Here is a 54,692-nt window from a genome sequence, read left to right on the forward strand (position 1 = left end):
CAATAACACCCACAAGTGATTCGATTTGCTTTACGCACGAACTAAACTTATTCAGTTCAATTCTTAATAAAAACCTATGGATTCATCACATTTTTGCATTGGTTTAGAGAAGAAATCACTTATATTAACACATGAATTTACCATTAATTTACTCCTAACAAACTCTCCCCAACTTAGAGTTTTGTTTGTCCCTAAACAAAATTACTTACCTCCAGCAAAGTTTACCGACAATCAAGCAACAAGTTTTTCAAAAAGTTTTTCTCAAGTGGTTCAATCCAGTAACTAAGTCAAATACTCCTCTTCTACCTGCAAACTCAGGATATACACATGAAACAAACTTTGAAAGCAAATTACCTCCAGAAGTTCAAAACACTACACAATTGTAATTGAATCAGCACTAATCACTCTCATCAAAAAGCATGATGAATAAACGAGGGGTTAAACACTCATCCACACAATTAAATCAACAAAAATCCATATCATACGTTTACCGAATTGCTAGCATCAAGTCCTGTGAAATCTGAGAATCAGAAGGTCTTTCTCGGGTTGTAATGCGGTTTAGATTCAAAGAAAAGAAGATAATCAAGGGTTGTTCCTAATCTAGGGAAGCATCCAAATCATAACTCATTCCTTCTTTTCTATAACTTTAATTCTCTCACCCGTTCATCCTTTTCCATTCGTAGCTTGATTTTTCTCTCTCACTTTTTTTTTTCAACAACTATTATATTCAAACGTTGTTCGTTTTCCATCAATTTTCTCTCTTTTTTTTTTTTTTTCAAGCTACGAATTCTTTAATCTTTCACCAATTTCCACATGTACTTACTCTTCTTTTGAATGTGACTCGCCCCAACTTGGAGATCAACCTGCATTTAGACTCTCCCCAACTTGGAGATCAACCTGTATTTAGATTATATGAATGCTCCCCTACTTTCTAAAAAGGTCAAAGAGAAAACACATCACCAAATTTTATGGTTGATGGTCCATAACAAAACTTTTTATTGAGATCAAAACTCACCAGGTATTTTCCTTGGTGCATATTATGATGCTTATCTTGACCTCAGGCTCAAAGAATGGTTAGCAACGGATCACACTCTCACAGAAGCAAATAAGTTTTTTCATTGGAATAGGCTAAAAGAACTCTCAGATTCAAACAAGTGCCTAAATCACTTTCACAGATTTCCACAAACGATGCAACAACCGGTTTAGCATGATACAAACACGTCAAAATAATTGATGGTCTCCTGCATATAGTAAACAATGGAAAGCTTTCCTCACAATGGTTAAGGCTAAGCCGATCCAACAAACAATGTACCATAAAGAACTTCTGACAGTATTTACTAACACCTTAAGTTTCATTGCACACATTAAGAGTTTGAGTTCAAAAATTCATACCTGCTTTGTTACTTATTGAAAAAGAGAGTGAAACTCAAAAATTTTGAACATTCACTTACTACCACTTTCATACATGTTGCTTCATTGTTGATACTTCGCTTGAGGTTCTCGCTTTGTTATGGGACTACTTACTCTAACTGGGAGTACATAACAGACATAAAAACATAAAATTGAACATAAAAAAATGCAAAAATGCAAAGAGTAAATCCACCCCCAAACTTAAACTAAACATTGACCTCAATGTTTCGTTACAAGTCCGAGAGGGTGACTTACAGAGAGTAACGCAATATCAATTGCTGCCTCCTAGCTTTCACCAGACGGGTTCCCTGATTATTTCCTGAAATAAAATCAAACAAAATAAGACAAAACATTAAAAGTGTGGGTTACCTCCCACAAAGTGCTTCGTTTAACGTCGCATGGCTCGACGGTTCATGCTTTCAAGGGACTAAAAATTGTGCATGTTGCTCCACTTCCCCGAAGAAATCTTTTAACCGTGTTCCATTAACGGTTCTCCTCTCTTTTGTCTTAGGATTCTCTACCACAATGGCTCCATAATTGCATACCTCTTTTACTACAAATGGTCCCGACCATTTTGACTTCCCTTTATTCGGAAATAACTTGAGTCTTGGTTTGCACAAGAGCACCCTTTTTCCAACTTGAATTTCTTTGTGGCTGATGTTTGTATCATGAGATGTTTTCATTTTGTCTTTCTTAACTTGATTTTCAGCATCTTTGAGTTCTTCTTCGGTGGCATCGATTTGGAAACTATCCTTCTTGTTCTTAGGATGCTTCTTGGCTTCGAAAAGATTAAACTTTACCTCTTCATCTTGCACCCTTACTTTCATGATCCCCGCATCCATATCAATCATCATTCGGGCGGTTTTCATGAATGGTCTTCCAAGAATTAATGGTACCTCATGATCTTCCTCCATGTCAACTACCACAAAATCCACCGGGAAAAAGAATTTGTCTACTTTTACTAGCAAATCTTGAACCACTCCATATGGTGAGGTGATAGACTTGTCGGCTAATTGCAATGTCATCCTAGTAGGCTTCATCAAAATATTCCCTAATTTCTTGACAATGGATAAAGGGATTAAGTTGATGCTAGACCCCAGATCAATCAACCCGGCACCAGTGAAGTTCCCTCCAATATTTAATGGCAAAGTGACTCGTCCCGGATCGGATTCCTTTCTTGGAGTAGTTCTTTGGATTATGGCACTACACTGGGCATCAAGCAACACGGTCTCCTCATCTGTGTATTTCTTTTTCTTTGTGATTATATTCTTCATGAATTTAGCATACTTGGGCATTTGCTCCAACGCTTCGGCAAATGGAATATTTATATGAAGTTGTTTAAATATGTCCATAAACCTTGCATGTTGCCTAGCATTATCTTTCTTTGAAGGAGCATGAGGATATGGCAAATGTTGACTCGGAATCGTGTTGTTTGCCATCTTATCTTTAGCACTCCTTCTTTTTAATTTCTCCTTCTTGACTTCTCTATTAAATCTTCCTCTTCATCCCCCTTTCTAATAATTTCATATTCTTCATCTTCTCCATCATGTTTTTCATCTTCTTTTTCTTTATCGTCTTCAACCTCATTAGTTTTCGCTTCATCCTTGCCACCTTTTTGTCCAGACCTTGTTACCACTGCTTTGCAATGTTCTCTTGGGTTCTCTTGAGTGTTGGCCGAGAAAGTTGCATTTGATTGATGAGTTGCAATCTGCTTAGCAAGTTGGCCCACTTGAGTTTCTAAACTCTTTATAGCCGCTTCTTGATTCTTCTGATTTATTACTGATGTTTGAATGAACTGATTCACTGTCTCCTCTAACTTGGATTGTCCTCCTTGCTGTTGTTGTGGTGGTTGAGTGTATGGTTGGAATGCTTGTTGTTGATACCCTTGATTCGGTGGCCTTTGTTGGTACCCTTGATTGTTATATCTTGGTGGATAACCTTGTTGGTATGGCTGGTTCTGATATTGATTCTGCCTTTGTCCTTGGTTATTGTTCATGTAATTCACTTCTTCTTCTTGCACTGGTGGACAGAATCCTGTTTGATGATCTCCCTTGCACAATTCGCACTTAGCAACTTGATATGAATTAGATACCCAGTTCAGCTCCTTGATCTGTTGTGGTAGTTTAGACATTTGTTGTGTCAAAAGTTCCACTTGTGAAGTTAGCAATTTGTTCTGAGCAAGTAGAGCATCACTGTTGTTCAACTCTAACATTCCGGGTTTCTTATCTCTTACCGTTCGATCATGATTGCCTTGACGATCATTTAGAGCCATTCGCTCTATTATCTGAGTAGCTTCTTCAGGTGTTTTGGACATGAGAGAACCACCAGCTGTGGCGTCCAAAAGTGTCTTGTTTGTAGCTGTGAGACCGTTACGGAACATATGGATTTGGTCAACGTCTGAAAAACCGTGTCCTTTGCACTTTCTCAACATAGCTTTATACCTTTCCCATGCTTCATTCAAAGATTCATTACTACCTTGAGAAAATACTGCTATTGCTGTTTTTGCTTCGAAGAATCGGTTTTGAGAGTAAAACCTTTCCAGAAATTTTTCTTCCAATGTGTTCCAATTTGTCATCACTACCTCGGGTTGATCCAGATACCAATCCTTTGCCTTAGATAGCAAAGAGTGTGGGAACAACCTCTTAAATAATGCTTCCTCATCAGCTTGAGCGACACCCGTAGTACCCACTAACTCATAGAATCGAGTAAGATGCGTGTACGGGTCTTCATGGTCCAATCCGGCGAAAGGACTTGCACAAATCAATTGTATGATACCGGTCTTCAGTTCTGTCGGTCGCCCGTTGGCGGAAGTTCTCGCGAACTGAGGATTGAGTCTTGGACTATTAGCACATGGACCATTAGCAGCCATGTTGCCAACAGTAGGTTGTATAAAAACTTCCGGTTCTTCCTCCGTGAATAGTTCGTGAAAGAAGAATCCTTCTTGCGACTCGTCAATGGTTTCAAGTTGTTGTGACGATGTCGTGGTTGCGTTGTCTCTTGCTTTTGCTATGTTCGCTCTTTTTCGTGCTTTGCTATTTAACCTCCTAGCGGTCCTTTCGATCTCGGGATCAAAAAGAAGTTGATCGCTAGAAACTTTGCTGCGCATACACAATCTTCTGCAAAACTAGCAAACATGTGAAACAACCAAATAGAGAAAATAAAAATTAAAACTCAAAATAAGAACTATTGCAATGCATGCAATATTGACACCAATCCCCGGCAACGGCGCCAATTTGTTGAAAGTATTTGTGGGTAAATATTTTCGGTAATATATCGTATCCACAGGGATTGGTTAATATCACTGCCGTTCTATAGTTGTTTATTTTGAGTTAAGAAATTTGGTTTGGTTTGTTTTATACTAATAATAATATCAAAAGCGAATAATAAAATAAAAGCAAGTAAAGGACTTTGTGTTAACAATTAAAGAAAGATGTTGAGTCTTTAGGGTTCATCAACCTAATCCTATACAATTATCAATTAATTCTCAATAGAACAATCCTTTGAATCATTATCTTCACTTATCCTCAAATAAGATTCCATGTCTGCAAATCAAATTAGATAACTTTTACCGGTATGAGATTCGATCTCTCCAAATCACAATAACGATAATAGTAATTAAGAACGATAATTATGAAAACCCAATTACAATTCCATCTCTGCAAATTGCAATTGAATCAATATAGTAACCTAGGGCAAAAGTTAAATCCTTTCTTTCGATCAAAGATTCAACAATGATGTAAATTAAAAACAAGGTTTCTTATTGATAATAAATTCAAACAATTGTTCACAGGAATTAATCAATGGTAATGTATATTCATAGGTTAACTACTACCTTAGACTCAACAAGAGGGATTTAGCTCTCCATAGACATGAAGAACATACAAGAATCAATGGAGGAATTCATCTTCATCAATAGAATGTCTTCGATTGGTAAAGAATCCACCTTCAATTGTTGTTCTCAGCTTCAGAATCAGATAGTTCTCCTAATTTCGCTCCCACAAAGTATCCCTCACCACTTGGAAAACTAGGGCTTTAAAACAGAACTTTTGGGCTTTTAACGCCGAGGCCGCGGCGCGGCAACGGGCTGGCGCGGCGCGCCCCTCAAACAGAAGTATTTTCGCGGCGCGCCTAGGAACTCTCGCGGCGCGCCCTTTGTACTTTCCATCTTTTTCTTCAGCCTTTGAGACTTCCAGCTTTCTTTCCTCCTCATGTTCTTCTTAAGTTCTTATTCAGCTCAAAACCTGCAACAATAACACCCACAAGTGATTCGATTTGCTTTACGCACGAACTAAACTTATTCAGTTCAATTCTTAATAAAAACCTATGGATTCATCACATTTTTGCATTGGTTTAGAGAAGAAATCACTTATATTAACACATGAATTTACCATTAATTTACTCCTAACAGTAACCCCTCTTGTTGCCTGTTGCCTGTTGCCTTTGTTGCCTTGTATATTTTGCAGAATAGCCATGTCCCTCGAATACGAGGATACCTCAGCCATGTTGCCTCGATTAAGATCATAAGTCCCTAATGATGCTGCCTTCAATACACTAACATGATCTCGACCCTCGGAAGTTGCCTACGAAAGGCTGAGGTGTCCTCTGGCTACCTACGAAAGGCTATTCTGGTTCTTCCCTTAGACTACCTGCCTCTCTATGGCATGGGACAGTCTTATGGCGAACGAACTCTCGATGACCCTTCAACCTCCAAATGAAAGGCTTCCTGCCCTCTTATGGCATGGATAGACCCTTTCACCCTGAAAGGCTAAAAGAACCTCTTCTACATTATTAAGGTAATTGCCCCTAATTGCTTTGCCTTGCTCTAAAACCTTTTTCATATTCTTTCTCATAAACCTTCAAAATGGCTACGCTCATTTACGAGCTAAAGTCCATATTCTTTTCTTCTACATTTCTTTTCAAAATGAGCAAAGCAATTAAGAGCCCATGGAAAACCATGGATGCAAAGGGTGCCTTACACCTTCCCTTTGCATAATTACCCCCCGAACTCGGTTTTTATTTAAAAGGTGTTTCCTGTTCTTTTAGCCTTTCTGAATATTTGGATAAAATAAAAGTCGGTGGCGACTCTTGCTTAACCGCGACATTTCGATAAAAAAGTCAGTTCACCGTATTACAGTGTCTAATACTGAGGAATGCACTTGTATTTATAGGCCAAAGTCTCTGCACAGATTGAGGGAGTGAGCTTGCTTAATGAGAGAGTTTTGGTTTCTTGGCCATGAAGAAATTCAAAGAATCTCCAAAATGCAATGATGGCCAAACTGAGCTAGCTCCCTATCCATTGATCTTATCTGATCTTGGGGAACATTTCTGATATGTAGAGGCTTTCTATTGGCTTAGGAGAAGATTCCAATTGATGAATCATTGCTTACCATAAACTCTCAAAAGTAATGATTACATAATCACATGTTCTTGCTTTTGGGAATCTTCTTCAATTCTTATGCCATGGTGGAAATGGATGCATGGTATGTTTACAGATGCATTATGGGTCGTGTACCATCCATTAGTGAAGCCATATGCACAAAATTGCAAAGTTTCAAATTGTACATGACCTATAATTTTACTTCATGAGGCCAACTTTGAACAAGCATAACTCCTAGCTCAAAATGAATTTGGAGAAGGTTGAGCACAATTTGGAAAGCCATAAACATCTACTTCAATTCACTAGTTTGGAGTTTCTTCAAAATCATTTGGGAAATTTATGAAAAATGGGCCTAAAGTTGGAAGAAAACTAGGTTAAAAACACGTAGAATTTTTTCTAAGTTTTTATGACCTAAAACTTCAAAATCCCAAATCTCTTAAATGATTGATTTCTTGAAAAAATTTGCATTATAAGATGTTTTTTTATTTTGCAAGATCTACAACTTTCATTTTGGGAGTTTTTTGAGTGTGTATGCAAAATTTTGAGTTCCCAAAATACCCTTAAAACCCTAATTCCTGACTTTTTGATCCAAGATGAATTTTCTTGAATTTCTTTTGCCAAATGACTTTAATAATCATATATTGATGATATTGATCTTTAAAAGTCATGGTTTGACCAAAAATCCTAAAAGTCAAAGGTGATCTTGCATAGTTGACTTTTTCTAGATGAAGTGAAATCTTGGACTTTTGTGATGAATCAAACTCTCCTCTTCAAATGAATGATGTGAATGGATTATGTTGAGGTAATAGAAGTTCTTGAATCATGTTTTGAGTTTTGGATCCATGTCCTGATTAAAAGTCAACTATCTTGGTGAATTAGGTCAAAAACCCTAATTGTCGACCAAATGAAATTGATGACTGTAGATCTTGAATTGAAGTGTAATGCTTTATGGATGTTGTCATATGGATTATTTGAAGATGATTGAAGCCTTTGAGTGATGCCTTGGGGCTTTCTAGGGTTCCCCAAATGTGGTCCTTGATTATAGTCCTTGATGGGCTCAAAACCCTAGATTGGTGGATTAAGTAAACCTGAGCCTAGATGATTGGTGTCCAATTAATCATAGGTGAATAGAATGAAGATTTTTGAGTCCTATGATGGTATTGGAGACTAATCCTTTTATTGATTGATCCTTTGCTTGAGTTCTTTTGTCCTTGAACATCCTTGATTAAGTACCAGATGAATAAGTGACTGCTCTGAGTATCTGTTTTGAATTTGATGAAAAGTCTGGAGATGTGACATCTCAGGGGGGGTCAAAATTAGGGTATGACAGATGCCCCTATTTAAGTTTCTTTCATTCGGAGGGAGAAAGATTGATATCTTGATCTCCTCTGAGTTAAAGATACTTAAATACCAAAGAATGCCCGAATTTTGGGCGCTCCTAAGATGTTACAGTGATGATAAAATCCTTGCATGACTTAATCCCGTTGTCACACTTGGCGGGGGATGAGGAGACAAGTTCCTGTAGAAATACGTTAGCGGATTCTGGTGCATGGATGGCAATGTAGAATGCGCAATCCATCTTCTTTAGCTAAGTGTTGATACTTAGAAAAAGGTAAGCAACCTCCCCTCGTTTCGGATGTCTGTATCTCAAAACTGGTCTCAGTTGTGATAACCTCCCCTCGATCCGGATGTCTAATCGCAGAACTGGTCTCAGTTATGATGATGTAAACAACCTCCCCTCGTTTCGGATGTCCGTATCTCAAAACTGGTCTCAGTTATGATGATGTAAATAACCTCCCCTCGTTTCGGATGTTTGTATCTCGAAACTGGTCTCAATTGTGATAACTTCCCCTCGATCTGGATGTCTAATCGCGAAACTGGTCTCAGTTATAATTTGGACAATATCTCAGATAAAGAGAAGACTTCCAAAGGTTCGTTTCCTCATCAAATCTCTCATTAGTACTTGTTCAAGAGATGTCCTTTGATGGTAACTAAGAAACTTCATCATGCTTTCTTTCAACTTGTCACCTTCGAAGGAATATCATACGATCTTGCGTCCTTTTGAGGGGCTAATGACTTTGCCTAAAAGTGGACGAACTGTCATTTGTCGATCCGCTGGGGAGATTTTTGAGGTGAACAAACTATCTTCCGGGGGGAAAACCACCAATTGTTGATCATGTAGCGAATCCAAATTATTTTCTTTGACGAAAAGTGCCACTGATTGACCTTGCTGGAGAATTGTCAAACTGTTTTCTAGGAGGAAAAACTGCCATTCGTCAATTCTACCGGGGAATCAGAACTATTTGGAGAAGAACACCGCTCGCCGATTCAGTGAGGAATACAAATGCAAAACAAACCATCTTATTTGAAGAAGATTGCCGAGTGTCGCTCTGTAGGAGAATCTCAGTTGGGGAATTCCAAAAGTGAACAAACTATCTTTTTTGAAGAAGATATCTATTGTCGACTTTGCTTGGGAGTGAACAAACTATCTCTTTGAGGGAGATTACCATTTGTTGATTTGCTTGGGATTTCTCAAAGTAAACAAACTATCTTCCTCTGGAAGATCAACATTTGTCAACTTCTTTGGGAAATTCGGGTGTATGAACTTTCTTTCTTAAGAAGAAAAACCCTTTCACGACTTTGCAGGGGAAGCTTGAGTACATGCCCAAGTGACTCGGGCACTAACATGATCAAAGCCTAACTAGACTATGCTAACTATGCTATTATGATGTGCGAAGTATGCATGAATATTATGATGATTATAAAATGTAAAGTGAATGTGACTAGAATTGTCGCGGATGTGAAATCCGATGATACGACTTGAATCTTTGTTGATCAGAAGATGTCTTTTTCTTGCAGTTTGCACTCCGTTGGGGATAACTGGTTACCGATTGCCCGCTGTTTGACATGAATTGAAGTGACAATCCGTCATCGGGAGATGTTCGCAAAGCGATCTCATGGGGAAATTTGTTCTTGGGGTCTCAACCGTTCTTGGAGAAACTGTTTGAATTCTTCCTATTGTATGTAAACCCTAGAAAGAAATTTCACCTTTATTTTGCGAGTAAATTCATTTTATTTTATGAAAACATTTTGTTTCAAGAAAATGACTGTTTAAACTTAAAACGCATTTTAAGAAACTGAATAAGACTCGATTGCAAAGAAAAGGCACAAGGCTCAAATTATTATTTATGGAATCGTAATCAGCCAAATGCTTGATCCCATGTAGTATTTACAAAGTTGGAAATTGGCAACTTTCGGGAAAAGGGCTATGATGAAATGTGACAACCATTATCTTTCCCTTCGATTCTGAATTGCGCTGTATTCGTGCTTCGTAGAAGATGACCTACTGATGATGAATACTTTGCTATGGATTTCGAATGATCAAGTTTGTCCTGAACAAAGTTACTTGCCATATATCCCTAACTTTTGCGTAGACTACCCCTTTTGGGTTTTAAGTCTATCGGGATTGATTATATATATTTTTCATGTCTCTAATTTTTGCCTGAATCGCCCTTTCGGGTTTTCGATTCACCGAGACGTTCTTTTTTGCCTAAGTCTCTCTTTGCGAGTTTTCAACTTAGCGAGTTGTTCTTTTGTTTATTTAGGCTAAGTATTTCTTGACGTCGACGTTCACAGGACGGGTGAATTCTTCTCCATCCATAGTTGTGAGTATTAAGGCTCCTCCTGAGAAAGCTCTCTTGATCACGTATGGGTCGTCATAATTGGGAGTTCATTTCCCTCTCGAATCTGTGAGAAAAGATTGAATCTTTTTGAGTACAAGGTCGCCTTCTTTGATTGTGCGAGGTCGAACCTTTTTGTCGAAAGCTTTCTTCATTCTTTGTTGATATAGATGTCTGTGACATAAAGCTGTCATGCGCTTTTCTTCGATTAATTTCAATTCATCGAATCTGCTTTGACACCACTCGGCTTCTGTTAATTTTGCCTCCATCAAGACTCTCATTGATGGGATCTCAACCTTTATGGGTAGGACTGCCTCCATGCCATATACAAGGGAGAAAGGAGTTTCTCCGATCGAAGTACGTACAGATGTACGGTAACCATGAAGAACAAACGGGAGAATTTCATGCCAATCTTCGTAAGTGACAACCATTTTTTGAATGATTTTCTTGATGTTTTTGTTAGCTGCTTCTACAGCCCGATTCATCTTTGGTCTGTAAGGAGATGAGTTGTGATGTTTAATCTTGAATTCTTCACAAAGCTCCTTCATCATTTTGTTATTCAAATTTGACCCATTGTCAGTGATTATCTTGCAAGGAATGCCGTAGCGACAGATGATGTGATTCTGGATAAACCTGACGACAACTTGTCTTGTGACATTTGTATATGAAGCTGCTTACACCCACTTGGTGAAATAGTCTATGGCTACCAAGATGAAGCGATGTTCGTTGGACGCTTTCGGCTCGATCATTCCAATCATGTCGATTCCCCACATGGAGAAAGGCCAAGGGGAAGAGAGTATGTTGAGAAGAGATGGTACTCACACCAATGGACACACCATGACAAGGAAAATACTGAGAGCAGGGTATTATTGGCTGACGATGGAGTCAGATTACTACCAGTATGCAAAGAGGTGTCACAAATGTCAGACTCCATCGTCAGCCAATAATACCCTGCTCTCAGTATTTTCCTTGTCATGGTGTGTCCATTGGTGTGAGTACCAAAGGAGCCTTCATGTATTTCTCTCATGAGTATTTCTGCTTCTTTTCTATCAACGCATCTGAGCAGAACCATGTCGAAATTTCTCTTGTACAGAACATCTTCATTCAGGAAGAATCTGCCAGCTAACTTTCTCAAAGTCTTTCTATCTTTCTTTGATGCCCCAAGAGGGTACTCTTGCCTTTTAAGAAAGTTTTTGATGTCGTGATACCACGGTTGGTCGTCGATGATTGCTTCTACTATGAAAACATGAGCGGGCCTATCCAGGCGTATAACGTCGATCCGAGGAATGTCATTCCAATGATTTATCCTAATCATGGAAGAGAGTGTGGCTAATGCATCAGCCAAGTTATTTTCTTCACGGGGAATGTGATGAAAATCTACTTCGTCGAAGAATGGTAACAATCTTCTCGCATAGTCTTTGTAAGGGATTAGCCCTGGTTGGCGTGTTTCCCATTCTCCTTTGATTTGATTAATGACCAAAGCAGAATCTCCGTATACATCCAAGTGTTTGATTCTTAGATCCACGGCTTCTTCGAGACCCATGATGCAAGCTTCATATTCGGCCTCATTGTTTGTGCACTTGAAAGTTAATCTGGCGGTAAGTGGAACATGGGTACCTCGAGTGGTAACAATTATTGCCCCAATTCCTCGTCCATAAGTATTGACAGCTCCGTCAAAGATTAAGCCCCATTGGGATCCTATCTCAGATCCTTCGTCTGGTAGTGGCTCGTCGTAATCTTTCATCTTGAGGTACATGACGTCCTCGTTCGGAAAGTCAAAACTGGTTGATTCATGATCATTGAGTAGGTGGTGAGCCAGGTGCTCAGCTAGGATACTTCCTTTCACGGCTTTCTATGCGTGATACTCAATGTCATATTCTGATAATAACATCTGCCAACGGGCAATTCTCCCAGTTAAAGCAGGCTTCTCAAAGATGTACTTGATTGGATCCATATAGGAGATCAAACAAATAGTATGTCTAATCATGTACTGGCGGAGACGTTTGGCAGCCCAGGCCAAAGCACAACAGGTTTTCTCGAGCATAGAGTAGCGGGATTCACAGTCAGTGAATTTCTTGCTCAGGTAGTAGATGGCATGCTCTTTTCTTTTTGTCTCGTCTTGCTGTCCAAGGACACAACCCATGGAATCTTCTAAGACGGTTAAGTACATTATCAAAGGTCTTCCTTCCACTGGAGGAGACAAAATGGGTGGTTCGAGCAGATATTCCTTAATGCTGTCGAACGCTTTCTGACAATCGTCTGTCCAGACGCAACTCTGATTTTTCCGCAGAAGTTTGAAAATTGGAGCACAAGTTGCTGTCATGAGATATATGAATCTCGAGATGTAATTCAGATGTCCAAGAAATCCTCTAACTTGTTTCTCGGTTCTGGGTGAAGGCATTTCTTGAATTTCCCTGACTTTGTCTGGATCTACTTCAATTCCTCGTTTGCTGACGATGAAACCAAGAAGTTTTCCTGAGTAGACACCAAAGGTACACTTGTTGGGGTTCAAGCGAAGCTGAAACTTCCGTAAGCGTTGAAATAACTTTGTCAGATTCTTTACATGATCTTCCTCATTTTCTGATCTGGCAATCATGTCATCCACATAGACTTCCACTTCCTTATGCATCATGTCGTGGAAAAGTGTAGTCATGGCTCTCTGATATGTTGCCCCTACGTTCTTTAGTCCAAAAGGCATAACGCGGTAGCAGAACATGCCCCAGGGGGTGATGAAAGCTGTTTTCTCCATGTCTTCAGGTGCCATCTTGATTTGGTTGTATCCTGAAAATCCGTCTATGAATGAGAAAACTTTGGATTTTGCTGTACTGTCAACCAACATGTCAATATGTGGTAGAGGAAAGTCATCCTTAGGGCTAGCTTTGTTCAAATCTCTATAGTCGACGCACATGCGGACTTTTCCATCTTTCTTAGGAACGGGAACAATGTTAGCTAACCACTGAGGGTATTCTGAAGTGACGAGGAAACCAGCGTTGATTTGCTTTTGAACTTCCTCTTTGATTTTCATGGCCATTTCCGGATGAGTTCTCCTCAATTTCTGCTTGACCGGAGGGTATTCTGGCTTTAATGGTAAGTGATGCTCCACTATACTGGTATCCAACCTTGGCATATCTTGATAAGACCAAGCGAAGACATCTGAGAATTCTTTGAGTAGTTGTATCAAACTCTCTCTGATCTCTGAACTGAGCGAAGCTCCAATCTTAACCTCTTTTCTGTTTCCATCGGAACTGAGGTTAATAATCTCTAGAGGCTCATTGTATGGTTGAATGGCCTCTTCCCTTTGTTGAAGTAACCGAGAAATTTCCTTTGATATTTCTTCGTCTTCTTCTTCCTCTGCCTCGAATACAAGAAACCTAAAGCTTGGAGAAGTCATACGATCGCACGTTTCAACGGGGTGTTTTATGATTAATCTGCATATGTGTGATAAGTTTTATTTAGACAACGAGGGAAGACTCTGCGTATGCAGTTAATAGAACTTTTGATGTTTTTTAAGGGTGTTTTTTTAGGATTACTAATTTCCGAAAAAAGAAAAGGGAAAAACTAACGAAGGAACAAAATGACATTTTTATTTATCGACAGTCACTTCTTGAGACAAGGATCCTATAAAACAAAACTCTATTGCTTTGGGCGAAGCAAAGAGGGACATTTTCCTAAGAAATAGTAAAATGTAAAGCCTTATGAAACATCTCTTCACCCTGAGCTATGGTGAGAGGACAAAATAACGGTGAAAATTCCTACTTAGGAGTGCGAACAACAGTTGAAACTTCAACAACTGTCCAATAGTGGCGAACCCCATTGTGCACTAGGTAATCTGGAACCTTAGGCTTGAGTTGGCCTGTGGTAGGTCTTGATTTACCAACCACTGCTTTTGCAACACTCAGACGATCTTCTTCTACTACAGCAGACTGAGCGGTGTGAGCATACTCATTTCCAAGTGGAGTATGTTGGACTTTCTTTTGAGGAAACTTCCAATCTTCTGAATGGAGAGACTCATTGTCGAAGACACTTTTGAGATCATCCTCTTCTGTATTTTGGTCTTGCTCTTTTACCAAGATGGCATTGACTAGGTATGTATACTCTAGATCTGTAGCCTCGAAAGGTGACTTGGGGATATAATACTCAATGATGACTTCACCAGTCGATGATGATGAATAGCATGGTTTGTATATCTCTTTTGGCTAAGTAAGGTATTCACAATCAATGTTCCATCCAGTTGGAACAATGTCTTCAAGAGAGATTTTTGAACTTTCAGGAGCGGAGTATTTCACCATGTAATTGAATTTTCCGCTTGGTTCTCCCAATGTATCCCAGGTTTCTTCTGGGATAGGAGGAACTTCTTCTGATGAACCATGACTTCTGGTGGTGAAGCTGTTAGTAACTTTGTCATTGCTTGGTTGAGTCTTACTTTCAGGTCCTTTAGTCGGATAATAGCAAGGTGAATCAGACTCTGATAGGGAGACGTATCCTGCTTTGTGGAGATAGGATAGCCATTCCTCTTCATCGGTGTTTTCTGTACCGATGGTATTGACTGTTTGTTGAACAGGTTGAAGAAAACCTCTGCTGCGGAAAGTTTCTTGAATTGGGAGAACTACCTCAATCCCTGGAATAGCTTTTGATGATGTTGGAAAGAATCCAACCCCTGTTCTGTTTTTGTTGTGGGTAGGAATATCAATGTGCCCCCAACCACTGGTAATGCCATCCTTTACAACTTGGATTGCATCTTTGTAGGAAGAAATAGATGATGCTTTCTCCTTTCCTTTTTCCTTGTCCAAGGAAAGGGTTTGAAACTTAGTTCCAGTGACTTCTTTTGGTTCTATGTCGGAGAATGATGACAGGTTACTGACGATCAAAGCTCGTTCTCCACATACGGTTACCAATTTGTCATTTCTTATGAACTTCAGTTTTTGATGAAGCGTGGAAGTAATTACCCCAGCCTCATGGATCCATGGACGACCTAGCAAACAACTGTATTGTGCTGGGATATACATAACTTGGAAAGTGATTTTGAACATCTGAGGTCCAATAGTTATGGGAAGATCTACTTCTCCAAAAACTGACTTCCTTGATCCATCAAATGCTTTGACGATGACGTGACTGTCCCTTAAAGGGTAATCTTTGAAGGATAATCTTGATTTTGGCATGACGTTGAGAGAGGATCCATTGTCTATTAGGACTCATGTGAGAACATCACCCATGCAACCAACTGAGATGTGAAGTGGAAGGTTATGGTCCACTCCTTCTTCAGGAAGATCTTCATCATAGAAACTCAGATTAGTTCCTGCGGAGATGTTGGCAATGATGTTGTTGAATTGCCCTACGGTAACTCCAGGTTCTACGAAAGCTTGTTCCAAAACTTTCTGTAGAGCTTCCCTATGAGCTTCATAACTCAATAGTAGGGAGAGAACAGATATCCTAGACGGAGTATGTAGCAACTGGTCTACAATGTTGTATTCACTCCTCTGGATTAATTTCAAGATCTCATCATTTTCTTTCGCTTGAACAACATTAGTCGGATGATTGTCTTGCCTATGTGGTGCTTCTTCCGAAGGTTTCTCCACATTTTCTGTTGTTCTGTTGAAGACTCGTCCACTTCTAGTGACTCGACTAACATCAACAATGTTGACAACAGATGGTAATGGTATTTCCTTACCATTTTCAATGAATGTAGCATTGTACTTGTATGGTATAGCCTTGCTGGACTCATACGGTACAGGACCTGGTAAGTAGATGACTAACGGAGCAATTGTTGTCTTCCTGCTGTCATACTTGACTTGCATTGGTTCAACTCAATTAATCTGAGGAGATACAGTAAAGACTTTGTCATCTTCTCTGTTGGCAAGAACTGTAATGGTATTTTCATCCATTAGTTTCTGAATGTCGTTGCGGACGCGCAAACATCCTCGTGAATTTCTTCGACAGATTCTGCATCTACTATAAAGATGGAAGTCCATTCCAAAGTAGGCAAGTCCATTTAAAGTCTTGTGGAACCTGACTACCCATCCTTCGAGATCTTTAACTTTGTAGATCTTGTATTCTCCTGGACATCCTTGAACCATGTTGACGTCGTACTCAGTTTTGACTCGAATGTGTTGAATCCATCCTAAGTCCGTTTGTTCTTGTAATGCAGCTTGAACTATAGCACATCCTTGATTGTTCTTTGGAAAAATTTCACATGTGAAGTAGTTGTGAGGTGGCACATGGCCGTACCCAGCTTGTCTAGCATGCATTTTGACGAGATTTTCCCCTATCTGACGAATGTCGTAGATTTGAATGACATTGGGGTGATGATCTATCAAATTCACTGAAGCTTCTTTGTGCTGCGGAAAAGGATTTGCCTGGACATTGGGATTAGTATATTTGAAGGATAGCATTCCGCTCTTCACTAATCTTTGAACGTCGATCTTGAAATTGAGACAGCTCCCAATGTTGTGACCTGGTGCCCCCTGATGGTAGGGACAATATTGGTCAGCCTTGAACCATGGTGAAGATTCATTCGCAGGATTTGGAGGGCTCTTTGTCTGAATGAGTTCTTTTGCCAATAGTGTTGGAAACAAATCCGTATACGGCATTGGTACGGGGTCAAAGGGAGGATACCTTTGTGCCCGATTGTTGTTGAAATTTGGAGGTCGAATCTGCTACTGAGGTTGCTGCGACCTTTGTTGAAATGGTTGTTGCGAAACCTGAGGTTGATAAGCTGGTGCTGAGTTAACAACCAGAGTTATTGTTGCAACCTGAGGTTGAAACCTCTTTCTAGTTTTATGCAAGACATTGCTAACATCTTGATCCTTTTTCTTCTGGAAAGAACTTCCATACTTTCTTGGACCAATAGAAGATTCTGGTTCTTTGTTCAAGTGTCCTTCTGGAACTGCTTCTTCTAAACGTATGTTGCACCCCAAAATTTGCCCATCCAATTTTTACTTCTAACTGGCTTATTGTTTTTAATTTCACTTGCATTTTAGGTCATTTACACATCATCCATTCATCAAAAAAAAATTCTATATTGGTTCATTAAATCAGTGGTGTTGGATTAAAGATATCAATTGAATAAGGGTCTATTTCCATATTTACTTAGTAATCAAGAGGATTTTTCTTATGGAGTTTGGATAAGTATTTGGTACACTACTTGAATTATATGTTATGGTGCTCATCTAAGTTGGCAAAGGAGGAGAAGATTTGAATTTTAAAGTATCACTAATTGGAGGGAAAGGAGGTAATTCAAATCCTATTTGAAAATGTGATTCAGAAAATTCTATCAAACTCCTTTTCATCCCATTACAAAAATTCAAGTCCATTACAAATTTCAAGTGAAAATGCATAAGGGACAAGTTACAATTGGCGATGCGCTTTCGTTCATTCACGAGTCTAACTAGATGAAAGAATCTTATTCAAAATTTCAAGTGAAGATGAGAATCATCAAACATTGTATTAAGGCATGCCCATGGTTCCGAAACAAAAATTAAAGAAAGATGGGATTTTGAGCTTATGGGAAAGAAGAAGTTTGCTTTATCGAAGTGTTCACCAATTGAATTCAAGGGAGTACAAAGATTTTATTCTGGTGTCCTTACTGAACCATCACCATTCAAATACCAGTCCATTATAAACCCATACACACAAAAATTCTCCATTTATCTTATAAATCATACCAATACACTACTGTTTCTTGGAATATTACAACAGAAATTACATAAAGCTACCATTAAAAAACCTAAATTATCCTATGGTGTTTCAACCAATATTCAACCTCCATGATTATGTGCCTCATTGTTCAGGTCAACCTTGCTTCAAGAATATTGCTTCATCAAAAAAAACCAGTTGCTACAGCCCTGCATATTCAATGTCCAGCCACTAATTCAGTACACTAGTGAAAACCAAACAAAATTCCAAGATCAGCCCTGCACATATACAAAAGAAACCGCATCAGAAAAGACTCGAACATTCATACCAAAATCATATAACATTCAAATCCAACTGTCAAAACCAATTCCAACTATGCAGAAATTCCAATTCAGTCATTAAAAAAAAAACAATCCAAACATAATCATGCTCAAGTCAGTTTCGTTTGCACCGTAAATCCAATTCAGCCTCAGTGATACTAATCATTCACCATAAACTTCCATCCAAGACAGTTCCAATCCAATACATACATTGAGGCCTAATCAGCACCTCACTAACCTCTAATCATAACTAACCCAAACCGTTTTTCCTAACTGTCAGCAAACCTATAACCAATTCAGTAACAAACCTAACTGATCATAACTAACTGACTTCAACAGTTATAACTAACCTCACATCAACTTCAATCCTCACCATTCATCTCTAACCAACTTCTAATCCTAGGGTTCTAAATTCCATCCCTTCTAATTGCTCTCTCCCTCTCAATCTATATAACAAAACCTTCGTCAACTACACTCAGGTTCGACCATTTTCTCTCCACTTCATTCATTTTCATCACCTTCTCTCTTTCTGGATTCCCCAACCTTCACCACTTCTCAACTCAACCTCCATTCATCATCATCTTCATACCAAACCCGCACTACACGCTCTATTCACCATTGAAGGAGCTTCGACCTTTGAAGCTCCATTCAATTGAGCTTCAACCTCCATCTCCCTTGGTACGGATAAACAGCCATCCCTATCCTCACTTAACGACCTCGCCGGACTCAACAAAAAGGAGAAAGAAATTGAAGCAAGGAAGAAGAAGAAGAAGTATCGAACATAGAAATTCAAAGAACAAGGCAAGAATCACCTGAAGAAGCTCCTCTTCCATTGCGCTTATTTTCGCGCCTAAATCTTCAAAACCTCTCTTCTTCGACTACTAGCTCTCGTGCGCTACTCCAGGAAACGAAATTGAATCGGATGGGAGCGTCATAAAGTGGCCGGAGTTTGATGATCGGAGTTTGAACGGAAAGACTAAAGGTTCAATTTGAGGGGAAGAGCTCGAGAAATCGTCGCCGTCTGTGCGTTTGAAGGAGGGGGAAAACGAGATTGGAAGCTCAAAGGTTACAAAACTGAACCCTAATTCCCTTTTTATCTTTTGCTTTGATTAATTGAATTAATTGAGATTAATGTGATATTAAGTGAATATTCATTGTAATTAGTTTAAATGTTAATTAGAACATTAAGATATCTGGTTGATTAATGGAATAAAATCTAAAAATCTAGAATGTGGATCAATACCCCTTGGGCTCACACGAATTACTGATGCATACCTCCCTAGGCCCATCTTCATCATTCTTGTGCACTTGAGAAATAAAGAATAATTATCTTGGGCCACATCACGAATTGCTATAGTGTACCCCCGGGCCCATACCATTTTTTTGGCTATATAAAAAATCTGTAACAATAATTCTGCTGGGCCACCAACACCTTTGGGCCCTGCGTTTTACTGATCACACCACTTTATTCAGTTTGCACCCCCTGTTTCCATTAGTTTTGATTTAGGTTTTAATTAGATTTTTTTGCCATTTCTTTTAGGTGATAACCACTAAATTTTTACCATCATTTTAGACCTTAGTGCTAATTTTTGACATATAAGAATAATCAATAGAAAATAGTAGTTTTAGGCTATTTGTTTTAATCCTTTTGGCTTGACTTGTAATTCAATTTCTCCCATAAAAATCAATATAAAAAAATAATAGTATTTTACTTCATTTTTGTACTATATTTGGACTTGTTATTTCATGCTTATGTGTGATTTTGTACCATTGTATCATTCTCAATTTTTGCTTCTAATATGACATTATTTTCATGTCTCTTTAAATCCTAACATTTAGGTATGATCATAACATTAGGCTAGTTAATTATTTTAGGCTAGTTTTCCTTTTTCTTTTCAACTTTAAAACATTAATAAAGGACGACGCGAATCATGCTAAATGCCTTTTTTTAGTGTGAAAGAAATGATTGGGGCGTAGGCCCCGATGTATGTTCTTTCCCACTTAGCGGAAGAGAAATGATTGAGGCGTAGGCCTCGGTGTATTTCTTAACCGTTATTTAGAGAAACGATTGTGGCGTAGGCCTCGATGTGCATTCTCTAAATATTCAAATATTGTATTTCATTTAGAGAAACGATTGTGGCGTAGGCCTCGATGTGCATTCTCTAAATATTCAAAAACTGTATTTCATTTAGAGAAACGATTGTGGCGTAGGCCTCGATGTGCATTCTCTAAATATTCAAAAAAACTCTTTTTTTATGGCATGATTCAAGTCACAAATTAATTTCCCTTAAAAAACACCCAACCAAAAACATTTCAAAATATCTAATAAAGGCTCAGACCTAAACAAAGTAAGGAAGTGATGTGAAGCCTTGTAGTGGGTTTTCGTCCATCATGGAATTACACCTTAAATACACAAACCAATTTTCTCTCTTCTCTCTCTTGCCTCCGAGGCATTCTTTCTCTTGCCTTCAGGGCATTCTTCCTCATAATCGGACACGTTATTTCCGCTCCATTCCCAGCTTAAGACTCCAGAGGTCGAGCAGTGGAGTGTGAATGTAACTGTTCAACTAAAAAACACAAAAAACAAACAAAAACTAAAGAGCCGAACTACGGCGCTCTGATTCCTGAAAAGGATACGTAGGCATTAGGTCGCGGGGCCTAAGCGAGCACAACTATTTATAAACCTTATTTTCCCCGTGTTTCTTTTCTTTCATTTGCATGCATTCCCTTAGTAATTAAGCTTTAGATTTATACACCCTTTAGATAGCAACAAACATAGGTGGATACCATCGAGTACGATGGGCGTGAGGGGTGCTAGCACCTTCCCCTTGCGTAACCGACTCCCGTACATTGATCTCTGGTCGCAAGACCTTTTCTTATCCTTCACCTTAGGTTTTCTGATATTCCTTTCCCTCTTTGGGATAAATATATTGGTGGCGACTCTGTTCATCATTTCGCGAGCGTGCGACAACGTACACCCATGTTTACCATTTCAGTAGAGTCACTAGTTGCCCTTGCGACCATTCGTCCGTATTAAAATGGACTCAAAGTCTTGAGATAGATTTTTGTCATTTCTTTCTCTTTAAGTGGAGGACAAATTTTAGCAGCAACTTCACACCATCTTTGAGCGTATTCCTTGAAAATTTCTCTATCCTTTTGAGTCATGGCCCGGAGTTGATCTCTGTCGGGAGCCATATCCAGATTGTACTTATACTGTTTGACGAAGGCCTCTCCGAGGTCTCGAAAAGTACGAATCTCTGAACTATCCAAGTTCATGTACCATTTGAGTGCAGCACCAGTCAGGCTGTCTTGAAAATAATGAATGAGCAATTGTTGGTTATCAGTCTGAGTTGACATCCTTCGAGCGTACATCACGAGGTGACTTTGTGGGCATGAATTCCCTTTGTACTTCTCGAACTCTGGTACTTTGAATTTGTGAGGAATCTTAACATTTGGAACCAGACAGAGGTTTGCAGCATTCTTTCCAAATAGATCTTATCCTCGGAGAGTCTTGAGTTCCTTCTGCATTTGCAGAAACTGTTCCTGGAACTCGTCCAATCTTTCATACATGCCAGCATCCTCACTAGGAGCGTGATGATATACTTGTCCACCCGGTGGAGGAAAAGTATGCACAAATGGTCGTGAAGAAGCCATGATTGCAGATCTTGGAATCTCAGCATTCTGTTGCGTGAAACCCATTGCAGTTGCTCTTGGAACTTCAATTTCCAAAGGTCTGTAACCCTCCGGTGGACGCATATCCATTGTGACTCTTGGAACTTTAGAAACTGGGGGTATGTACCCTTCTGGAGTAAAGTTATACGGCATGCCCCAAGGTCAGTCGGATAACCTCCCTTAGTTCCAATAAGGGGTACGTTGGGATAACTTCCGCAATTGAAGATGATCTTGGTTTCGTCGTTGTCAGGACTACACCAATCAATGTCTGAATGAGTGAGGGACATGATATTTTGTGACCAGTAAAGGCCATCCCTCATGTTCCAGAAAGTGCTAGACTTTGGCAGGTGCGAGACGAACCATTCGTATAACAACGGTACGCAACATGTGATTAATCCTCCTCGCTGCAGGTTTCTTGAATGCACAGAGTGATAAGCATCCGCAAGCAAGGTTGGAACTGGATTTCCAATCAAGAAGATATTAATTACGTTGATGTCGACGAAGTTGTCAATGTTCGGAAACAAAAACAATCCGTAGATAAGCAATGCCAAGATTTCCTCAAAAGCGCTCATATCTTGGATGCTGACGAAGTACCGAGATTTCTCTAACAAGAACTTGGAGGGCAATCCTTAAATTCCTCTTTTACTCACCATATGAGTTCTGATGTCGACTACGTTCAAAGAGTAGTTGCAGCAATGATAATGTCGTCAGGACTCTTTTCCAAACCGGAGTACGGATCTTGCGTGTACACGGGTATACCAATCAGACGAGAGTACTCCTCCAACGTAGGCATGAGTTGATGATCTGGAAAGGTGAAATAGTGATACGTCAGATCGTAAAACTGTACCAAAGTGGGAAGGATCCCATCCACAATGTTAGTACTGAGAAGAGGCAGAAGTTTTCCATACTTCTCCTTGAAAGCCTGGGGGTTGACCACCAGTTTTCCGAGCTTTTCCAATTCCTCGATCTTAGGAATCTTGAAGGTGTATTTCCTAGCTCTCTTTCTTCCGTAATCCATGGTATAGATCCTTAAGTCCTTTCTCCATTTCTATCTCTCTCTCTCTATGAAGTTCAAAACGTTCGTTATTTAGTTTCCTTGAAAAACGACTCGAAAAAGACTCTTTGTTTTTATTATGATGAATGCATGAATGCATGAATGCACACACAAGAGTTTTTAAACAAACATGGCGTAGAAGGGTATAGTGGTCATGGAGTCACAACGCAAACCTCACCCCAGGGTAAACTAAGGTTAAGGATTTTTGTACCTATAGAACGGGTTCTAGGGGTCTCAGAGCTTTTGCTCAATCTTAAAGATACGTTGACTGGTATCTATAAGAGAGTTTTCTTTGAGTGTAGTATCTGCGTGACAATTACTTTTGTAATCACCGCTCTACGTCCTAAAAAAGCTTTAAGTGGGGTTAATGTGTTTCTAGGTCCTCCTGGTACAAATCAGTCTCGGAATGCATTGGCGCAGTTAACCACAACCAGCCAGGCAAATCCCAAGAGTAGATCTGGGAACCAAGATTAGAGGGCCTTCACCGAGAAGACATCCTCCATACTATCTTATGTTGCACTCAAATCCGGGTATAGGATTTCTCACCACAAGGGGGAATCAAGCCCTTTCCCGATATAGAAAAAACAAATATAAACAAGTATATATGCAACAATCACATGAAATGACACAGAGGTTAGGCAGGATCTCTCTTGTTTGAGGGGGAATTTGGCATCCCTAATTCCTCATTGGGGGCTGGACCATCACAGGTCAACCATTGGTTTGGATGAAAAACCAAGGTTATTACTTTCCCCAGCAGAGTCGCCATTTTTCGGTGGTGTCGTTTTCTTTACCTCCCCGTTTCACTTGGGAGGACGGCACGCTAGACCCTTCACGCGAAATTTGGAAGGAGAATGCGCCCGTGACGGGATGAATTTTGTTTCAGTTCTTCCTAAGATATCACACGAACTTTTTAATTATCCTACGAGTAGGAAAGGGGAAAAAGATCTCAAATAAACCCTAGGAGTTTGCTAAGTGTGGGGATTCACCTAGACTAGAAATTTTGGAGTCCGGGAGGTCGGTTATACATAGGGAAGAGTTTAAGCACCCTACATATCCGTAGTACTCTACGGGAACCTTCTATGTGTCTATGTGTTTGTGTATGTTGCTTATTATTGGGAAATTTTCTCCTTTGTGTTAGGAGAAGGAATTGAATTGATTTAAAAGAAAGACAGACAAACTGACTATTTTTGTTTTTTTTATTAACTCGCTGAGATTCCTTGTGAACCTCATGCCTACATATCCCTAATGGAAGTCAGAGCTTTTTGTAGTTCGGAGAACTAATTAGGGAAACTAATGATTTTTGGTGCCTTGCTTGAAGCTCAAGGTTGAAGCTTGGATTAAATCTCTGTTTACAGTAAAGAGACATGAAATCATCTCTACAGAGAGGTATTTCTACTATTCCACCACAAACATTTTTAAAGTGACAGAAAAGCTAAAAAAAGTTTCATTAAGAGAGGGAGCCTACTTGGTTGATCAAGTATGACAGCCACATGCCTCTTGAATGAAAGATTCTCGACCAAATTAGGGAAAGTTGTACAAGTCTGGGATGTAGCCAGAGCATGCCTTTCACGAGTCCTAAATGGGATAATGTTTGAAATGATTGTTTGTTTGAAATGATTGTTTGTTTGTGGTGAGATAGGAGAAACACCTACCTATGTAGATGAGCTATGTCTATCTATTGTTTGAAAGATTTGATTTTTAGCTGGCTTGAATGAGGCCCAAGTTTAAGGCTTTTGATTGGTTGATTATTTTATTGACTCTAGAAGATAACTCCTAGACTCTGCTAAAGGGAAATTATGGAAGATAAGGGTGACAGATACTTTCCATGTCTCTCATTCCAAAAGGTGTACTCAATATGAGATTGAGACATTCTTAGCTTGTTAAAAGTCTGGTTTGAAGAATGGAAGAAACTTAACAGGATAGGCTAAAAGGTGACTAAAGACCTGTTCCTATGTTTATAAAAAACCTGATGGGTCCTTATATACAAGCTCAAGAGTAAGCGTGGAATGCTTTTAGGAAGCCTGTGGGTCCTTGTACAAAGCTTAAAAGGAGGCTAATCGAGGGTCATCGAGGGTCCTTGTTATAGCACAAGATAAAGCTATGTGGTTTTTGAACTTATTTTGGCTCTAAGCAAATGGGTAAGAGGTTTCACCGAGAATAATTCCTCTTGGGTGGATGTGTCCTAGTTTGGGTTCTAAGGCTTTTTCAAGATGTTTCACCGGAAATAATTCATCTTGAGGGTTTGAACTAAAGATCTCTAATTAGGAAAGAGCCTTCACCGGGAAGACATTCTCAATCCTAGGCCATAGTCCTATAATATATATATATATATATATATATATACTTTAATTGTCCTAAGGTTTACACTCAGACGTAATTCTAAACAAATATATAGACAGTTTATATTTGACAGTAATTTAAAGAAAGACTGTAAATTGAAAGCTTGTAAAGCCTAACCTGGATGGAGTGGAGGCCTTTGAAGATGTATGTACAAAGCCTTACCATCAATTTTGTTGTTTTATTGATTACAGTGGAATATTTATGATAAAACAGTTAAAGGTTTTTTTTTAAAACAGAAGAAGTGAAGATGGACATAGGTCACATAGGTATCTGAAGAGTTTCACCGGGAATAATGCCCTTCAAATACCAGAAGAATGTTTTGAAAACAGAAAGAAGATTTTGTAAATACAGTTTTAAAAACAAACTATGAAAAGAAAGAAAGTGTTAGGTCTTACACTCTAATAGAGGCCCAGTATTTATAATACTGGTTGACTGTTATGAAAGCAGTTGTTTTGAAAAGAATTAATGGAATATTAAAAGAAAGAAAAAGGTTTGGGACTTACACTCTATTAGAGGCCCAAAGAAATGATTTACTGTTTATGAAAAAACAGTTGAAGGATGATTGAAACAATACAAGGTTTTGTTGTTTGAACCTTAATCGTCTATTTAATCAGAGATTTGAAAACAGTTTAAATTATTTGACCAAAGTCAACTTAATTAAGATAATGACAAAGTCTATACCTAATTAAGACCTAAATGATTAGGGTTTTATCAAGTGAAATTTATATTTTTAAAGTATTAAAACATACTTAAAATATGTGATTTTAAACCTAATTAAAACATACTAAAATAATATATTTTTTTTATGATTTTTTTTTTGGTATAGCCTCAAAATAGATATATTAAATGAGAAGTGTGTGAAAAATGAAGTAAAAATGATTTAATTTGATAGGTGAATTAATTGTGTGAAGTTGTGAAGAAAATAAAGGAAATTAGTGGTAAAAAAATAGGTTTGTCTCCACCAAGGCTTGAACCCACGCCCTTATGGTCACACGTTCAAAATAATACCACTGGGCCAAGCCCCAATTGGTGACTATAACACGCACGTAGTTGGTTTTGTTTCAAAATGAGTTAGAAATGTTTGAAAAAATGAAAGAATCAAAAAGTCTGGGGCGAGGGGGATTCGAACCCCAGACTAGAGGCATGAGGAGACTAAGAGCGCATGTGAGGCCACTAGGGCAAACGATGAATTCGTTTAGTAAACGGATTCAACTAAATATATTTTAAACTTAAACCCTGATATTCAAAAGAATGGCGCCATCACCATCTTCGTCTTCAACCTCTAGCTCAAACATTTTTGAATTTTCCGAACTCTCTCAATTCTCAACCATTTGCAAAGATGTAAACATCAAACTTGTTCTAAATTCTCTCAAGGTTTCAAATATGTAACTAACATAAGCTATAATTAACTATAACTAACGAATTATATAAAAGACGTGAAGAACCCTAAAAATTTGAAAATTAAATTAAATGGTTATACTGTAAGATAAATAGATGATGATAGAGGGTTTTCAATCCTCTGATGATGTTGAATGAAATGGTGTTGAGATATATCAAGAAGAACACTTAAATATGAGTATTAGAGTTTTAAAAAATACCTCTGAAAATGGAGGTCGATGGCTATGGTGCTGAACTTCTGGCTATGGCTGAATGATCCTAAAAGCTTCCTGGGGATTCAATGATGCCAACTGAATGCTTATTGCACCTTGAATGCTTCAGAATTGCTCTACTCGACTCCCTCGATTTGAGCTTCAAGTGAACATGGAAGTGGATGATTCTGTACTTACAGATAGGCTGCAACCATCTGGATAGCTTCACTACACCCTAAGGAACATGTTTGGATGCTTGGATTTGCCTGACACCTTCTGAATTGCTCTATGGACCTCCAACTGAACTTGCTCCAAATTGAAAGTGAAGATGATGTTCTTGCACTTACAGAAGTGTTCCAGGTGCTTGGATCACTTCTAATGGACCCCTTGGAAGGTTAGAACACTTAGTTTCATAGGAAAAGCTCTGGTTTGAAGAACCCGAGTCTTCTTGCCAAAGAACCTTTGAAAATCCTAAGTGTGAAAGAAAGAAGGAGAAAGCAAGAATTGTAGTTGCTTTGGTGTGTCTAATATTGAGGAATGCACTTGTATTTATAGGAAAAATTCTCTGCACAGATTGAGGGAGTGAGCTTGCTTAATGAGAGAGTTTTGGTTTCTTGGCCATGAAGAAATTCAAAGAATCTCCAAAATGCAACGATGGCCAAACCGAGCTAGCTCCCTATCCATTGATCTTATCTAATCTTGGGGAACATTTCTGATATGTAGAGGCTTTCTATTGGGTTAGGAGAAGATTCCAATTGATGAATCATTGCTTACCATAAATTCTTAAAAGTAATTGTCGCACCCTAAATTTTGACCCAAGCTCTTTCATCTGATTCATTGGCATTAGCATATCAATTCAACTGCATCCAAAATAAATTTCGACTCCACACATTTGCATTTTTAAATCAATGTTTAAATTCACAATTGATTTCTCATTATTTTATTTAATAATCATTTTCTTTTTCTTTTGTTCTTATTAAACATTGCATCTTTATTTACCTATTAATGATTTAAGCTTGCATTCTCTTTTCTGAATTTTTCTTTTATTGGTTTAATGATTAAATTGATATTTAATTATTATTATCCATTTAATTTAAAATTAAGAAGGAGATATGTGATTCGTATTATAGGTATAAAAAAAAGAGAAAAAAAACTTTTGTTACATAATCTTATCTTTTATTGCTATACAAATCAAGTCTGTTGCACAAAAAAAAAAACAAGGTAAGAATGTTTCTTTCATGGTCATCATCGATTTTCATGGGCTTTGTTTCATCCATCATCTACACATCATGTGCACCGCAGAGATAGTGCACAAAAACTCCAAGGTTTATGCTGCTCCAATATGAGAGCCTGCATACCACTGACCCATCACCATCAACCTGCAGTAACAAGCCAAAACCTGCACATCGGATGCCCAATGTTACACCAAAATGGTTAAACCAAAACCTGTATACGAAAATAACAAAATCAGTTCCCTAATATGTTCAAACCTATCTCAATTTTCCCCCCAAAACTACCTCATCCCACCTATAAAAACAGAAGATCAACAGCAAGAAGAAAAAGGAAAAAAGCCACGAAAATTCCTCTAAACCTCTGCTAAACTCAAAACCTCTCCCCTATCAACAATCTCATAACAAATCCCTCTCAAACCTATCCATAATTTTTGCCCAGAAAGACACACAATTAACACTAATCTCCCTTCATTCACCACAAACCGCAAAACCGAATACACTCAAACTTCGACACCTCCATAACCTAACCTCACAACATAACATCACGGAAACGCAGCATAACCGAACAACATATACACAAAACTCGGACACAGCATCAAGCAGAAGAAGAACCGCAAGGAGCACAGAGTCAGAACAATTTCAGAAGCGAATCCAGAAGAAAAACGAGCATACTCAGAAGAAGAAGAAACACAGAGAATAGAAACGAAGCAGAGCAAAGAAGAACAGGTACCTGGTTTGTTGTTTTCGTTTGATTTACGCTTTAAGACACATGTTGTAATTTGTAATCGAATGGAATCAATCGATTGTGGCTGAAGGGATCAATTTGGGGCTTAGGTTTCTTGCTTGAGTATGATTGATTGTGTCTTCACTATGTTTTATGCAAACTGAACGAGATTGTGAGATTGAAAGCGAGAGAATCACGAGAGTGAAGAGAGAAATAGCGCGCGAGAGATGCGAGGTTGAGAGAAGCTTGATTTGTTGTTTGTCTGAGTGTTAATGAAAGCGAATCGAGAGAGATGATTTTGAGGTCACTATGCTTTTTACGCCGTTGTTGTTGTTTGCTAAGAAGAGATAGTAGAGAGACAGAGAACACGACGAGAGGGAGAGGACTATTCTTGGGCGGCTGAGGTGTCCCCTAGGTTTTCTTAGAAAAAACCTTTCCTCTCTTCATTTGGGCCGGGTCCGTAAGGCCCCAAGTTTGTTAACACCCCACCTTGGCATCTTCATGCTTCAAAAAATATAAACAACTTTGGGCTCAATCTTTCAAGGGCCCATCGCCCCAATCTCTTTACACCCTCCATTTTCAAATAAAAAATCACCATCTCTTTTATTTATTTATTATATTAGTTTTTGTTAAATTGCTATCATTTTCTCATGCCATTATGCTTAGAACATATGTCAAAATCAAAAAAAAAAACCAAACAATTTTCATTTAATAAAACTCCTCGATCCAACGTCGAGTCCATTTCACATTCTCACAAAAACTTCAAAACAATTTAAACTCATTATTTCATTTTTTCGCCCAAGCGCGAAGTCTTTTCATTGCCCAAGTGCAAATCTCGCCCAAGTGCGAATCTCATTTCAAAAATTTACTTTTCCGCCCAAGTGCGATTAGACCCATTTCATAAACCCTAAAACGCTTGATCCAACGTCAAGTTGTTAATCTTCTTTTTTTTAACTATATCAAAGTGATTAAGTGACAAGGGGTGCACACCTCTTGAATACCTTTGATCCTTTGAATCAAATATTAAAAATCTTTCTTAATTAAATCAAAGTGATCAAGTGACAAGAAGTGCACACCTCTTGAATACCTTTGATCCTTTGAATCAAACCTTAAAAGGTATTTCTTAATTAAATCATAGTGATCAAGTGACAAGAAGTGCACACCTCTTGAATACCTTTGATCCTTAGAATCAAACCTTAAAAGGTATTTCTTAATTAAATCAAAGTGATCAAGTGACAAGAAGTGCACACCTCTTGAATACCTTTGATCCTTTGAATCAAACCTTAAAAGGTGTTTCTTAATTAAATCAAAGTGATCAAGTGACAAGAAGTGCACACCTCTTGAATACCTTTGATCCTTTGAATCAAACCTTAAAAGGTATTTCTTAATTAAATCAAAGTGATCAAGTGACAAGAAGTGCACACCTCTTGAATACCTTTGATCCTTTGAATCAAACCTTAAAAGGTATTTCTTAATTAAATCAAAGTGATCAAGTGACAAGAAGTGCACACCTCTTGAATACCTTTGATCCTTTGAATCAAACCTTAAAAGGTATTTCTTAATTAAATCAAAGTGATCAAGTGACAAGAAGTGCACACCTCTTGAATACCTTTGATCCTTTGAATCAAACCTTAAAAGGTATTTCTTAATTAAATCAAAGTGATCAAGTGACAAGAAGTGCACACCTCTTGAATACCTTTGATCCTTTGAATAAAACTTAAAAAATTCTTTCTTAATTAAATCGAAGTGATCGAGTGACAAGAAGTGCACACCTCTTGAATACCTTTGATCCTTTGAATCACATTAATAAAAATATAACTCCGTGGTTCGTTCGAACTACGATTGCTCTGACTTTCCCATTGCACGAGGGAATACGTAGGCACAAGATACAAACGTCTTGGCGAGCACAATAATAAAAAAATAAAAATCCTTTTCCTTTTCCCTTTTATCGATTAATAAACTAAAGAACGCAAACATCACACAAACACTCATTCATAAAACTAACTAAATGGGTCCCATCGAGTACGATGGAGGTGAGGGGTGCTAATACCTTCCCCTTGCTTAACCGACTCCCGAACCCTAATTTGGTTGCGATGACCATCTTATCCATTTGTTTTTATTCATGGGTTTTATTCGACATTTTCCCTTTCCTTTCTGGAACAAATAAAGATCGGTGGCGACTCTGTTCTTTTTCGAGTGTGTAGACACCTCGAGTATTTTTTTAGCGCTACAGAATTGGCGACTCTGCTGGGGACTATCCTAAGAGAGTCAACCCTAGTTTAGTTTGTTTTATGTTTAAGTGTTTGCTTTTGTTTGTTCATTCTTGTGTTCTTTATGCTTATTCTTATGTTCTTTATGTTTACTCCTGTGCTATTTATGTTTCTTTACTCTTGCTTTATCGCTTTTATTTTATTTCTGTATATACTCAATTGTGGGTATGGGAATGATATTTGAGTGAAGCTCTCAACCCGAGCTTTGAAAAACAAGAGAAAAACATAAGTTAGGAGGTGGTTGTGTAGTGCTAGTCCCCAAGGTGAACACCTTGAATGGCTAATACGAAAACCCCACTTGGAGGAGACTTATTCATGAGATTTGTCATAAGATGGTTCACCCGTCGCATGGTGAAAATCTGATTTCGTCGTTAACTCCAAGGACCTTTAGAACCCATTCCATCTGAAGAAGTTATGTATCGATCCCCAAGGTGCACTCCTTGTATGATGGGTACAATAACTTCGCCTAGAGGTTGCATACTCATGAAATTCGTTATAAGATGGTTCACCTGTCGCATGATGAAATTCTGATCATGCTCGGATGCCTCTAGGAACCGTTATATCCAAAAACTCTAGAGCTAACCTTGTGAGGGGATTTTTGGGTAAAGAACTTAGAACTATCCTAACTTAAGGAGCCTTCCGATAGGTTGTTCTATTACCTTGCTTTGCATCCAACATTGCATGACATATCATTTGCATCATGCATACATCCATGTTGTCCTTGTACCTCATTCCAACTGTCTCTTTCATCCAGTCACCATCAATCGTCAAGCTGATTCCCAAGCATCCTTATCAGACGCGAAGTCTTACTCGACATAAAGATGGAAGACCTTGAACAAGAGAATCATGAATTCCATGATGAAGTAACTACTCTTCGAGTTGGGGTGGAAAGATTGACTGCTTTGGTGGAAAGCTTAGTGGCTGCTCGGAATCAACCATCACCTCCTTCATCTCCTCGTGCCACTCAAACACAAACTGAAGTCCAGACTACTACGATCTGCGAAGTTTCTACTGCTACTGTTTCTATGGCTCCTATCACTGGTCTCTCTCACTATCAGATGCCTAATGGCTACCCTGGGGGCATGTCTTACAACTTTGTGCCAGAGGGATACCATCCTGTTACTGGAGCTGCTCAAACTACTCCTATAATGACCGTGATTCCACCCCCGGTACATACCGTGCCACAAGCTGAGGAACCCATTTACCAAGTTGAGCCCAATGAAAGAGGTGAAGTTTATGATGATTTCCAAGATCAATTCCAAGAGATGCGAAAGGAGATTAAGGCCCTCAAAGGGAAGAATTCATTTGGAAAGAATGCTTATGATATGTGTCTTGTGCCAAATGTGAAAATACCTGCCAAGTTTAAAGTGCCTGATTTTGAAAAGTATAAAGGGAGTTCGTGTCCTCAGAGCCATTTGACCATGTACTGCAGAAAGATGGCCACTAATACTGATGATGATAAGTTATTGATCCACTATTTTCAAGATAGTCTAACTGGTGCTGCTTTGAAATGGTACATGGGATTGGATAGTACTCATATCAGTTCTTTTGATGACCTTGTAGAAGCGTTCATTCGACAATACAAGTATAATGTCGACATGGCTCCTGATAGAGATCAACTCCGAGCCATGGCACAAAAGGAGAAAGAGTCTTTCAAAGAGTATGCACAAAGATGGCGTGAGGTTGCCGCCCAAATCTCTCCTCCTATGGAAGAAAAAGAGATGACCAAAATGTTTTTAAAGACCCTAAGCTCATTTTACTATGAAAAAATGGTTGCAAGTGCTCCAACCGACTTCACTGAAATGGTGAATATGGGAATGCGACTAGAGGAAGGCGTACGAGAAGGACGATTGATTATGGAATCTGGATCGTCGATTGGAACCAAGAAATATGGAAACAACTTTCAGAAGAAGTGGGAAGATGAAACTATTGCTTTTGCAATTGATGGTGAAGAGTCTCATAACTCACGTTCCTACCGACCCTTAGCTTATCAGCAAGCACCATTCATATCATACGATCAGTATCCATATGTTGCGGCCGCACAATTCAAGCAACCATACCGACAGCCTTGGGCATCTCCTCCTCATAATTCTTCACAAAATGCTCCTCAGAATGCAGCTCAGAATCAGAATCGTCAACGGAATCAGAATAAACCTCAAAGGAACCATCAGAAGGAGGATCGCCGCATTGACCCAATTCCAATGACCTACGCTCAACTATGGCCATATCTAATCGAGAGTAAAGCAATAGCTCCCAGACCAACCCGACCTGCAAAGTTTCCATTTCCCAAGGAATACAATCCAAATGTCAAGTGTGATTTTCACGATGGGATATCAGGTCACTCCATTGAAGATTGCAATGTCCTGAAGGAAAAAGTTCAAGATCTGGTTGACAAAAAGATACTCTCTTTCAAGGATATTGGTCCTATGTCATGATCAGTGCTGAGACACCGAGAACATTCCTAAAACCAATGGGTCAAAGCAGATCATTGAGCCACTTTTTATCACTTGCATTTACGTTTCTTCGCTTGTTTGCTAAGTGTTTATTTGCTTTTGAACATTGTTAACTTTAATGGTAATATTAATGAAATGAGCATGCAAGTTTTGAATTGGTCCATTCGTATTCACTCTTTCTTACTTTTATTTTATTTTGTTTCCTAAAAAAAAATGAAAAAAATTATGTTTATGTTTCTCCTATTTCCTTTTCTCTACCATACTTTTGTTTAAGCAAGTATTGGAGGATGACGATAAACAAAATACCCAATTTGCATCAGTGTGCTTTCAAATAAAACTTTGTTGATGATGTACAGACATTCTTTCAAATCCCCAAACACTGGAGATATAAGGATGATAATCCCTCGTTAACCCCTTTGAGCCTTAGAAGTAGGTGTTCTCTTTCTGCACGCAATTGAAACCCTTAATCAAAACCTGGGGCAGGGTAGTTGTTCAGTTAAAATGACTAATGCATATGATTTCCAAGAGAATCATTTCATGGGAACCATTCTCGACCAAAGGTTCAACCGTATCCTCTCTTCGTACACTATGTCGAAGAAGTAATGAATATTCAAAACTCATAACGGTTGTCTTTCCTGAACCATCAGTGGGGCAGTCATACTCCTCTCTAATCATTGAACAATTGTCACACAAGTTGTTCAAAAAAAAAATCATTCAAAAGAAAAGCCCGCTAAGTCAAGACCTAAAAAGGAGACTTAGGCAAAAAAAATTTAGGGATACAAAAGTCAAAATAAAAGAGATCAGAAGATCATTATCAAAAGAAGAAAAGCAAAAACAAACTTGTGTGACTTCCAAAGAAGAATAGGTGATTGTCACCTTAGAATCCATTGGTTCTCAAGCATCATTCGTAACTCCTCTTGGAATTTGAATACATGTGTCAGTTAACTGAACTTAGGACTGAAGTACATCACGAAGAATGGGTGGGTTTAAATCAAATTTTGAGCCTATATCCTTTGTTTCTCAAACCGTGAACCTGGCCACGTTACAACCTCCGAAAGTCCTAATTGAAGCAAGATTTCTTTTGAAAGCATACTAAAGCAAGGTTGCGATAACCTGACTTCTAAATATTTGCTAATCATTTGTTTTGATACCACGTTATCACATCATCTTTCAGATATTGAATTTCAAACTTCCATTGCATCCTCATCAGGATTTATTCATTGAATACCACAATTTCATTTCAATAAATGATTTGTTTTCAAAACTTGCATGCACGTCGCATTAAAATTACCACTTTGAATTGAATAGTTTCATCTGCAAGCCAACACTTTCCATCAAGGAAGTTTCGATAATGAAAATCAATTGAAGAGCCTAAAGTGGAATCATCAGGGTCGCATCACTTCACAAGTCCTTCACTCAGGGGCACTCCATTCCAAAGTTCCAAGCACTAGGGCAATTCATTTCAAAGGTCCCAAACATTGGGGCATGTCATCTCAGGATCATCAGTTTGAATCCAAATTTTGTTGAAGCAAGTTTCTCCATATACTCAGCATTCTGGGGCAAAGCAAGGCCAAGATCTCTCCTTCAAGCAGTCAAAACAGACTATGTCATATCAAGCGGCCCTTAAGCTCATAATTGGTGTTGGGAATCATGCTTGCACAAAAGTCCTACCAAAGGACCTCTTCTATTTCACAAAGTGTACCAGAGAACCTTTCTCATGCCCCATTGGGACACCCATTGAAACATTCAGCCATAACTTGCATTCATTAATCATATAATCATGCATATAATTCATGGGGCACCTTCCATATCACCTACGATCATAAAGCTCAATCTTGCTCGGTATTTTCCCACTAAAAACAAAACTCGACCCACCATAGGTACCCAAAGAAAAATTTTGATACCCATTGGCACACGTCTAGTAAATTCATAACTTGCATTGATCAACCATCATGCATCATTACGCGTGCATCAATTTGCACAAAAGAAAAAATGTCTCATGCATAAGCAAAAAGCATGCATGGATTCATAATCCCCAACGATGTCACTACAATCATTATTTTCTTGATAATCCATTGATTGAACATGCTTGTTAACCCTTTTCCAACCCACTGGTTGAAATTGATCATTTACCTTCTAGTCTTCTGAATCAACCTACTGGTTGAGAACTGTTCTGTTCATTTTTTTCAGCCCACTGGTTGAATTTAATCATGGATCGTATTTTTCAATTATTGTCAATCCACTGATTGAAGATCACTTGTTTTGTCCACCCACTGGTTGAAGTTTATCTTTTTTGTGTCAATCCACTGATTGAATATCACTCATCTTGTCAACCCACTGGTTGAAGTTTGTCTTTTTGTGTCAATCCACTGATTGAATATTATCTTGTTTTGTCAACCCACTGGTTGAAGTTTGTCTTTTTTGTGTCAATCCACTGATTGAATATTATCTTGTTTTGTCAACCCACTGGTTGAAGTTCAACTTTTACGTGTCGATCCACTGATTGAATATTATCTTGTTTTGTCAACCCACAGGTTGAAGTTCATCTTTTACGTGTCGGTCCACTGATTGAATATCACTTGTTTTGTCAACCCACAGGTTGAAATTAATCATTTTTCCTGTCAATCCACTGATTGAACATCATTTGCCTTGCCAACCCACTGGTAGAAATTTATTGTTCATCTTGTTAACCCGCTGGTTACAGTCAATCATTTACTTTCCGTTTAGATCAAAGCAACCCACTGGTTGAAAACAGTTTTTCTTTGTCAATCCGCTGGTTGATGGAGTCAACTCACTAGTTGACGACAAATTTATTCCACATTCATTAATCCACCGGTTAATGTCAGTTATGTAGTTGTCTTAGAATCGACTCACAATTTGATAACATTTTGTTTTACCTCCATCAATCCTTCCATTTTTCTACCATCAGTAAAAGTTGGTAGTTCACCTTCAGTAAACGTCGGTGATTCTTTTGTTTCCCTACCTTCAGTAAAAGTTGCTAGTCCACCTTCAGTAAACGTCGGTGATTCTTTTGTTTCTCTATCATCAGTAAAAGTTGGTAGTTCACCTTCAGTAAACGTCGGTGATTCTTTGGTTTCTCTACCTTCAGTAAAAGTTGGTAGTTCACCTTCAGTAAAAGTTGGTGTATCTTTCATTTTCTCTACCTTCAGTAAAAGTCGGTAGTTCACATTCAGTAAAGGTCTGTGTATCTTTTGTTTCTCCACCTTCAGTAAAAGTCGGTGCATCCTTTGTTTCTATACCAGTGGGGTATTTTATAGAATCAACTCACTAGTTGATATTTTATCGATTCACCGGTTGATGTCAACTTGCTCTTTTGTTTAGGCTCAATCCACTGGTTGAGAATCAACCCTTCGTTCAAATCCCCACAAAGATCACTCTCCATTTTCATATCCCCAACAAGAATTCATGCATCCATGCATTCATGACATATTCATCGCGTCAAGGGTCAAAATTCAGGTCACTTAGTATTTAATTACCTTTCGCCTTTGATATCCCGAAGATCAAAGTCGTTCGAGCTATCTGGCTAAAGATAATTAAATAGGGGCATCTGTCGCACCCTAAATTTTGACCCAAGCTCTTTCATCTGATTCATTGGCATTAGCATATCAATTCAACTGCATCCAAAATAAATTTCGACTCCACACATTTGCATTTTTAAATCAATGTTTAAATTCACAATTGATTTCTCATTATTTTATTTAATAATCATTTTCTTTTTCTTTTGTTCTTATTAAACATTGCATCTTTATTTACCTATTAATGATTTAAGCTTGCATTCTCTTTTCTGAATTTTTCTTTTATTGGTTTAATGATTAAATTGATATTTAATTATTATTATCCATTTAATTTAAAATTAAGAAGGAGATATGTGATTCGTATTATAGGTATAAAAAAAAGAGAAAAAAAACTTTTGTTACATAATCTTATCTTTTATTGCTATACAAATCAAGTCTGTTGCACAAAAAAAAACAAGGTAAGAATGTTTCTTTCATGGTCATCATCGATTTTCATGGGCTTTGTTTCATCCATCATCTACACATCATGTGCACCGCAGAGATAGTGCACAAAAACTCCAAGGTTTATGCTGCTCCAATATGAGAGCCTGCATACCACTGCCCCATCACCATCAACCTGCAGTAACAAGCCAAAACCTGCACATAGGATGCCCAATGTTACACCAAAATGGTTAAACCAAAACCTGTATACGAAAATAACAAAATCAGTTCCCTAATATGTTCAAACCTATCTCAATATTCCCCCCAAAACTACCTCATCCCACCTATAAAAACAGAAGAATAACAGCAAGAAGAAAAAGGAAAAAAGCCACGAAAATTCCTCTAAACCTCTGCTAAACTCAAAACCTCTCCCCTATCAACAATCTCATAACAAATCCCTCTCAAACCTATCCATAATTTTTGCCCAGAAAGACACACAATTAACACTAATCTCCCTTCATTCACCACAAACCGCAAAACCGAATACACTCAAACTTCGACACCTCCATAACCTAACCTCACAACATAACATCACGGAAACGCAACATAACCGAACAACATATACACAAAACTCGGACACAGCATCAAGCAGAAGAAGAACCGCAAGGAGCACAGAGTCAGAACAATTTCAGAAGCGAATCCAGAAGAAAAACGAGCATACTCAGAAGAAGAAGAAACACAGAGAATAGAAACGAAGCAGAGCAAAGAAGAACAGGTACCTGGTTTGTTGTTTTCGTTTGATTTACGCTTTAAGACACATGTTGTAATTTGTAACCGAATGGAATCAATCGATTGGGGCTGAAGGGATCAATTTGGGGCTTAGGTTTCTTGCTTGAGTATGATTGATTGTGTCTTCACTATGTTTTATGCAAACTGAACGAGATTGTGAGATTGAAAGCGAGAGAATCACGAGAGTGAAGAGAGAAATAGCGCGCGAGAGAGATGCGAGGTTGAGAGAAGCTTGATTTGTTGTTTGTTTGAGTGTTAATGAAAGCGAATCGAGAGAGATGATTTTGAGGTCACTATGATTTTTACGCCATTGTTGTTGTTTGCTAAGAAGAGATAGTAGAGAGACAGAGAACACGACGAGAGGGAGAGGACTATTCTTGGGCGGCTGAGGTGTCCCTTAGGTTTTCTTAGAAAAAACCTTTCCTCTCTTCATTTGGGTCGGGTCTGTAAGGCCCCAAGTTTGTTAACACCCCACCTTGGCATCTTCATGCTTCAAAAAATATAAACAACTTTGGGCTCAATCTTTCAAGGGCCCATCGCCCCAATCTCTTTACACCCTCCATTTTAAAATAAAAAATCACCATCTCTTTTATTTATTTATTATATTAGTTTTTGTTAAATTGCTATCATTTTCTCATGCCATTATGCTTAGAACATATGTCAAAATCCCAAAAAAAAAACCAAACAATTTTCATTTAATAAAACTCCTCGATCCAACGTCGAGTCCATTTCACATTCTCACAAAAACTTCAAAACAATTTAAACTCATTATTTCATTTTTTCGCCCAAGCGCAAAGTCTTTTCATTGCCCAAGTGCAAATCTCGCCCAAGTGCGAATCTCATTTCAAAAATTGACTTTTCCGCCCAAGTGCGATTAGACCCATTTCATAAACCCTAAAACGCTTGATCCAACGTCAAGTTGTTAATCTTCTTTTTTTAACTATATCAAAGTGATTAAGTGACAAGGGGTGCACACCTCTTGAATACCTTTGATGCTTTGAATCAAATATTAAAAATCTTTCTTAATTAAATCAAAGTGATCAAGTGACAAGAAGTGCACACCTCTTGAATACCTTTGATCCTTTGAATCAAACCTTAAAAGGTATTTCTTAATTAAATCAAAGTGATCAAGTGACAAGAAGTGCACACCTCTTGAATACCTTTGATCCTTTGAATCAAACCTTAAAAGGTATTTCTTAATTAAATCAAAGTGATCAAGTGACAAGAAGTGCACACCTCTTGAATACCTTTGATCCTTTGAATCAAACCTTAAAAGGTGTTTCTTAATTAAATCAAAGTGATCAAGTGACAAGAAGTGCACACCTCTTGAATACCTTTGATCCTTTGAATCAAACCTTAAAAGGTATTTCTTAATTAAATCAAAGTGATCAAGTGACAAGAAGTGCACACCTCTTGAATACCTTTGATCCTTTGAATCAAACCTTAAAAGGTATTTCTTAATTAAATCAAAGTGATCAAGTGACAAGAAGTGCACACCTCTTGAATACCTTTGATCCTTTGAATCAAACCTTAAAAGGTATTTCTTAATTAAATCAAAGTGATCAAGTGACAAGAAGTGCACACCTCTTGAATACCTTTGATCCTTTGAATAAAACTTAAAAAATTCTTTCTTAATTAAATCGAAGTGATCGAGTGACAAGAAGTGCACACCTCTTGAATACCTTTGATCCTTTGAATCACATTAATAAAAATATAACTCCGTGGTTCGTTCGAACTACGATTGCTCTGACTTTCCCATTGCACGAGGGAATACGTAGGCACAAGATACAAACGTCTTGGCGAGCACAATAATAAAAAATAAAAATCCTTTTCCTTTTCCCTTTTATCGATTAATAAACTAAAGAACGCAAACATCACACAAACACTCATTCATAAAACTAACTAAATGGGTCCCATCGAGTACGATGGAGGTGAGGGGTGCTAATACCTTCCCCTTGCTTAACCGACTTCCGAACCCTAATTTGGTTGCGATGACCATCTTATCCATTTGTTTTTATTCATGGGTTTTATTCGACATTTTCCCTTTCCTTTCTGGAACAAATAAAGATCGGTGGCGACTCTGTTCTTTTTCGAGTGTGTAGACACCTCGAGTATTTTTTTAGCGCTACAGTAATGATTACATAATCACATGTTCTTGCTTTTGGGAATCTTCTTCAATTCTTATGCCATGGTGGAAATTGATGCATGTTATGTTTACAAATGCATTATGGGTCGTGTACCATCCATTAGTGTAGCCATATGCACAAAATTGCGAAGTTTCAAATTGTACATGACCTATAATTTTACTTCATGAGGCCAACTTTGAACAAGCATAACTCCTAGCTCAAAATGAATTTGGAGAAGGTTGAGCATAATTTGGAAAGCCATAAACATCTACTTCAATTCACTAGTTTGGAGTTTCTTCAAAATCATTTGGTAAATTTATGAAAAATGGGCCTAAAGTTGGAAGAACACTAGGTTAAAACACGTAGATTTTTTTCTAAGTTTTTATGACCTAAAACTTCAAAATCCCAAATCTCTCAAATGATTGATTTCTTGAAAAAATTTGCATTTTAAGATTTTTCTTTATTTTTCAAGATCTACAACTTTCATTTTGGGAGTTTTTTGAGTGTGTAAGCAAAATTTTGAGTTCCCAAAATACCCTTAAAACCCTAATTCCTGACTTTTTGAACCATGACGAATTTTCTTGAATTTCTTTTGCCAAATGACTTTAATAATCATATATTGATGATATTGATCTTTAAAATTCATGGTTTGACCAAAAATCCTAAAAGTCAAAGGTGATCTTGCATAGTTGACTTTTTCCAGATGAAGTGAAATCTTGGACTTTTGTGATGAATCAAACTCTCCTCCTTAAATGAATGATGTGAATGGTTTATGTTGAGGTAATAGAAGTTCTTGAATCATGTTTTGAGTTTTGGATCCATGTCCTGATTAAAAGTCAACTATCTTGGTGAATTAGGTCAAAAACCCTAATTATCGACCAGATGAAATTGATGACTGTAGATCTTGAATTGAAGTGTAATGCTTTATGGATGTTGTCATATGGATTATTTGAAGATGATTCAAGCCTTTGAGTGATGCCTTGGGGCTTTCTAGGGTTCCCCAAATGTGGTCCCTGATTATAGTCCTTGATAGGCTCAAAACCCTAGATTGGTGGAATAAGTAAACCTGAGCCTAGATGATTGTTGTCCAATTAATCATAGGTGAATAGAATGAATCTTTTTGAGTCCTATGATGATATTGGAGACTAATCCTTTTATTGATTGATCCTTTGCCTGAGTTCTTTTGTCCTTGAACATCCTTGATTAAGTACCAGATGAATAAGTGACTGCTCTGAGTATCTATTTTGAATTTGATGAAAAGTCTGGAGATGTGACATCTCAGGGGGGTCAAAATTAGGGTATGACAGTCATGTGGATTGCTCATGGATCTGTCTCGATTTCATTGTACCGGTGAGATCTTTCTAGTTTATCTTCTCTCTTCCCTTTGTTTCATTCCAATGGTGGATGTTGTATGTATATTTCTACTCTTATTGTATGTACATTTGTCGATCTTGGGATCGTTTATATATTCGCTTTACAAATCATCATTGTTGTTGTTCTTGATCTTTTTGCTTAAATGCTCTGGATTTGTGTTGTTGCAGACATGGACACCATAGATCTTGATTAGGAATGATAATTGTTAGTTTCTGGATTGCAGAAATGGATTTGGGGCTAATAATCGTAATGGGTATCGAGTCTAATGCCTCCGTGTTGTTTGTGTCGGTGGAGAAATCGCTAATGTGAATAGTACGGTTGAGCTTTCGTTGGTGGTGCAGACATGGACACCGATGTGGCATCTCGAATGATGCCCGATGATTTTGATGCGTATTGTGAGTGTCGAGCGATAGATCTTCATATTTAAGTATTCAACGGGTAGAACGAAATACAATTCCATAACTCTTTCTCTTAAACGATTGAGATTGTTTATTTGCTTTTATTTACTTTTCCAGCATTTACCTTTCCACACCGAAATCATGAAACGTAGAACGCGAGATAGTCGAACGACAGTTCTTCTCACCAATCTCTATGGACACGATAATTCCCGGATAAATATTTCCAAAACTTTTGTTGCTTGTCGCTCTACCGCTCCAACATCTAGGAAGAGTAATTTGTGGTTGCTGACCCTACCTCACTGGTGAATAAGGAGGAGTGAAAGCATTGGATGACTTTACATGGGGTAAAAAATTTATGGAGGAAGATGTTGAGAATGTGGGGAAGGCGATTGAAGTGAAGTTTGAGGGTGATTATTCGAATATGTTTAGTGCGTTATCAAAATGGGGAGACAGGGGTCAGAAGGTGATGGTGGTTCAGGGTGATTAGAGGGTGGGAAGAGGGGGTGGTCAGAGGTTGGTCCGAGGGGTGGGGGGTTATAATGAAGATGATATCTTTTAATGTTCGGGGGTTGGGTGGGTGGGAAAAGCGTAGAGAGGTGAGGAAGGTGGTTTCAGAGCATAGGACGTGGATTTTGTGTATTCAAGAAACTAAAATGGATGTGGTGGATGAGTTTGTTAGTAGTTTTGTGGGGGAATGATGCGGTTGGTTATTCCTTTAAGCCTTATGGGGGGCTTCGGGGGGCATCCTGACATTGTGGGATTTGGCGGAGGTGGATGTGTGTGCTACGCGATCGATTTAACACATGTTGATTATTCAAGGTGTGTTTTCTAAGTGTGGGGATGAGTTTTCTCTAGCTAATGTTTATGCATCGTATGATGGTGTGGGGCATCCAATGTTGTGGGACAAATTAGGGACTATTATGCAAAATTATGGCGGTGGTGGTCCTTGGTGCGTATTGGGGGATTTTAATGCCATTAGACACCAGTTTGAAAGGCGTAATATGGTATCTGTTGAGAGATATGTGGAAGAGGTGTCCTTTAATAGTTTTATTGATGTTAATGAGTTTGTGGATTTTCCTTTGTGTGGGAGATGTTTTACTTGGTACAGTGGCGATGGTAGAGTCATAAGTCGGTTGGATAAATTCCTAGTCTTTGCAGAGTGGTGTTTTACTTGGCCTAATTGTACTCAGTGGGCTCTTTCTAGAGGTCTTTCTGATCATTATCCGCTTTTGGTGTATATTGATGTCCAAAATTAGGGACCGAGACCCCGGCGAATGTTGAAATGTTGGGTGGATTTACCAGGGTATCACAATTAAGTGCTTAAGCAGTGGAGGTCGTTCCAGGTGGAGGGGTGGGGTGGTTATGTGTTGAAGGAAAAACTGAAGTTAATAAAAAGGAGTCTAAAATTATGGCATTAACAACATACTCATAATTTAGAAGGGAGAATTTTAAAGGTTAAAAAGTGTATTGAGTTCCTTGATGTGAAATGGGAACTAGATAGATTAGAGGAAGATGGGATGGTGGAACTTCATGACTTGTTGTTGATTTGATGGCTTTATCCAAATTGAATTCGAGTATTCAGTGGCAGAAATCCAGATTGAATTGGTTGACGGAAGGTTATGCAAATTCGAAAAAAATTCATGGGTTTTTGTCTTGTTAAAGAAAGGCTAATGCGATTTTTTCTTTATTTGTGAATGGTAACATTGTGGAAGGAGTGGAGCCGATCAGGGATGCATTTTTCAGCTCTTTCAGTCTTGTTTCAAGATAGTAGAAGGTAATCATCTTGAGATTGATAATTTGGCATTTAAAACTCTTAGTGGGGGTAAAGGGGCTGATCTGATTAAGCCGTTCTCGATGGAAGAAGTGAAATTGGCGGTGTGGGATTGTGATACTTATAAGAGTTCTGGACCGAATAGTGTGAGCTTCGTTTTTTTAAAAGAATTTTGGGACATGTTGAAAGATGATATGTTGATATACATGGTGGAGTTTCATCAGAATGGTAAGCTAACTAAAGGTATTAATAGTACTTTCATTACTATGATACTTTATCCTAGTTCGCAAATGGTTGCGAATTTTTGTCCTATATCATTAGTAGGGTATTTGTACAAAGTTTTGGCAAAGGTGTTGGCTAACAGATTAAGGAAGGTGATTGGGGGATGATTTTGAAAACCCAATCAACTTTTATAGCTGGAAGACAAATTCTCAAGGGTATTCTTATAGCGAATGAGGTGGTGGATGAAGCTTAGAAGTGCAACAAAGAGTTAATGTTATTCAAAGTAGATTTTGAAAAAGCATATGATTATGTGGATTGGTGTTATTTGAAGATAGTAATGGAAAGAATGCATTTTTCAGTGTTGTGGGTGAAATGGATTAATGAATGTGTATCGACAGCTATAACATCAGTTTTAGTTAATGGAAGTCCTATTGATGAATTTAGATTGGGTATAGATTTACGACAGGGTGATCCGTTATCACCTTTTCTCTTTCTAATTACGGAAGAGGATTTTTATGTTTTGATGAATGCTATGGTTGTAACACCCCTTTTCTAACCCCAAATATTCAATATATATATATATATATATATATATATATATATATATATATATATATATATATATATATTCACAGAGTAAATAAAATGCATAAACAAAAGAACGTCACAATGTTGTTTTCATAGCAATGAAAACCTAAATCAAATTATACAAACATGCACTGATCCCCTTATAAAACAATTTGAAACTTCATGCTTTTATACATTATGCATATCGCACGCGGAATAATAAATCTCAAGTAATTTCAATGAATATATCACATACTTTATTCATCTACCAAAACATATAACATAATCAATTCATATATATGTATATATATATATATATATATATATATATATATATATATACACACACACACATATACATATGCATGTTATATGAATTCATCAACTAGGCAACATAGCCTTCAACTTCAAGTACTCAAAATATCATATCAAATACCATAAAAGATAACAATATACAAATATTACAAACATGAGTTTAAAACCCCCAGTGTTATATGATTAGAGCATTTGACTCACAACCTAATCAAAACGATAAAACCGAAAGATTCCTCGGCTAAATCCTCGTGCAAGCATGCTACTTGTCGAAACCTGCACGATGTTACAATGAACATCATTAAAACATAAGGGTGAGAATTCACATCATAATGAATACATAATATATGTACAATGAACATAGCATACCATAGCATAATCATTCATCACACTTCGTAATTTGAACAAGTTCATAAATACACACATAGCACAATATACAATCACCACACAAACAAACACATCAATTTAAACAATCACATAAAAATCAATGTGACTCGAATTCAGTTAATGTGACTCATACATGTGGTACCATGTGAGTATCAAGCTCACCACTCCCCGATTAAAATCCAGAGCCACGCTTGAAATTCGGACAAGATCAAAGCCACTTATGTTTCCACACAAGGATCAAAGCCAACCGGGGTACAATCTCCCCATGAATGCATGTACAATTATCACAAAACATATGCAATTAAGATTATCCATACAATCTTAACATACCACATACCACAATAATTCCACACATTGAATTATCCACCAATTGTACAAAATGCATCAAGTAATCATTCACAACAAACACATCCAAATAGCATATACATATTCACACACATCATGTATATCATATCACATAACATGCCAACAAATGCTATACACAATTCACCAAATCAAAATACACATAACGGTAATCATACGTCATTCATACAAAAACACCTTAATTAAATTATTAAGTGCTAACAAATCCAATTCTATCATATATATAATTACATTAGCTTCCTAATGCTTCGAACGACACTTAAAATAGAGTTACGGATCAAAAGTTATGCATCTTAGAAATTTGGCAAAACAAGGCAAATTCTCCCGGCTGTTTACCAGTAATTTCTAACAAACAACCGCTAGTCCTCCAAAGTGTTTAAACAATCTGGTTACTCGCAGAATCGACTAAATTGATCCTAGGACATTGTCGAATAGTGTTTAGTGGTTTGATTCATATTCAATAATCTCTATAGTTTGCAAAATATACAACTTGCTAATATAAATTGCAATAAGTAAACAACTTTTAAAGCGAAATAAAGTAAATGTATAAACAAAGAACTTTTAAATATAACTTTGCATTGAACAAATAACATAAAGTATAAAAATATGATGTTCTTCACACTTACATTGTTTCAACAAAGACTCTTTTCTCTCGCGTCGGTACTTCGAATGTATTTTGTGAATTTTTTTCTATATTGATTCGAACATGCCAAACTAAACAATAGCACTCCTATTTATACTACTTCGACCCTAACAGTCACTACATAGATGTCTGCCACGTTCGACGTTTCGAACGTTTCTTATCCTTCAGATGTCTCCACGCGTCTTCTGGACGAAACCACTTTCTTTTGAAATTCAAATCTTCTCGCTCTGCCGTTTCGACCATACTAGCGTCTATGTCGAAGGATATTTGTCACATTGCTAATCATTACTTCTTGTTCAAATAACACCTCTTTTAAAGAGAAAATCCTTAAATAGTTCTATGAGAGCTAATTCTTCCTCATGATCAAAACCATTCAAGATATCATAAACCCTTAATCAAAATCTTCAGCTAACACCGGCGGAACAATTCTTTCGCCCGACGCTCCAAGAAAGAAACTTGGCCACATTTTTACCCCTCTCTCCCTCTGTCTCACCCGGCGCACACTCGCCCGACGACATAATTCCTTTGCCCAACAGAACACACCAGAAACAGAAAAGTCTGTGCATTTTCAGCACCTCCAATACCAACCTAAATGTGATTTCAACCAACCAAAACTCATTCAAACAACAATTTAGCACACATATAAGGTTCCTAAACATATTTCTAACCATGGGTTCACATACAAACATCATCAAACATGATTACTACCACAAATTCCATGGATTCAACATAACCCTAACATGTGAAAATCTATGAAATGAAGAAACATGAGATACCTAGCATACAACTACTCATTGCATACTCATACATTCAAGATAATGAGAATTCTCCCCCTTACCTCAAATCAAAATCCTTCTTCTTCAAGATTTCCCCCAATTTTCTCTTTCTCCCTCTTTCTCTTCTCTTCTCTTCTTACCAAAAGCTAATGTTATGAAATGACCTAACCCAACTCTTACTATCTCCTTTCTTTCTAATGGGCTTAGCTACCTATTCTATCTCCACTAATTAGGCCCATTAGCTATTATTTCATTATTCTACCAATAATTTGTAATAACTCAATTAGCCAAATTAATACAATAATACACATAATCAAATAATTAAATAATTATTATACCATATAATAATTAAATAAGTAAATAATTAATAAAAACACCAAATAAAATAAATAAATAACTCATAAAATTGAGATGTTACAATGGTCCTAGGAGGATTCTTTACAGGATCTAGCGTGGGGAATGGTGTAGGTAAATATATTACTCACTTATAGTTTACAAATGATACTCTCCTGATGGGGGCTAAGAGTTGGGCTAATGCCAGGGCTCTTAAAGCGGTGTTGCTGTTGTTTGAATCCATTTTGGGTTTAAAAGTGAACTTTAATAAGAGCATGTTAGTGGGGGTCAATATTTCTAATTCTTGGTTGAAGGAGGCAACTTCAGTGTTAAATGGTAAACTAGGAGTTATTCCTTTAATTTATTTGGGGCTCCCCATTAGAGGTAATCTTCATAAGCTTATTTTTGGCAACCTGTGTTGGAAACCATTAGGAAAAGGTTATCAGGGTGGAAGTGTCGTAATCTTTCGGGGTGGGTGGTCGCTTGATTCTTTTGTAGTCTGTTCTGTCTGTTATTTTGATTTATTTCATTTCGTTCTTTAAAGCTCTCGCAGGTATAATCTCTTCTCTTGAATATTTATTTATTTATTTTAGGGAGGTACAGAGGATAGGAGAAGGATATATTGGTTTGATTTTGATATTATTTGTTTCAGTAAGGAGAAAGGTGGTTTGGGTGTGAGAAGGTTAAGGGATTTTAATGAGGCTTTGTTGGGGAAATGGTGTTGGAGGATGCTGGAGGAGAGGGGAAGTATTTGGTATAGGGTGCTTGTGCAGAGGTATGGGGAGGAAAAGGGCGCTTGCATTCAAGGTCGGACAGGGGGTCTGTGTTGTGGCAGAATGTGAACAGGATCGGACAAGGGGTTGGGGTGAGTGTTCTTGGGTGGATGATGATTAATATTGAGCGTGTAGCTGGAAATGGGGTAAATTCTTTATTTTGGAGGGACCCCTGGCTGAAGCAAAGGCGTTGATTGAAGGATAGAAAAACACTTAGAAAGGGGGGGTTTGAATAAGTGTAGTATTAAAAACTTGAACGATAAAAATAAATTGCACAGTTATTTTTATCCTGGTTCGTTGTTAACTAAACTACTCCAGTCCACCCCCACGGAGTGATTTACCTCACCTGAGGATTTAATCCACTAATCGCAACAGATTACAATGGTTTTCCACTTAGTCCGCGACTAAGTCTTCCAGAGTATCCTGATCACAACCTGATCACTCCAGGAACAAATGCTTAGACACAAGCTAAGACTTTCTTAGAGTATCCTGACCACCACGTGATCACTCTAATTACAACTGCTTATACACAAGCTAAGACTTCCTAGAGTATCCTGATCAACACTTGATCACTCTAGTTACTTACAAATTAATGTAATCAAATAAGAGTTTTACAATGCTTCTTAAAAGCTATAATCACAACAGTGATATTTCTCTTAACGTTTAAGCTTAATCTCACTAATATATTACAACAGCAATGTAGTGAGCTTTGATGAAGATGAAGTTTCTGAGCTTTGAATTTGAACAGCGTTTCAGCAAGTCTTTCAGAATAATTTCGTTCAGAATTGGTTCAGAGTTGTTCCAAAGTTGTTAACCTTGCTTCTCATCAGAACTTCATATTTATAGGCGTTTGAGAAGATGACCGTTGGGTGCATTTAATGCTTTGCGTGTTCCGTACAGCATTGCATTTAATGTTTCACGCTTTTGTCAACTACCTCGAGCCTTGTTCACGCTGTGTCTACTGACGTTGCCTTTAATAGCTTCCAACGTTCCTTTTGTCAGTCAGCGTAGCCTGCCACTTGTACTTTCTTCTGATCTGATGTTTGTGAATATAATATTTGAATATCATTAGAGTCAAACAGCTTGGTGCATAGCATCTTCTTGTCTTCTGACCTTGAAGTGCTTCTGAGCGTGATACCATGAGAACTTCAGTGCTTCTGCTTCTGACCTCAAGTTCTTCTGATGCTTTCATAGACCCATGTTCTGATTCTGCCTTGACCATCTTCTGATGTCTTGCCAGACCATGTTCTGATGTTGCATGCTGAACCTTCTGAGACAAAGCTTCTGAGCGTTGATTTGTGCATACTCTTTATATATTTCCTGAAATGGAAATTGCAATGTATTAGAGTACCACGTTATCTCACACAAAATTCATATCCTTGTTATCATCAAAACTAAGAATATTGATCAGAACAAATCTTGTTCTAACAATCTCCCCCTTTTTGATGATGACAAAAACATATATAAATGATATGAATTTGCGATCAGAAAGAGCAGACGGCTAAAGACAAATTACACAGCTATAGCATAAGCATGTGAATATGTCTCCCCCTGAGATTAACAATCTCCCCCTGAGATGAATAATCTCCCCCTGAAATAAATACTCGAAGAACTTTAATAATAAAAGACTTCCCTGATTATTTCGGTAGAGACGATCACATAAGCTTCTGTCTTCTGATAATTCATAGCTTCTGACTTCTGCTTCCATTGGACAGCTTCAGAACTTGAATTTCTTTAGATCCCTAGAACACTCACAGCTTCTGATTCCTGCTTCCGTTTAGGACAGCTTCAGAACTTGAATTTCTTTGATCTTCAGAACATTCACAGCTTCTGATTCCTGCTTCCATTTAGGACAGCTTCAGAACTTGAATTTCTTTGATCTTCAGAACATTCACAGCTTCTGATTCCTGCTTCCATTTAGGACAGCTTCAGAACTTGAATTTCTTTGATCTTTAGAACATTCACAGCTTCTGATTTCTGCTTCCCTCGGATAGCTTCAGAGCTTTGAATTTCTTCTTACATCACTTCATGCTAGATTGTATCAGAACATTGTTGAATGTACCAGAGCATCATCAGAGCATCTCTACATCCTGAAATGTTACAGAACAAAACTAAACGACAAAAGTCAGCATGAATGAGTTAGAACATAAAATGTGTATCAGAACACAAAATATGTATCAGAGCCATATAAGCCATATAGAATATATCAGATCAAATAGACAATGTATCAGAGCAAATAGACAATGATTTGGATCATATTCTATTATCAGAATTTCTGATCATTCTTCCTTCTTGCTTCTGATTCTGAAGCTTCCTAGCACTCAGCTTGCTTCAAGAATCCATGAGCTTGATTCATCTTGTTGCTTCTTATGTTGATCTTGAATCTTTGATTCCTGCAACAACACAACTTAGAAACATATGAAGCTTGCAGCTTCTGTTAGTAATGTGGGGCCTTTTTACTCGGTAACTGATAATATTAATCAGATCATTTATCATATATTTTCTCCCCCTTTTTGTCATAACATCAAAAAGCATAAAAGATTCAGATGTAAAGCAAGAGACAAAAGGAAAAAAACATAAATAACTTTTCATTGATTTCCAGAGCTTGACGATGGATTCATGATGAAGTTGCAGATATTGAAAACTTCTAGGGTTTGTGATATGAATGCAAAGAGAAAGAACGAAAAAGAAACTGAATGCAAAGTGAGAGAAATATAAGAGGGAAAAGAAACGTTTGAAGAGTATAAAAAGAAAACTGAAAAAGAGTAAATGATGGATAGCATTTAATGTTACATGACGTGAGGAGAGATAATAATGACAAAAGATGAGATTTGCATAGTTACCTAAGTAGACGTCCCCTCAACTGCACGCACGCTTGTCCAGAAATAGTGAACACGTGTTTACCATCTGGATAGCCAGTTACAGCTGTTTTGCTTTTAAAGAGATTCTAAATCAACTTAGACAATGAAACGTTAGTAATAACTGAATCACAATTTCTAATTGATTTCAATCAGAACTTCTTAAAAAAATAATCCAATTTCATTTCAGAAGATACTCATACATAAGATCTTCTCATCTTCTCATTCTGGGCATAAATCCATACTGATATTCTTCAGAATGAACTTAAACCTATCTTCAGCAAGGGGTTTTGTAAAGATATCAGCCCATTGATGGTCTGTATCCACAAAGTTTAAAGATATAACACCCTTCTGAACATAGTCCCTTATGAAATGATGTTTAATCTCAATATGTTTAGCTTTTGAATGTAAAATAGGATTCTTAGATAAACATATAGCAGAAGTATTATCACAGAAAATAGGAATGTTACTCTCATATATCTGATAATCTTCCAGCTGACTTCTCATCCAGAGCATTTGTGTGCTACAACCAGCAGCAGCAACATATTCTGCTTCTGTTGTTGAGAGGGCAATAGTAGCTTGCTTCTTGCTGTACCATGAGATCAGATGACTTCCAAGAAATTGACAACTTCCAGAAGTGCTCTTTCTTTCTATTCTATCTCCAGCATAGTCAGCATCACAGAATCCTACTAAGTTGTAATCTTTAGATCTTCTGTAAACTAAACCAACATTAGTAGTACCTTTCAGATACCTTAGAATTCTCTTAACCGCTGTTAAATGAGATTCTCTTGGATCTGATTGGAATCGAGCACACAAACAAACACTAAAGAGAATGTCAGGTCTAGAAGCAGTTAGATATAGAAGAGATCCAATCATACCTCTGTACAACTTCTGATCTACCTTCTTACTTACCTCATCCTTACCCAGTACACATGTTGGATGCATAGGAGTTTTGGCTTCTTTGCTTTCAGGAAGATTAAACTTCTTCAGAAGTTCTTTCACATACTTCGTTTGATGAACATAGGTTCCATCGGAAGTTTGGTTGATTTGAATCCCAAGGAAATACTTGAGTTCTCCCATCATGCTCATTTCAAATTCAGCCTGCATAGACTCAGCAAACTCCTTTCCAAGTGTAGCATTAGATGTTCCAAAGATAATATCATCAACATATATTTGACAAATTAAAATATCCTTTTTAAATGTTTTACAAAAGAGAGTAGTGTCCACTTTTCCTCTAGTGAAATCATTTTCCAGAAGGAAAGAACTCAAACGTTCATACCAAGCTCTGGGAGCTTGTTTCAATCCGTATAATGATTTCTTTAATTTGAAAACATGATTTGGAGACATGGAGTCTTCAAAACCAGGAGGTTGATGGACATAAACTTCTTCATCTATATAACCATTTAAGAAGGCACTCTTGAAATCCATCTGATAAAGAGTGATGTTGTGTTGAGTGGCAAAAGAAATTAATAGACGAATAGATTCTAACCTGGCCACTGGTGCAAAGGTTTCTGTATAATCAATCCCTTCTTGCTGACTATAACCCTGAGCAACCAGTCTGGCTTTGTTTCTTACCACTTCACCTTTCTCACTTAGCTTGTTTCTGAAAACCCACTTAGTACCGATGATGTTAAATCCTTTTGGTCTAGGAACCAAGTCCCATACATCATTCCTTGTAAACTGATTTAGTTCTTCTTGCATGGCAATTATCCAGTCTGGATCTTCTAGAGCTTGATCAACAGAAGTTGGCTCGATCAAAGAAACAAGACCTAATTGACATTCTGCATTGTTCTTAAGGAATGCCCTTGTTCTGATGGGATCATCTTTCTTTCCAAGGATCACATCTTCTGAATGAGCTGATGCAAGTCTAGGTGATCTTCTGACTGTTGGTTCTTCAGAAATCCTAAGATTCTCTAAAGATGCAGCAACTTGATCTTCTGATCCATTGCTTCTGAGACTGCCAGCTTCTGCAGCATTGCTTCTTGGTTCTACTGCTTCTGATATATCAATATCAAAATTTGCAAAATTCTCAAACTGCTTTGGTTTTTCAAGACCAAGCTTATCATCAAACCTGATATTGATTGATTCTTCTACAATCAATGTTTCAGTATTGTATACTCTGTAGCCTTTAGAGCGTTCAGAATATCCAAGAAGGAAACACTTTTGTGCTTTAGAATCAAACTTACCAAGATGATCTTTAGTATTCAGAATAAAACATACACATCCAAAATGATGGAAATATGAAATGTTGGGCTTTCTGTTCTTCCACAATTCATAAGGAGTCTTATTTAGAATAGGTCTGATAGAGATTCTATTCTGAATATAGCATGCAGTGTTTATTGCTTCTGCCCAGAAATGCTTAGCCATATTGGTTTCATTGATCATGGTTCTGGCCATTTCTTGTAGAGTCCTATTCTTTCGCTCTACAACTCCATTTTGCTGTGGAGTTCTAGGACAAGAGAAATCATGGGCAATACCATTTTCTTTGAAGAACTCCTCAAAGAATCTGTTCTCAAATTCGCCACCATGATCACTTCTGACCTTTATGATTTTACACTCTTTCTCAGATTGAATCTGAGTGCAGAATTCAAAGAACACTGAATGAGACTCATCCTTGTGTTTTAAGAACATTACCCACGTCCAGCGGCTATAATCATTGTCATACCCCAATTTTTGACCCTAAGATCATACATCAATTGCATTCAATCATCAATCAAGAGCACCATTGTGAAGCTTTATCTTTGATACTGTGATTATCTCTGAGGGGAATTATCGAGCATTTATAGCCTTTTATTTGTTTATACTAACCAAAAAAATCAAAAATGTATGTTTTGTCTCTTTTGTTTATATTTTACAGGTGAAAGATCGGGCAAAAATCAAAACAGTGCAAGAAAACAATTTTTGAAAATTTTGAAGGTGGAAATCGATTTACCCCTGTGGGAAATCGATTTCCTGTGCGCAAAATTCAAAAAAAATATAAGAGGGAAGCTTGACATCATTTTGGCACCTTTTTATTTGATCATTTTATCAATTTTCCACCTCATCAAAATTAGCTCATTCATTAAACCCTCTTTAACCCCATTTTACCACTTTTTACCATTTAATTGCCACTTTAATCACCAATTAAACACAAGTTAATCACCAAACACAAAAAGACCAATTTGCCACTACTCTTGCTCCAACTCTATAAATAGAGCCCTCTACCCTCTCATTTCTCAAGCTTGGAGAGCCAAAAAATTGCTTGCAAATTCATTTTTCACCCTTTCCAAAACCCTCACCCAAAGTTCATTT

At 37.7% G+C, this 54,692-nt stretch overlaps 1 protein-coding gene and 1 pseudogene across 1 annotated transcript; both read left to right on the top strand.

Annotated features, from left to right (window-relative positions):
* Positions 1 to 32,121: 32,121 nt before the first annotated feature.
* Positions 32,122 to 33,735, top strand: LOC131628252 (uncharacterized). The gene is made up of 2 exons (XM_058899113.1): positions 32,122 to 32,960; positions 33,081 to 33,735. The coding sequence occupies exons 1-2, from the start codon at positions 32,122 to 32,124 to the stop codon at positions 33,733 to 33,735; spliced, it is 1,494 nt and encodes a 497-aa protein (XP_058755096.1).
* Positions 33,736 to 43,199: 9,464 nt separating this feature from the next.
* On the top strand, positions 43,200 to 48,612 carry LOC131628253 (uncharacterized; annotated as a pseudogene).
* Positions 48,613 to 54,692: the final 6,080 nt, after the last annotated feature.

Source organism: Vicia villosa, unplaced genomic scaffold (assembly GCF_029867415.1).
Source record: "Vicia villosa cultivar HV-30 ecotype Madison, WI unplaced genomic scaffold, Vvil1.0 ctg.000436F_1_1, whole genome shotgun sequence".
Taxonomy (NCBI): Eukaryota; Viridiplantae; Streptophyta; class Magnoliopsida; order Fabales; family Fabaceae; genus Vicia; species Vicia villosa.

Coding starts and splice junctions, on each gene's coding strand:
- LOC131628252 (XM_058899113.1), top strand. CDS start 32,122: ATGGAAGACCTTGAACAAGAGAATCATGAATTCCATGATGAAGTAACT. Junction 32,961..33,080: donor GAGAAAGAGTCTTTCAAAGA/GTATGCACAAAG, acceptor AATGGTTGCAAG/TGCTCCAACCGACTTCACTG.